At 42.6% G+C, this 72,089-nt stretch overlaps 1 protein-coding gene and 1 pseudogene across 1 annotated transcript; both read right to left on the bottom strand.

Annotated features, from left to right (window-relative positions):
- Window positions 1-31,266: 31,266 nt before the first annotated feature.
- Window positions 31,267-50,658, bottom strand: Emp1 (epithelial membrane protein 1). Its single transcript, XM_047549331.1, has 5 exons — window positions 50,494-50,658; window positions 36,665-36,778; window positions 34,550-34,646; window positions 34,304-34,444; window positions 31,267-33,544 (listed from the first exon to the last, which is right to left on the bottom strand). Exons 2-5 carry the CDS (start codon window positions 36,740-36,742, stop codon window positions 33,378-33,380), a joined length of 483 nt encoding a protein of 160 aa, XP_047405287.1. The 5' UTR covers window positions 36,743-36,778; window positions 50,494-50,658; the 3' UTR covers window positions 31,267-33,377.
- A 14,561-nt stretch (window positions 50,659-65,219) lies between these two features.
- On the bottom strand, window positions 65,220-66,204 carry LOC124982531 (ADP-ribosylation factor-like protein 4A; annotated as a pseudogene).
- Window positions 66,205-72,089: the final 5,885 nt, after the last annotated feature.

Below are 72,089 nucleotides of genomic sequence, written 5' to 3'. Positions count from 1 at the left end.
AAATTTGCAGATTTCCATTAACCTTATTCTTCACAGATAATTGAGAATTGACCAAAAAAAAAAAGTATTTTCTTTGCAACCTTCTTTTTTAAAATATTCGATTCTGATGTCATCTCCATGCCATGTTGACAAGACTTATAAACAATCCCTCTGGGCAGCACCAGCTTCAAAGCCGGGCAAGAGAATCCACAGTCAGAAGACAATCTGGAGATGTCTGGGGTCATAAGGAGGTGAGGCTCATCCCACCCTCCTTTCCCAGTGTTCTCTGTGTACCCACAGAGTACAGGTGCTCTGTCACTGCAGCCCACCCGTCATGCCCAGGCTTCATGTTCCTGCCCCTCCACCAAGTCAGACTGGCCCCTGAGACCCCAGAACGTGCCCTCTCCTGCCATTACTCCCTTCTTCTTCCTAGACTCCTGCCTGAAATGCCTACCTCCTCTCTCGAACCCCAAACTTCAAGGTCATACTCAAGTCCTGGAGCAACTCAAGATCTCAAGGCAATGCCATTCAGAATGGCTTAGCACCATCTACCACAACTGACCTCTGATTTAGTCAGCTTTTTCACCACTGTGACTAAAAGCATCACCAGAACAATTGTAGAGGAGGAAAAGTTTATTTGAGGGTTCACAGTATCAGAGGTCTTAGTCCATAAAAGGCCAGCTCCATTCCTTGGGGCTCAAGCTGAGGTAGAACATCATGGCAGGATAGTGTGGCTGAGGGAAGCAGCTCACATGATGATCAGAGAGCAGACAGGGACAACTCCATGCTCCAGATACAAAATGTATACCCTATAGCCATGCCCCCAATGAACCACTTCCTCCAGCCACACCCCACCTGCCTACAGTTAACATCAGTTAATCCCATCAGACTAATTCACTAACTAGGTTAAGGCCATAATCCTATCATTTCTCCTCCAAACCTTCTTACATTGTCTCACATGTGAGCTATTAGGGAACACCTCACATCCAAACCACAACAACCTCATAGTGCCTTCTGGGCATACAATATAGGCAAGCCTAGTTGCTTCCAAAGAATCAGCATAGGCACCAAGGGCAAGGATGGTTGTATCCATTTACGCACCTGGCTCCAAACCAGACCCTGCAACTTCTTAGCTCTGCCCACAAGCTAAGTTAGCCTCAGTTTCCTCTTCTATAAAATAGGGTAGAAAATAGAATCTACTTCCTAGATTTATTTTGAAACCTAAATGAGAGGATGAGTGTAAAGTTCTGGGTATGTGATGATGATTGCCATTGCTAGCAATGTCCCCAGAGCCTCAGTCGTGGCACTGGATGCCCAGTCAGTCGTCACCTGGGGCCTGATCTAGGAGGGCTCTGGGGTTGAACTCTGCTAGAAGAGTCTCAAGGCTGTGTAACTTGGACCTTGGTGCTATCTAGGATTTTTAGTAAAACATCTCTTCCAGTTTTTACATAGATTCCTCTCTCTGCCCTGCAAGATACAGGCTTGCGTTCATGGGACTCAGGAGCCACTTCGAGTCCATTGACTCAGTGAGCACTTAGGGATCCAAGACCAAACTGTTACTGGTCAAGCTCAGTAGCTCCTCCTTCCCTCAGGATGGGTTCCTCCCTGGGGGGTCCTCAATTCTGCAAATACGCTACTAAGAGATCCGCCTCATCAGGTTCTTGACAGTTCCAAATATGTCTGAATGTACTTAGAGGCAATTACAATTAAAATGGAAATTATGATCCCGTTAAAATTAACAATTCATACTTCTGGAACCATTAGAATTCAGACCACTGTCCCTGCTCAATTCTCCCTCCCTCTCTCTTCCCTTCTGTCTGCCCTTCCCGGTTTTGCAGACAGCGCCATCTTCTGGACACCGTTCAGCTGCACCGTTCCCTCCCAGCTGGGGCAAGCGGGTAACACTGCCTGTTAATAACCGAATAATTCCGCCTCGGTTCTGCAATGGTTAATGCTTTCTTTAATTAAAAAAAAAAGGAAAGGAAACAATCATCGTAAGAGGAATTGAAGGACCAGACGTAAACAAGATCTATAAATTAGGGGAAGTAAATTCAACTCCAGACACTCTTTTACCTTAAAAATGTGAGTGTTAACAGTGATGACTGCATATTTGCGTTTCTTTTTTCATCTTTTTTTCTATTCAACAACCTTTCATAGGAAAATGTCAGCAATGTAATTTGATATAATGGTAGACCTTTTTGCCTTGGTATAAAAATAATTATGTCTAGAGATCCTTACAAAGTAAAACAGTCAAAAGAACATAAAGCCTATTGACGATATGTAGAAATAGACCTAGGTCTTCTTCCTAATCAGTGCATCTTGTTATCACAGGGGAAAAAATCATATTATAGACAATGGATTCTACTCATTTCTGGGTCTCAAGGGGAAAAAAAATCCAGAATGATCTTCTAACTACTCTATTAACCCATAATTTCTATTAAGAGTAAATTTAAGAGTAAATCCCCTTGGAGAAGTTTTTTTTATTGGAAATTTTAAATCATCAAAATTAATAATAGTATCAGCTAACAAATACCAAACATTAACTAAAATACATTACTCTAAATCCGTACATGCCTTAGCTTATTTAATCCTTATAAAATTCAAGATGATAGAATTTAAAGACAGGAAAACTGAGAAACAGACAGGACTAATACAAGTTGCACAGAGGGTTTGAAGTCAGCAATCTGGCATTAGAGACCATGAGTTTAGCCATCACCACATTCCACCTTATAATAGATCAACATCTCCAAGGTCCTCTACTTTTCTGTCCTCCATGCACCTGTCCATTCATAGTACTTATCCTCCTCCTAAACACATTATTCAAACAGATGAATATATAGATAGAGAGAAGGGGGCAGGGGGACATGTGAGACAAGAGACAGAGATAGTAGGGGTGTTTTGTTTGTGTATTTATTTATTTGTTTGTTTGTTTGAATACCAGGGACTGAACCCAGTGGCACTTGACCACTGAGCCACATCCCCAGTCAGCCCTTTTTTGTATTTATTTAGAGACAGGGTCTCACTGAGTTGCTGAGGCTGGCTGTGAACTCGTGATCCTCCTGCCTTCTCCTCCAGAACTGCTGGGATTACAGGTGTGCGTTGCACCCCGCAGAGGAGATTTTTAACCCAAGTTTCTTAACCTGGCATCTGTCAATCCGTAAACTCCCTAAGATTATAAGCAAAATGTTGCACAACAGTGTATCTTTCTGAGGAAAGAGTCCTTAGTTTATCTATGTCCTCAAAAGTGCCTGTCTGTGTCCTCAAAAAGATTGAAAATCACCAGTTTCAATAGAGAACAAAATGGTGCACACACCAGCCTCTTCTCTTTCTTTCCTATGTGGTCTACATTCTTTCTCCTGGTCAGAACCTGAAAAGGGCAAAAAATAAGCTTAGGACATCAAGAAACATTAAGAGTGTCTTTGGAACTGACTGTGTTCTTGTTTACTTTCAATTCTGGATATGAACAGGAACGCAGGTAAGGAAGAAGGATCAACTGTGGCTAAGGACTTACTGTGTTCTAGGCACTTGGTTTTTCTAACACTGTCTTACAGCTGTTAATATTGTTGTCCTCGTAGGATTGATTAAAAAAGAAAAACATGAGACTCTGGGGAATGTGAAACTCATGCCCAAGTTCCGGCAATTTGCAAAGGACTCTCGCCTGGGTAGAAGGTAAAGCTGCCTGAAGCTATAGACCTGGTTCTTCCCCCTGCTTCACTCTGCCTTAAGGAAGACAAGCAAGGGCTCCTTCTTTCGTGCCTTGCCCATAACCTTGGCAACACTTTTCAGGGTGGGTCTTAATGAATGCAGGTGTGTATTTACATGTGTGCGTGTGGAACAGAGTGCCCAGGTAGATCCTTGGATCTGTTGCATCTCTGATGTAAAAAATATCTAGGAGGTGGGGGAAACTCATTATCTGAGATTAAATAAATGAATACTGCAATTATTTATAGCTCCTGATTCCTCCCATTAATTAATCACCTTAGTCTATAAATTACATTGACGACTCTCTATGATGGGTATTGGGTAAGGGCTGGCACACTGTCTTGCTATATTATCCTCAGTGGACCACAAAGTCCATGTCCTCAGGAGGCTCACTCTCTTGCAGAAATCAAAAGCATGTGAATAAGTCCTTATGGTACTGTGGAATAAGCATTAACATGTACTGAGTCTGTGGTGAAATAGAAAAGAAGCTTGGTGGGGCCAAGACGTTTAGTCTGAATCCTTAAGAATTAGGAGAAGTTCCCAAACAGTGTGTGATGTTAATTTTATTGTGTCAGTGTGGCTGGGCCATGGTGCCCAGATATTTGGTCAAACATTCTGGTTGTTTCTGAGGGTGTTTTCAGATAAGGGTAACATTTAAAATCAGTGGATGTTGAGTAAAGCACATCATCCTCCAAAATGTGGGTGGTCCTCATTCAATTGTTGAAGTCCTGTGTAGAACAAAATATTGACTTCCTCTGAGCAAGAGGGAATTCTACCAGCAAACAGCCCCTGGACCTGAAATCAGTGTCTACAGACAGGGTCTACAGACTGCAGCCACCCAGCAGATTTTGGACTTACCAGACTCCATAATTGCACAAACCACCTACTAAAATAAACCTCCTTCTGTATAAATCCACATTCCATTGATTCTGTTTCTCTGGAGACCCTGATGGATGCACAGTATGAGAAGGAATATTCTGAAAGGCAGAGGAACAGCACATTCAAGGGCACAGAGGCACAAAGCAGCACAGCAGCTCCAGAGAATTATGGTTCAATAGATCCAGATTCAGCTTACCTAGTCCTGTTCTGGAACCCAACTTTACTGGCTGACCTGATCACTGTGCACCATAAACTGGGTTCTAGAAAGCTGATTTTTTGTAGTCTGACCATCCCAGTGCTTTCAAAAGTACACAGGTAACTTACATTTCACTAAAATAATCAGTTTTAAGAGTTTTCAGCCAGGTGTGGTGGTGCACACCTGTAATCCCAGCAGCTTGGGAGGCTGAGGCAAGAGGATCACAAGTTCAAAGCCAACCTCAGCAATTTAGCAAGGCCCTAAGCAACTCAGTGAGACCCTGTCTCTAAATAAAAACAAAAAAGGGCTGGGTGTGACTGAGTGGTTAGGCACCTCAGTTCAATCCCTGGTACAAAAAAACAAAAAGTTCATTTGAAACAAGAACAAATTTTATCTTCCACCTTAGCAGAGGAGTTAACAGCTACTAGGAAACAGCGTGTGTTCCTGCACAGCAGAGTACCTTTTTTTTTTTTTTTTGCCACAATTTAATGTTAGTATCTAAGGAAAATCTGTCATCAAGTTTATTCATAAAAATAGAACCAAGAGGATATGGATAGATGAATGATAGAAAACAGTTAGATGATAGATACATAGATGATTGATGGATGGATGTATTAATTGATTGATTGATTGATTGGTTGATTGATTGAAGGAGTTGACTCACATAATGATAGAGGTTTGGAAAGTGTGAACTCTGCAAGGTACCCAGCAGGCTGAGACCCAGGGGAGAGTTCAAAGGCCACCTTCCGGCAGAATTCCTTCTTGTCCATCTTCCAGAGACCTCTGGAGACTGCTGAGATAGGTCATGATCCCATCTCATCAACTTCTTCAAGCTATAGAGTCTCCTTAAAGTTGTCTGAATGCTGCATTTGTGTCACTAATAAGATTTAAGAGTTCATGAAACCCCTAAATATGTTTTAAAACTTGTGATTGTATATACAATTCTCCGGAGAAAAGGTCTCCAGCTTTCATCCCATTCTTCAAGAGACCCATCACCTACCACCGACCAAAAAAAAAGATGAAAAATATATGGTTAACAGGTAAATGATCATTTGGATATAAAATATCAGAACTATAACTCTGACTCAGGTAACTTGATAAACACAGTTTAACGATGTCCAGAAATAATAATTGAGAAAAATGATGACTAAACTTCCCACAACTTCATTCATTTTTGTTCAGTTGTGTCTTCTTTCAAAATATTTGGTCAAATGAGCACAGTTTGTTTCTTTTTCCTGCTGAAGCAGCATCAGGATGGAGGACTGGGAATTAGGCAGTTTGGACCCAGCCTGATCTTGGCTCTGACAGTGACACACTGCCTGGCATGATTCCCCCCACTTCCCTGAGTGTCCATCCCTCCACAGGGGTCAGCTTGGACAGTGTCTAAGCCCTGACCCTCATAGCATTGTCATCAGGGACGCTGACTTCCTGTCATCTGCCTGTTGATAACATTGCTCCAGGACACTTGTCAATGCTCTGGGCAGGTGACATCTCTGTGGGTTTTCCTCCCACCTACCCTTCTAATGGAGCTAGACAACCATGCAGATTAGCAAAGGCCATGAAAATTAGGTTGACTGGAAAAGAAATTCAACTCTGAAAAAGGAAGAATTTTAAAGTAATTCAGAATTATGAGCCACCGAACTTAGGCCATGATTCTTTGGTCTGCAGATACCACTGCTATTGGAAGAGGTATCACTGGAGAGGAGGAAGACCCCTGACAATTTTGTAGGACAGTTTGAAGCTTGTTCCTAATTATTATTTTTAACCTCACAGGACTTATTAAGGCTGTTAAGACTCTTCCACCAGAAGTGAGCTGCCATCATTTTTATCAGCTATGCCACATCTCATATACTAGTTATATCTCACACATCAAGAAATCAGTTGCTACAATGAAGGAGACAGTTCGATGCAGTGAAAAATTATATATTAGAGTGGGAGTCCTGAGACCTGAGTCGTGACCCCTGTTCCCCCTATGAACCAACTATATATCCAGTTCAGGTAGGATCACCTGGATATATCCACTATCTTTCTGTCCTACTTGATTAGGACTTCTTGAGGCCAAGGCCTCATCTCATGCCATCTCTGTATCCTGGTTTCTAATGTAATATCTGTTGCATTACAAGCTTTTAGTACATGTGTTGGATGAACAGATGGAGATGTAGAAAATTGAAGGAGCAAAGTTACATTCTCTTCAGGCCCCAATTTTCCTGTCTGTAAAATAAGATCTGCCAATCAAATGAAATATTATCCTTAAATTTCATTCTGCTCCAGCATCAGTTGAAATGAATGACCTGCGGAAAGCCACATCTACTAAGGCATCAGGGTTGTGTTGAGTTTTCCTCCTCTTAGATTATGTCAGAAGCTTCAAACTTTGATCCAAAGGAGTAAAGTTGGATTTTCCTACTGTGGAAGGAGATACCTGGGGACTGATGTACTTCTAGCTACTTCACTAGTGAACACCACCCTGAGCCATTTTATTGTCTCAAAATCTTGTCTAGTGCTTTTATCTGAGGTAATTCTAATTAAAGTAACTAACCATCAAGAAATAAATGAAGTAAAATAAAAAAGAAGGAGGCATTTGGGCACAAAAAGGAGGATTGATGTGGAAGGTGGAATAGTGGCTTTTGATCTGGGACACATGCTAGCCAACATGGTCTAGAGAGCAGGGAAGGATCTTACAGGGCTGCCTCTCACTCTCCCAACCAACTCAGCATCCTTCAGTACTCCCCCAGGGCTGGATGGGCCTCCCCAGAGCCTGGGGCCCCTACTGAACTTGCCCTTCCCTAGCTGGGTGTGCTAAGGATCACGGGAACCATGAAGAACAGAGTTAGGGTCATTGAGTAGCGTTACCCCCACAAGAGCTGCCCAAACTTCACTGGCAGAGTAGGCTCTCACAGGTCCTGAGGGAGCCTCAAACAGGCCACAGCTTTGGCTCTATCCATTTTCAGGGTCTGAGAACAGAGGTGAGGGTGGTGTCCCCCCTTTCATGTTGGGGAGATAAGACACATGGGTACTGAAGAGTCAGCACACTGATATCACAGTTAATGGCTCAGTGTGTGGACCGGATTCGAACCCAGTTCCTTCCTAGTTCAGGGGTTTCTGCCAGAAGTGATCCTTGCCTGCCAGAGGGTATCTATAAATTATGGAAACCACCTTCTCTGGGGACAAATCTGTACAAATAGAACCTAAAAAATTTCCAACAGTGCCTTCGATGTCTCTGAATGCCCCTCCACTTTTGTCCCGCAGGGCATCTTTGAAGATGGATAATAGTGTTCTGCATCATCCTCATTCCTATTTGGCACACAGTCCATTTGTACAGAATCTTAACCACTGGTTCATTCATTCATTTCTTTTTCATTCCATTTAAAGCAACTGTGTGACAGTTTCATGCATTTTATAGAATTACAAGTGGCATATTTTAGACCAAAGGATTTTGTTAGAAGGAAGAGGGAGGGGCGGGACTGAGGGAGGTATGTATCTTTTCATTGACTTTGTGTAGTGGCCACTTAGCATGTGCAAGTAGGAGTGCAAAGTTGATTCTGAAGTAGTTATTTCTGATAGACCCCCCTCTGGATTCTTGTAGTGGGTGCTGGAGTTGCTGATCAACATCCCTTCCTGTCCATCTGCCCATTTAGGAATGTAACAACCCAGGTGTTTTGGTTGAATAGACCCCACTGCTCTAAGAGCGGATCTTGATTGAAACCATTCACAGTGATGATTCAGTGCCTAGCAACGAATTGAGACATTAAACCAAATAGTACATGTCGATCCCTTGACCACTGAGATGGGCCCAACATCCACAATGGGTAAGAAAAAAATGGTTGTGGGAAGAAACCTTCTCTCTCCAACCAAGAAGAATTACTATTCTTGGTTTGTTGTTGTTATTCATTTGTTTGTTTGTTTGTTTGTTTGGTATTGGGGTCTGAATCCAGAGATGCTTAACCACTAAGCGGCATCCCCAGCCCTTTTTACTTTTTATTTTTATTTTGAGATGTGGTCTCCCTAAGTTGTCGAGGCTAGCCTCAAACTTGCAATCCTGCCTGGCCTCCCAAGTCACTAGAATTATAGGTGTGCACCACCACACCCAGCAGAAGTATTATTCTTGATTGCCGCTGGGAGTCATTTCCTCATGCATTCTTCTCTCCAACCATGTTTTACAGGTGGCCTATGTTCCAAGCACAGTTCAATTCTAAGTGCTAGGGACACCAACCCATTGCCATCTTGGATCCCACAAGAAAATAAATAAGCATATAAATATATTGTATATTGTCAAGTGACATGATCTAAGAAGAAAAAGTGAGCTAAGAAAACAGAGAGTTATGGGATATGATGTTTAGTGGCTAAGTAATTTAAGAGAGTACTGTGATTTGGATCCTAAATGTCACCTGAAAATTCAAGTGTTGAAGGGTTGGTCACCAATACAGTAATGTTTAACAGTGTGGCCTTTGGAAGGTGATTGGATTGTGAGAGCTCTGACCTCATAAATGGATTAATCCCTCTATGGATTTATAGTTTAATGGGTTTTGGGGAAAGGCTTTGTTATAAAAGGGAGCCCTCCCCCACCTTCCAGCTGCCTGCAGTCCATGCTTTGCTCCCCTCCCCCATGCCCCACATGTTGTTCTGCCTCACCACAGACTCAGAAACAACAGAGCCATGGATTGAAACTTCTGAAACCGTGAGCCAAAATAAATCTCTCCTACTTTTAAATTGTTTATATCAGGCATTTTGTCACAGTAATGGAAAGCTGATTAACACAGAGATACAACCAAATAAACAGAGTTGCTTAGAGGAGAGTGAGATCACCTCTAGCTGAGGAAAACCTGGGGAGGTTTCCCACTAAAGGAGACGTTTGAAAGAATCTGAGAGAAAATTTTAAAAAGAAGCTGAATATGAAAGGCATTTAACAATAAACCCATTGCTTAATGACTCATTAGATTTGGAAGTTAGAAGAGAAAGATGACTCAAGGATTATTTAAAAGCAATATTTTTGAAACTGCAATTCATATATCCTTAGTGGGTCATGAATCAATTTAATGTGTCACAACCAGGTTTTTTTTTTTTTTTTTAATTAGGGAATGAAATAAATTAAAATAAAAGAGTATATCATCCATAGTAAGGGTAAGTACTGCTTTGTGAAATTTTGTTTCAATTATGTGTGTGTGTTCCCACATATGTATACACACCAAGTTATACTATGAAAAGTATTTCTTACAGTGAATTGTGGTTTTTAAGAAATGTAGAACATTGGCTTAGAAGTTTTAAATCTGAATCAATGTAAGACTGTGATACCATTAATTTTAAAAAAAGAAGAAGATGGACACATTGACAAATGCCAACAATTATGAAGATAAGAACTTTGAGATTAAGGTTTCAGCTGGATATCTAAATAGAACAGTGCAAAGATAGTTGAAAAAGTGAGTGTAGACAAGGGAAATGTCAAAGCCAGAGATATGAATTTGGGATTCATTTGTAGAGAAATTTTATGTGAAGCTATAGCAACGACTAGGTTACTAAAAAAGAAAGTGTAGGAAACAGAGGGTGGGGGTGTCAAATACAAAGACTGGGGCCATAATAACATTGTGGGGAGAGGAGTAGAAAAAGAAAAGAAGGCCACTAAAGGTTAAAGAAGGAGTAACCTGATGTTCAGGGAAAATCAGGAGATTTAAAGATCAGGCAATCCAATAAAGAATAAGATTTCAAAAATACCAAATATTCTAGAGAGTTCAGAATGAGGATGTGGATTAAGAAAAGAAAAAGAAAAACTAAAAAAAAAAAAAAAAAAAATTTGACACAGCAACTTGGAGAACATTAACAGTTTTCAAGAAAACTATTTCTACAGAGAGGCAGAAATACAAGTCAGGGTAATTAAACATAAAGGCAGAATATTTTGTAGTGAAGAGAAGCATGTAATTAATATATGATCATTACCTTCAATTTCCACCTTCATCAAATGTTTCCAGTGTGCAATGGCATCGCCACCAAGTAATAGCCATCTCTCCACGCAGACCATTTTTTGAAGCACTTCAGATTTTTCTTCAAGGTGCTGCTCATCAACAGCACCACACATACTCAAAAGCTCAAAACAAACTTACCTCAAAGAATATATTTTAATATTTTCAATGCTAATGAATGAATCTTGAACCTCTGGAGAGCTCTCTCCCTATCCGAGGAAAGTCAGAATTCATCTCTGGGGAAACATGTGAATGGAACCTGTGGACTCAGTGCCCACTCTGGGGAAAAGGAGTAAGACTACAAAGACTCCAGGCTTCTAAACAGCATGAGTGAGAAAGAAGTTTGTTTGCTTTGGAGATAGAGATTGTAAGGCTCTTTGAGTTTTGGCTTCCTTGGGACTCAGACATTAGAGGTTGTGGTCCCTGATGTGAGGGAAATGGGAGATGAGAGGAATGAGTGGACTATGGGAAAGTGAGTCCACCAAGATGGCGGACACTGGGCTGGGGAGATAATTCAGTCAGTAGAGTGCTTGCCTTGCAAGCCCAAGCCCTGGGTTCAATCCCAGCACCGCAAAAAAAAAAAAAAAAAAAAAAAAAAGATGGCAGACACTGATGGATAAGGAGAAAGACAACAGACACGGTGTCAGCAAGTGACTGGTAGATTCCACCAGCAGTAGTGTCAGATATTCAATTTCATGTTGTTTTCTTCCCAAAGCTCTGGTTTTCTTCTAACCTTAAACCTTCAGTAAAGTTTCTTAACCATTACAATCTAGAACTAATAACTAACATTCTTTGAGGGCTTACCATGAGGCCCTGTAGTGCTCTGTATATTAACTCTATACAAGAATTAACTCAGAGAAACTGAAGTACAGAGAGGTAAAGTTAGATGTTTAAAGTCACATGACTAGTCAGAGTTATAGCCTGAATTTGAACCCAAGAAGTTTGAGGAGCTGGGGATATGACTCAGCAGAACTCTTGACCAGCATGCATGAAGCCTTGGATTCAATTCCCAGCACCACCACAAAAAAAAAAAAAAAAAAAAACAACTTAAATTTCCACATGGCAAAGAAGTTTGACTGCAAAGCTCATCTTCTTAACACTAATACTCTCTCTGAGTTTCATTGGCTTGGAAGATGAAGGGAGGATCTGCAGTGACTTTTGGGGTGGAATAAATCAGAAATCTTGGTGTGTCATAAAGAGGTAAAGATGTGCCTAGCAGAGGAAATCTAGGAGAATCGTACAGCAAGCACTTAATGGTGAGTTGTAGAATATGGACAATTCCTAGGCATGCCCATAAGCCACTAGGTAGGACCCCAGAGATCCTCTAGTACCATGGGACAGGGGCTCTCACTGAAGAACTTTGCATATGAAAAAGGATGGATCCGACTTCTGTGAAATGTGACAATGCACACACAGTTGCCTCTCACTGTGCTTGCACACTCAGTACGTGGTCACTACCTACGTGAAGTCTTCCCACCTTTTTCTGATACTCTTTCTAACATCCACCGAAGGACAATTGGATCTTCACTCAATGACCGTGGTTCAGTTCTGATTCATTATCTATTATTTGCAGGTAAGCAAGTTGCCTCTGTGCCATGAGCTCCCCTTTCTGCCATTGCTACTTCTAAGTCTCCTATATGTGGGAAAGAATTATATTTACCCACAGATAATAGACCAGAATGAAATCAATTTTCTCCATTAATAAAAAAATGACTTGTGTGAATATTACTTTTGATCAAGGTAACTGAAAGCAGATGGCGGAATACAAAGTTTAGGTGAGCTATTAGTAGTCAATTCAGCAGAGATGAAAATATGTTAGACTAAGACAAATATCATCACAGCCACATGTGGTCACCATGTGTCTTTGGCGGAGGAATGCCAATGAGAAACTTAGGTATGGAAAGACAAGATAACTGCCCCCAACCCAAAGAGAAAATAAGCTGCTTATCAGGCGTGATGAGTCTATGGTATATGGTCAGCCTTATTAGCATATCTTAATTGGGAATGAGACTCATCCGCAGAACGCATTGTAAGTTGAAAAACTTGGGCGACAAATAATTCATTTAAATTCCACATGCACATCTTGTCTCCTACCTGTTCCTTGAAGTGCATTTGTGTCCTTTGTCTTTTCCTGATTTTTTCTGTTATTGTTCTACTTTATTTCTTCTACCTTCCTGTTAGCTGCCCTAATCCCTCCTTCACAATTCTATTTGTGATGGATTTCCACAATTGCCGGGTTATTAACTTCATCTCTATTCCTTCCCTGCCTTCTGCTTTCCCCTTATCTCCCCCTACCACTATTCATTCTCATTCATCTATTTCATCATCTTTCCCTCTTCCCCTCCTCCCTCCCTTTTTTCCTTTCTACCTCTCTGTCTCCCAAGCTCAATCTCACATAAAAATTAACTTTCCATAAAGAACTTCCTTGCTGGTTGCACAATCCTGGTGCCCAGGGACTCGGGATCGCATGGGACTGGCTGCATCTTACAGCCTGTTGCTCTAAGATGCGAGTGTTTTCTTGACCTCTTGCACTTCACGCAACTGGTGGAATGGCATTAGCCCTTATCTCCTCAGAGCAGGGATGGAAGCAACATACTGCTGAATGTACATATGGCCACAACCGCATCCATTTTACGGAAGACAGCTTTTGCTCTTAGAACAGAAGACATCAGCACCAGCACCCCAGCCTCATCCATTAAGTGTGTTTCCATTGCCCTGCAATTGCTTAGCTCAGATCAGAGAGTGCCCTACTGGGTAACCCTTCGACTGAACGTGAGGGAGAATCGTGCAAGCTGTTGAACTTGGTTCATATATATCCTAGAAATGAGTATCCCAATTACTCTAGGACTGGTTGTAGGGCTGGTGAGTGGTAGGTTTGTAAGGGAATTTTAAATGAAACAAATGAAAAAAGCAATCATATACCATGAGACGGACAGCAAGAGGAATGTCCTGAGATATGAACTGTTCCCAGGGTACAAACAGAGCTGTGGATATGGGCTTTGGCATTATTCTATTGGTAGTCTAAACTGCACAGCCATATAGAGGGACTTAGGTTTGCCAGGAACATCATATAAATTATGTCTTCCAGGTAGTGGCTGGGACTCTTAAAATAACTCCCAGAAGCTCACATAAATGTGAAAGATCTGCCCCAGGTGGATCCCAGAGAACACATTCTCCTCATGATGTTTCTTGAAAATGCCAATTTCATCTGGCACCCTCAAGAACCCCCAAGCCTCGACCCAAAAAGGACTTTCAAAGTCTCTAACAGATTAGTGCCAAATGAAAACATGCCCTGCATTGTCAAGGAGAACCCCCAGTTAACTGGTCTTCAAAGTATCTAAGAGCCAAGATTGGTCTAGGATTATTCAGAAACCTCAGGGACTGTGGAAATTTACCCACAATCCTCTAGATTCCAATTAATCTAAAAACTGCACTCGAACGTGTACTACAAATTGCTCTAAACCATGGAACTCGTGTTTATTTTACGGTATGCCATGCTTTTTTTTTTTAACTTCTAAAGAACAGGAATTTATTTCTTACAGTTCTGGAGGATGGGAAGTCCAAGAGATAGTGGCACGTGGCCATGACCTTTTTGCTATGTCATATAAAGGCAGAGGACATCACAGGGTGACAAAGTACTCAGGCAAAACAGAAGGGAAAACTGAGGCTGAATTCAACCTTATATCAGGAGCCCACTCCCTTGACAACAGCCTTAATCTATCCATGAAGACAGTGGCACCCTCATACCTCATCACCTCTTAAATGTCCCACCTCTTAATACTATCACAGTGGCAACTAAATTTCAACATGAGTTTGGGGAGGGAAGTTCAAATCATAGCGAAGGTGTTAGATTTACATTGAAGTAGGGACTACAAAACTGGAACCAATAAGTGGAAGTTACCCAAAGACAGATTTGAACTCAATATGAGGCTGAAGCATCTTAGAATTCACGGTGGCTTTGTGAGTTTGAGAGTTCTTTGTTAGTGTAAGTATTCAAGCAGAGACTGGTTGATTGTGGTCAGGAAGATTATCTTGTGTGAGAAATGGGACTAAGTAATCTGCCTGCTCCTTCTGATTCTATGATTCCATGAATTTTCTTCTGTGGAATTGTTCTATTTTGATCACATGGAAATAAAAATAGTTATTTCAAGAATAATTTTGTTTCCAAATAGAAGATACAGTTCATGTCTTTCTTATTAAATCACATGGTGCAAATCAGAAGTATGGTTGGTCCTCTTTGGTTTGGAGGATTTCCTTCCTTAAGGAAGGGGGTTCATTAGTTTGTTTTGTAGGACGTGACCATAAGAAAACCTATTCCTCCATCCAGAAATGGAGACAGAGACAGTCTCAGTGGCTTGCCTACCACAAGACTCCCACTAATCTTTATAGTGGTTTGGATCTCCTGTTGAGGATGGGACCTGGTGTGACACAGCCCAACTTGACAGTAGCTATTCCAAATGTAGACACCTACTGCTCTATTCTGAACAAAAAGGGGATCTAATATGCAGAGATTGGGTATCTAATCAAAGAATGTGAGTTCTGCTTTTTGACCCAGGTAAAAATCCTCCCCAGCAGCCAAGAAGAAAAACAGAAAAACACATGCGCATGCTTGTCTTGGGGTGCGGGTCTGTGAGATAGAAAGACAGATCCCCAATATGTAACTTCAAATTTAACTTCTAAAAAAACTGCCATTTTTCTGGAAAATGTCCAACTTTTGAGTCTGATTTCATTGGTATTCACTGAAAACTTATTGGTAACATTGACTATCAGATATTATTTCTGAATTTTAGATAAGCAAACTGAATCAATAAGGGGAATGAAGAGAATAAAAAGAAAGGAGAGGGGGTGGGGGAGAGGGGAAGGAGAGATACTGGGGACTGAATTAAAACAAGATCTATTTCATGCTTGTATAATTATGTCAAAATGGATTCTAATGTCATGTATAACTAAAAAGAACTAATAAAAAAAATCGAGAGATGGAACAGAGTGACTCCAGAAAAAGACATTCATGTCACTGAGTCTTCCTGTGTTGTGTTCATTAGATATTACTGAGTCCTTTGTCTCAAAATTTGTCCAGGGATTACATCATTGCATCTGATTTGTTCATCTCAGATACTTGTAATATATACCTACCTTGAGGTACAAACCAAAGAAATATAAAACCCAACTGAATTTTGGAAAAGAACTAGTGTAAAGAATACAATGTCCCAGACACTTGTTAATTAATATTCTGATAACTTCAATGTTTGCCCTTTACCTTTCATATTGGCATATAGAGTACACGAGTCATTATCCCAATATCCTCACCTTCACCCTCTTGATATAAAGTAGGAGATTCAGAAATCATTTCCCCAGGGAAGCCAAGGTTCACAGAATTTCATTGGAGATTCTACTTCTAGTTTTGATAATTATGCATCCCAGATTCCCCAAGGCAGTTCCAGTTGCAGAGATCCTGTTCCAATATGTGACCTCTCATTTCTCAGACCAGCTTGACTGGGCTCCAGAAAACATGTACTCCAGCCTGGGCCTTTACATTCATTTATCCATCCAGCAAAGATTAATGACCTCCTATGCACGTGCCACTGTTAAAGTAATTGAGATGCCATAGTTTCAGGTGGAAATGTGGATAGTGGTCTATGGTGCAGCGAGCAGGTAGAAGAAAGTTCACCTCAGTCAGAGCCTGTGAGCTGGTGTTGGGTGGCACAGGGTTCACCTGTCAGGGAAGAATGGAGAACTTTTCATATAGAGAGAACAGGTGGAAGATTGGCACAGCTTTGATGAAGTAGAGGCACATTTCAAGGGATGGTTAGGGTGCTTTGCATGTAAGTATATAAAAATGAGGAATGCAGTACAAGAGTAGGTGAGAACTGAAACTGGAAAGGCAGGTTGAGCCCCAGAATTGAAGTATTTGTTACGCCAGGTTGAGGAGCTCAGAGTTTGTTCACCTAACAGGAAGCTATTGAAAGTTTTTGAGCTGTGTGGTAACCTGAGAAAATCTGAACTTTAAAAAAAAAAAGTCTACCTAAAGGAAGAGAATGTGTGGTGGAGGAGACATCAATTAGAGGCTGATTTTTCAAACAAGAGGAGGCAATAAGCCAAATAAGATAGATACCAGGGCCTGAATGGAGACCACACAGTGAGGTCATAGACAGGGACGAGGATTTCAGGAGCAACTGTATACAGAGACCATAATTTCTGTATTCTAGGCTTTTATCTGAACTTGAGGTTAATGTCTCCCCTCTTGAAACTACTTGAAAATGACCCATAAACAGGGCTCTCCAATAACCTCTTCCCACTCTCCACAGTGTGTCATCTCTGAACTGACCACCAGGGGGCACAATTACATTAATGACTGCAGTGGAGTCCCCCCAAAAAGCAGGTATTCCTGAGGGTATAAAGGGAGAGAATTAGAGCAGAATATGCAGTAGGTGAGAGGGTGAAGGGCATATGATATGCCAGGGGGGAAATTGAGCATAGAGGCTCAGAATTCTTACAGTTTTTGGAAACTTGAGCTAAATTTACAAAATGAGTGAGAATGGAAAATCATATTTCTTGATTTCCTAATATACAATCTCCTAGGCACATGTGCTGAGAGCTTTTGTTTCTAATATACACATGAGTTGCACACAATGACTACACATGGTCTCATTTTATAGCCAACAAAGCCAAATCTGAGAAGTTTACTCGCTGGGGTTTTTATTGAGCATCTACTATGTGCCAAGCATTCTCCAAAGCACTTGGGATACAGTGAGTGAACATGATGGCTCGCTCATGAAGCACGTGTGACTTGGGGGGAAGAGGAGAACCAAAGACCAAGTGAACAGACAAACAAAGATCAATCAGGTAACTTAGGTAACGGCAGCTGTCAAGCTGGTGGCACGACAGCATCCAACAGGAAAGGTAGCAACAGGAAGGCCTCGGTTTAACAAGTTGATGGACAGAACCCTCTCTGAGCACTTGCTACTGAATTGAAATCTGAATGCTGAGAATGAACTAATCAAGCGGAGACTTGGGGAAGAGGATTCCAGGCAGGGAGAACAGCAAGTACAAAAGCCCCGTGGAAAATAACCTTGACATTCTCCAGGGACAGAGAGGCCTGAGTGGAGCAAGCTGGGTGCAGTGAATAAGACATGATGGGTAAAGGCTGAACCTGAGAGGGAGGCGGGAGCCAGATCCCACAGGGCCTTGAAGATTACAAGGAATTTGAAACGCATTTTAACCTACAGGAAACTCCAAATCCAGGCATTTGTGGGGCCTAGTACAAGAGGGTGAAGGGAAGCCCCGGGCTATGTTGTAAAGGCGCTTCATCATCCACATCTGCTATTCCAGTAAATGTCCTGGAAAAGACTTTAGGGCAACTGAAAGCCAGTGAGGTTGGCGGTGGCCGAGACACTGAGCTGGCAGCAGAGAGCATGGGTGAAATGGACTGGGGGTGGGGGCAGGGGCCCGCAGCAGTACAAACTTCACTCACTACACGTTTGCCTGGAGCAGAGGGAGCCCTGAGGACTGGAGACAAGGTAAGTCCAGGGTCCACTGTCGGAGAAAGAATAGGTGAGGAAAGGTTTATCAGTGACTGTCGCTGTATGACAAACTGCCCCCAGCCTCGTGGCATAAAGCACCAAAAACTGCTTACTACCTCACACCTGTTTCTGTGGATCAGTAATCTGGAAGTGCCTGGCTCGGTAGTTCTGGCTCAGGGGTGCTTATGAGGTCCTAGTGAAGATGAAGTCCTAGTGCTGTCCTGTGCCAACCAGCCTGGGCTAGAGTTGCCGCTTCAAGAGTGGTTTACTGACACAGCTGGTAAGTCAGGGCTGACTGTGGCGGGGGCTTTGGCCACCTGAGGAGTCTCCCTTGGCTGTGGGGTGGAGGGTGCTCACCACATGGCACCTGGCTTTCCCTGAATGCAGGATGAAGGAAGTGCAGGGAGGCAGCTGCTGTGTCTTTTGTGCCTTCATCTCAGAAGGTACACTTTGACAGTGCTGGGACATCTTGTTGGTTTCACAGGGGCCCTACAGGAACTGCACAAGAGCATGGTCACCAGCAGAGAAGGGGGATGGTCTTAGATGGCCACTATAGGAAGAAAGAGCAGGCACCAAGGTTATGGAATCTTGTTATAGCTCCTTTTATCATCCCAACACCTGTTGGAACCTGTGACCACTGTTTCTTATAAAAAGAGATTAGGCTCAGAGTAGTTAAGCAGAAGTTGTCCCAAACTCACACTTATTAAGTGGCAGAGCAAATTGTCAGATACAAGTCTGACTGACTGCCAGATCTCAAGCTGCTAAACCGTACAATGCTCTCTTCCTGTGTGAAAAGAAAAGGCATAATTCATTAGTGAGAGTTCAGGATGGGCAGAAGAAAAGTGAGTGAAGTTTCAGCCCTGGGATTCCAGGCTTCGCTGTGAATACTCTCTTTGTGCCTCAGTTTATTTACCTGTAACGCAGAACTGATAGCAGTACCTACTTAGGAGAGTCGGTTAAAGGATGAAACGGAACAGACTTATAAGTTGCAAAATTCTTAGAAGGACGCCTGGCACATCACATGTGCCAACTGAGTGTCCATCAACAAGTTAGTCAATAAATCCATAGTACTGACAGCTCTCCATATTTATACCTTTCTGAGTATTCCTCTGATCTGAATTATGCTTTAAAATGGTCTTTGTCTACATCAATTTTTATCTGAAAGTTCCAAGAGGATGGGGTCATCTCAATTGCCATAGGCAACAACCAGCAGTCATTGTGGATATCTATTTATAAATGCTGCCATGATTTTTCAGCGTGGCTCTCTCCTACCTCCATCGTGAGCCTCCAGGGATGTTGCTTTCCTTTTCATGCTGCTTGTGCCTTGCACAACATCCAGCTCACAAATAAACGAAGGGCACACCCAGGTGGTATTAATAATGCTATTTTCAGGGATGATATAATGGCTTCCAGAATCACCCAGAGGACTCCTGGAGCCTCTTGCCCCAGGCGGGGCTGCTCCACGTGTCTGGGTGGGCCCTCCTCCCACTGCCAGCTCCTCCTACCAAAGAGAGTGCTATTTTTGACCCTGGGCGGGAAGATGACCAGTTATTTCCAAAGGCTGGATGAGAACACGATAGCGTGAACCTTCAGAATAGGAAAAAAAACGTGCACCATGAGGAAGAGCACGTGTGTGCCCTGTTCTGTCTGCATCCTTTACCACCGTCCAGACTGATTCCAGTTTGTTCACATTGCCTCTCTCAGAAAGGAAAAAAAGAAAGAGAGAGAAGAACAATGTTTGAATGTGCCATCCACGTTCCTTTTCATTACATCAGAAAACCTGCAGAGGAGCCCAGAGACGCGATCTGGAATCATAAGGCAGGTCAAGATTTAGTGATTCTGCAGTAAAATCAGTTTTACTTAATTTTTTTTAAAACAAAATGCCATTTTTGCAGAACGAGAGACTACTGCAGAATATCTATCGGAATGATCTTATGGGATTTTTCATGTAGTTTTTAACTGGTTTGGCTATTTCCTAATTTACCAATAAAACAGGTCATAAGAACATAACTGTTAACTCTTGTGTCCTTCTTTTAAAATTCAGTATCTTCTATAATGAAATTGAAAAAGTAAATTGATGACTTTCATTCCTCCTTTCCCCCCTAACCCCCGCCAAAAAAAAAAAATCTATTTCTATGAAATGGCCTTGATCCGACTTGTTTTGTACATGGGCTCTAACAGCCTCTCAGGAGCCTGGCTAACGAGGCAGGCTCTCAGACTGGGTGGAGGTTGGTTGCCAGATTTCAGCACCTGATCGCTAGGGTTACCTCCTTGCTGCTGAAATGGTGAGAGACCTGCCAACACTACTAAGTCTTTCCCTGACATCTAGTGTCAACGTGTGAAATGACAGACTGGGAACTAGACACTCTGTAGGGCAAAGACGATGACCTCACTCCTTAACCGAGTGGACAAGCAGCAATCCTGATGGTTGCCTCTTGGTCTGGTCACCCCAGGGGGTCAATCTGCAAGCAGCCACAACCTTGGACTTCACAGCCCCAAGACAGAGGAGGGAAGAGGTACTGGAACAGGGAGAGGCATCATTTTTCTTACTGAAAAGTGTGTCTTATTGAACAAAGACTGATGGAGCATCCTCTGTGCTTATTTACCTGCTGGTTAAAAAGAAATCAGAAATCATTGCTTATATTGTGATAAACTGTCTTATTCCAAGTTCTCTTATTCTGGGTCCTCTCCAGCCCTCTCTCTGACTTCACATGACCTTTTTATTCTTGATGTCTCTGGCATATGGAATTTACACAGAATGCACAATATAGGTCAATGGATGTCAATGCAAAAAAGGGGGGATAACCTCTGACTTCTGTTTCTCAACACTTGAGAGCACCAGGACAAACTGATGCACTTATATTTTTTGGTGTCAGGGTCACTGGATCCCTCTCACACTTTAGCCCTTTATACACCTCAGCGGTTGGCACCATAAAGGTATTTGAGGTATCTTTGCTCTGACAGAGCATTTGCAATACCTTATGTCAGCAATGCTCCAGGACCAGTGACCCTTCATGCAGGGACTGTAAGACAATTAGCATCATCCAGGGAAATAGACAGCCAGTTGGGAGACAGGAGTGGGGCACCCGCCTAAAAATCAGAATCATCAATGTCAAGGGAAGGAGGAGATACTGCAGTAATCAGGCCACGCCTTCCTCCAGGCAGCCCGCTGAGATCATTCCAGAATTACTGAAATTCCATGATCATATGAAAATAAAATAGCTAAACTCTGCTCTAAAAAACCTAAAAAATCTCCTTCACTGAGTTTCAACAGCTGAGTTTTTCTCAGTACTGTCTGGATCACAAACATACATTTCTGATCCACCCAATTGGAAAAGCACAGCTAAATTCCTTAGATCACATAGAACTTCCTCCATGATCTCTTACAGACCCATAACATAACAACAGTATTCCCTACCAAGAAATCCCCTCAAGGATTACCCTACCTTCTTGATATTTCAATGTTAGACTCTTTTTTCTTCATTCAAAGCTAAAATTTGTTTATTCTCTCACTCATTTCATTTGTTCGACAAATGTTGACTCTGTGTTGACTACAAACCAGGCAACATGCTGAACCTTGAAATTCATACAAAGGAGGTACACTTGGCATTAATTAGATGGTGTCTCAGGAATCGTTATGATCAGCCTTAAGTCATAGCCCGTAAACCATCATTTCTTAAAGCTCTGAAAATGTTTAAGGCTCTGTTGGTTTCTTCTCTCTCTCTTTCAGGTTGGTCTGTACCTTGGTCAGGTGAGCCTACTCTCAGGAGGTAGTAGGGTATGGGGTCAAGAAGAGCCAAGTCCTCCCTCTGTATCTGTCATGCCCTAGAGGATGGGGCCCTGGGGTGGGTGACTTCCCTCTGCAATCTTGACACTTAAGTACCCTGTGAAGTAGTCCTGGAAGGTGCCACATGACTGACTCAGGTAAGCAACAATAGAAGTGCCCTATATAAATGAGACACAGGTTGCCACAAAGTCTAGCATGTTTCTTCTGGTTATCAGCCTGACCCATGACTATGAAGCAGCAGCCTTAGCTCAAATTTCAGGAAACTACTTCATTCTTTGGGGGGGGGGGGGGCGGTGACAGAGGAGTAATAAATAAGGAAAAGGCAAGAAAAATCAAGAAACACTAAAGGTCAACAACTGCCATAAAAACAGCAAAAATATCTTTGAAGATTATTTTCTTTATTATTTTTCAGGTGTGAAATTTCAAGTTAGAACATGTAAATATCTGACTTGGTGGAACATGGGAATTCATCAAAAAACACAATGAAGGTTGTTGCTGACCAAACTGGAAGAAATGGCTTTTTAAAAAAAAAAAAAGCTTTTTAGCTTTGTTTTTCCAATTTGGTGGCTCAGGAATGTATGTTTGTGATCCAGACGGCACTGAGAAAAAACTCAGCTCTTGAAACTCAGTGAAAGAGATTTTTTAGGTTTTTTTTTTTTTTTAAAGCAGAGTTTAGCTATTTTATTTTCATCCATTTTGTGACCCAAGGCTGTCATTCAACAAAATAACCTGTGCTCATCATCATTAAAGAAGGTAGCTAGATGTGGTGATGAGAGAAGAAAATTCAGGTAGTACCCATGTGAATTACCTGCCACCTTTTTAATTGGCCTGATATATATATCCCCACATATTTAGATTATAGATGGCAAAGATAGAAACTAAAACCCACAGGGAGAAAGGGAATGTGTAAACAACTAAAGTTCAAATAGCGTGATTGGAAAAACAACATCTGTCCCTCTCATTGAAGCCTTCTCATAATTCACTACAGAGTAGCTGCAAGTATTGATTTCTGTCCTTCAGCTTCCTTAGCAGCCATTTATCACCGTTTACCTCCCAGAGACTCTGAGTCAGAAGAGCGCTGTTCATCAGGTTTTTCATAGCGACCCATAAAGAGCCACAGAAAAAGCAGAGAGTTCAGTTAGCTTCGTTAGGGTTCCATGCCACCTTCCTCAGTCAGTCAGCACCCAGGACCCACCTAGAACCCAGTTTTCCTTTCCTGGGGCCAAGTGGTACCTTCTGAAAAGGGCGTCTAGTAGAAATTCTCCCCTATATCTGGCTCCCTCCAATTTTTGTTGTTGTGATTCAGCACGGAACTTTCTAGGCTGCCTGTGAAGAATTTGTTCAAGAAGTCCGCTAAACTTTGTGTATTAAAATCTCTCATTCCTTCACTGACAGCATCCTAAAGATATCCTGGTCAGCTCATAAGGTCATTATCACCCACAATTTAAGTCTATTTCTCATGAAACTTGTTTAACCAAGTGATTTAGTAGAATCATGGCACTGGAAGGAGCTTTGATAAATTATCCAGTAAGCCGGGCAAGGTGGCACGCATCTGTAATCCCAGTGACTCAGGTGGCTGAGGCAGGAGGATCTCAAGTTCAAAGCCAGCCTCAGCAAAAGTGAGGCACTATGCAACTCAATGAGGCCTGTATCTAAATAAAATACAAAATAGGGCTGGGGGTGTGACTCAGCGGTCAAGTGCCCCTGAGTTCAATCCCCAGTACCAAAAAAAAAAAAAAAGTAAAATTTCAAGCTCTCAAAAAGCTAAATATCTAAATCTCAAGTAGAAAATGGGTTTCTTCCTCAGCAAAAATTTCAAAGAACTGGTAAAGGCTGCTTGGAATTCCATCCGGAAGGGTTGACTCAAGCTCTACAGGAAAGAAAGTTGAGATTAATTAGGACAGGGTATGGAAAGGGTGGCTCTGGGCTCCTGATCATAGGCTGAGCATTCTCCCTTCTTTGAGGTTGGCTTCACAATCTCCCTCCATCATACACTGCCATGTTCTATCTTTCTGCTAACCATCCCCTCATAAAAGGTTCCCCCGACTCCCCTGTTGGAATCACGTCCCTCCCTAGTCTTCTCTTCTGGAGACAGCAAGGAACCTTTTTTTTCTTTCATCCTGGACCTGTTTCCCAACCCTTTAATCATCTTTGTTGCTTGTTTCTACAGTCACTTCAGTTTCTTCACATCCCTTTGAACCGCGGTGATCAACGCTGAACAGAGCGCTCTAATTCAGACTATAATCTGACTAATTCAGAATATAAAGGAATTGCTGCCTCTCATCTTCCTCTGTCTTCACACCCCCTGGTATCACATGGTTATTTCACAATCTCACCTAACTAATCTCCAGGCCAGGTCACTGTTACCTGTGCCCAGCAGCATCCCAGATCTCTCAGGTTGAGACAGATGTTCCAAGCATTGGTGTCAAAGTAACTTGCCCCAAAGAAACCTCCATTTTGGTAGTAGGAAAGTTTGAGCCAAAGTAAAAGATGTTTTTTGAAAAGAAAAAAAAAAAAAAAAAAAAAAAAAAACCAGACAACTATTTTTAAAACAAAAGCAGATGTTTAAAAATGTTGGAAAGGGAAATTTTGTAAAAAGGCAACATTTTTGAAAAGCAAATTTAAGCAAATCAGATATTTTAAACAAGAAGTTTCACCAGATACCAAATTAAAAGTCCGAGTGTGTCCCAGATCCCTGCCCTGTCATCCTGTCACCCTTCCACAGCCACCCCTGTAGGATGCAGGTTGGAAGTAACATCAGGAGAAAATGGGATACTAATTTGAGGGAGTTAAAGTTGACAAGAAAACATCTGAATTCAAACAGATATAAGGAAAGTTAGTCTCTAGTAAATTGGCCCAGGATGATGAAAAGCTTAACAAGCTAGCATTTAGACATAGGAAATATGCAGCCTCCAAGGTATTTATATTTTCTGTAGCCTCCAGGGTCACTCTGGAAAGGAACCCTTCAAGATTATGCTGGGACATCTTCATACTTGATATTTAAAAACAAGCACAAGCTGGCTCCTTGTGCTTAACATATCCAGATCGGAGCTTATTCCCTTCCCCCTCCAATTAATTCTTCCCCCAGTTTCCTGTTTTGTTTATGGTTCACCAAAGTCCAATCTTCTATCATCAGAATAACCTTTGACGCCTGTTCCCTGAAATCTTGCTGAATCACATGGTGTCTAAATCATGCCTTCTGTATTAATCTCTTCATTCCCATCCCACCCACTGTACCCAGGTCCTTCTCCCCTCAACTGCTACAATAGGTTCCCTGCTGTCCCCTTACTCTCCTTCTCCTCCCCTGGAACCCATTCCATAATCTGCCAAATTTGTCCTCTGAGAGAACACTCCAATTACATCACCCCCTTGCCCCAAAACAACCATGGCTTCCTATTATCCCTCCAAATCAGTGCAAAATCCTTAACTTTCAGAGTCCAGACCTCAATCCATCTTTCCAAATGAGTCACTTGCTCTGGCCGGCTTTTTCATCTCTCTGACTTTGTTGGACCTTCCAACTTTTTTATAGCTTCCAAAATTTTATCCACCTTTGAGTTCATTTTAAATGCAAACTGCCATGGGGCACAGCTGAATGAGAATCAGAACAGATTATTCTAAAGCTGGGGCCCTTCCTACTAGGTCCAAGGGCTATACTGCTTAGGAAATCTATGTGTAGTTCTGGGGAATTTGCAAATGTCCTAAATTTTATGAAAAATGTGTGTGTGTGTGTGTGTGTGTGTGTGTGTGTGTGTAATTTTTACAAAGAAAATTTTTAATCAAATTTAATGGCCCTAAAAATATTAAGAAACACCCATCCAGAGATATTTTTCCTTCCTTCTTCCGGCATTGACAGAACTTGACATGCACTACAATAACTTATCTCCCCCTAGACAGCAGGCACTGTAGGGGACAGGCTCTGTCACCCATCATGACATGCCCTGCACCTTCCCCAGCACCTCTCCACAGCTGTACTAAACATCTGCTGGTATCATGCTAAGCGTCGAGGGTTAGGAAGTGAAAAATGAGTTTCCTGCCCTTGTGGAGCTCACAGTCTAGTGAGAAGAATGCAGTTAAACCCACAACTAGAACATTCTGTGAAAAATGGTCTGATGGAACGTGTGCCAGAAACATTGATGAAGCACATCCCAATAGGGCCTGGGCTGTCAGTCCACCCTGTCAGCGATGATGAACGTGCTAGGTCTTGAGGAATCAGGAGGAGGGAGCCAGATACCAGAGGAAGGAGGGACCGGCAGGAAAAAGGAATAGCATGTGGGCAAACACTCCCCAAAACATGGAGTAAGTACCCTTTAAGTCAAGGATAGAGTGGGCTTGGGGAGAAAAGGCAGTAAAGGCTATGTTTGGGCCTCTGAATCTTATCCTGAACATGACAAAGCCAACAAAGGGTTAAAAGCAGGGGAATGGTGTGATCATATTTTCTTTCTTGGAAAATCAGTTTTTGCCATAGAGTGGTAAGTGAATTAAAGCAGTGAATTCTAAAAACCTGTTCATTGATGTTAAATAAATGCTCCTAAGGGTCTTAACTAAGATCATAGCCAAGGGAATGGAAAGAAAAGGAAAATGTGTAGGAATACTTGGGAATTCAAATCAATGAGATACCTTTACTCATTAGATGGGAAGAATGAGGGAAAAGGAGGAATCATGAGTGACACTGGGTCTCTGTTGGCCTCATCAGAGTCAGAGATGGTTAGTTCCTCAGAAAGGTGAGATTAAAGAAAGGGGAAGGGAGAAACCTAGTAGATTTAGGGTTCTTATGGGCCTGGTCTGAGTCAAAATGCAGATTCTGAATCCATTATAAGAAAGGTGATCATTAATTATATGACTTTTGATTAAGTTACCCATGCAGAGTACAGAGATAAGATGAACAGAAGGCCAAGAAAAAAGGAAAGGGAAAAAAGTAAAGAAAAGAAAGAAGGAAGGAAGGAAGGAAGGAAGGAAGGAAGGAAGGAAGGAAGGAAGGAAGGAAGGAAACAAAGAAGGGAGGGAGAAAAGGAAGGAAAGAGAAAGAAAGAAAAAAAAAAAGAAAGAAAGAAAGAAAGAAAGAAAGAAGGAAAGAAAGAAAGAAAGAAAGAAAGAAAAAGAAAGAAAGAAAGAAAGAAAGAAAGGAGGAGGAGGAAAGGAAGGAAGGAAGGAAGAAGGAAGGAAAGAAGGAAGGAAGAGAAAGAGGGAGGGAGGGAGAAAGAAAGGGAGAGGGAGGGAGAGAGATAGAGAGAGGGAGGGAGGGAGGAAGGAAGAAGGAAAGAAAGGCTAAGAATATTCCTTGGACTTGAGAAAGTTACTGTCTATTGATCCTTGTGAGAGAGTCACTCTGGAAAGCTGAAGGCAGAAGCAGATAGGCTGAGTAAAGTCAGAAGATAGACGGTAAGAAGTGAGACCAGGAGTCCAGTGTCCTTAGATAGGGCAGAAGGAGTTTTCTTTGCCCAACTGTCCTCCCGTCACACCCTCCCAGACACAAGAAACCCTGGGGTTCAGGGTCAAAGGACATACCCACCTGGAACCTGCCCCCTCCTTCCAGACTCCATTCTGACCCTCCACGACCCTGCCCTAACGTCATGCACCATGCTCACTTCTAGGCCTCTTCCCTGAGTGTGGCACACAGAAGGCACAGCAGAGCTCAGGTGTGTTTCCTCCTAGTCCAAGGGACAACCGAGGAACAGGCCTCTGCAGGATGAGGAAGGGTGTAGACGAGTCTTGGAGGTGTGGAACACCCACATCTCTGCACTCAGAGTCCCTCGTGATGAGGAACAGATAGAGAAGTGAAAACTAAGGGGACGGCAGGCTGTGAGCCAGAGGCACAGGACCAACACTCTCCTGAAAAACCACGTTCTTCCCCGGAACTCCATGGACTGAGCATTTTAAATGGGATCCTGATCTTTTAGATATATTTAGGCATATGGTGTACAGGTTTCTGTGTTCTTAGTCTCAACCCCACAAACGTCAGGGTAGGGCCTGGTGGAGGCAGAAATAATAAGCCGCATGTTCAAGAAGTTGGTCTTGATGGCAAGAGGTGAAATATTAGGGTGAGAAGGAGTGACCGGCAAGTTTGTTTGTTTTCTTTTGTTTAGATATGGATAGTTGAAAATGAATTTACATTGAACAGTGAATAATTGTCTGCATTTACCTCTTATCTCCCCAGAGGCTCTGACAAGTATGAAATACAATGAAAAGTACAGAATTTGAATTACTCTGGGGAAAGAAGTTAGTAGAGTCCGTTCTGGTATTCCATATTGAAGTGAATCTCATAGGCTGGTTTATGGAAAGAAATCTGGATTTAAATATTACTGCCAGAATGGTTTTAACATTTCTTAAGAACAAGATAACTAAATGTCAGATTAATTAGTGTTACTCATTTTACTCATAAAGTCAGTACAATAATTCTCAAACTTGATTTTGCAATGCTAGCTAACTCATGGACTATTGCAAAATTGCACCCACATACTCCAAACAGATTTTAATCTTGATTCACCTTAAAAATTATAAATACAGTCAGGTGTGGTGGCCCACATCTGTAAGCTCAGTACCTAAGGAGGCTCAGGCAGAAGAAATGCAAGTGTGAGACCAGTCTCAGCAACTTAGTGAGACCCTCAGCAATTTAGCAAGACTTTGACTTAAAATTAAAAATAAAAAGGACTGGGGATGTGGCTCCGTGGTAAAGCGCCCCTGAGTTCAATCTCCAGTATAAAAAGAAAAAAAAGATTATAAATACATATGTGCTCTGTGTCAGCATTTTGGAAGATAGAGAAGTGGTAAAATCAAATTAAAAATAGTAAGATTTCATAATGCCCAGAATTCTGTAAATTACAATGCTAAGGAGTTGGAATCATTCAAAAATTCCTAAGTAAGCTGAATTTAAGTTAAGTGTGAATTTATGCTAATGCAGCAGGAGAACCAAAATCAACTCTTGATCATAAGATTAAGGGAGTAAAACAAGCAGTCCCAGCTCAAGAATGCCCAGTATACAAAAGTCCACATCTATCCATCTAGACAGGGTCCTACTGGGCACCACGTTGAGTCTCCCACATTCCATGGTAAATGAGGACATGGCCAAGTGAAATCAACCCTTGCCCTAAGTGGCCCTGGCTTCCAAATGCACTCTCCATCTCTTTGTTGCCATCTTCCTCTTTCAAGGACTTGCTGAGACTTTTTTTCCCCCCTGTGCCTGAAGGCCAGTGGGGTTCTGCAAAAGGATTGCAGTAACTGAGTCCAAGTCACTGTCTTCTAACTATTTGGCACTTCAAGTTTATCACCTCACTGGATGAGTAAGTATCACGTGCCTATGAGCCCCATTCTTGAGTGGCAGCAGAGAGCTCTGCAGTTTGTCTTCTCAGTACTCACATTTGGACCAATTTCCCTGAATATTTACTTAACCACTTTGATTCAATTTGACTCTACCTAAGACATTTAACACATATTTCTTAAGCTGTTCTACACAAGGGACTCTGACAACTTCCTGTCCTTTCACAGCTCATCTTGTAATATAATCTGGTCTTGCTGTTTCACTACCTAAAAGACTTCAGTTCAACTGTAAACATAAAGATTTCCACTGTTTCAACTTCTTACAAGTCTTTTCTAAAAATGTTTAGTAAGCTGGTACATTATTCATGATAAGAATGCTCCCCCATAATGTTTAATTGTATGTATTAACTTCTCTGGGTCACACTGCCCAGATACATGGCCAAATATGATTGTGTGATGTCTCTGAAGGTGTTCTTGGAGATTATCATGTAAATCAGTGGACTTTGAGTAAAGCAGATTGCCTTCCATAATGTGGGTGGGCCTCATCTAATCAGTTGAAGTCTTGAGTAGAACAAAAGACTGGCCTCCCTTAGCAGAAGGGAATGCTCAGCAGACAGCCTTCTAACTGGAACCACTGCCTTGTCACTTGCTGGGTCTCTAGCTTAACAGACCACCCTGAAGATTCTGGACTTGCCTGCCTCCCATGACCACATGACCCAAGTCCTTAAAATAAATCTCTTTCTAAGCTAGGCATGGCAGCAGCACTCTGTAATTCCAGTTATTTGGGAGGTTAAGGCAGGAGACCACAAGTTTGAGGCTAGCCTCAACAACTTAGCAAGACCCTGACTCATAGTAAAAAAATTAAAAAGACTGGGGATATGACTCAGTGGGAAAGTATCCCTGGGTTCAATCAATCCTGGGTCGGGGAGGGTGGGAGACCCTCTTTTCATACATATCATGTTGGTTCTATTTCTCTGGAAAATCCTGACCACTACACCCCCACTCATCAAACAGAGTTGTTTGATTTTTTGGTGGGGGAGGTGTTGGGGGGAATACCCTCTTTGTAGTGGATATGTTGCGTAGGGCAGGGAGTTTGTTGCAGGTCCTGAGTAAAAATTTCTCTGGGGCCGGGGGATGGAGGGATGGCCAAGAGGGTAGATCTACGACTGAGGGGGTGGGGTCCAACACACAGGAGAGCATCCCTGGAAGAAGTAAGGGAGGGACATAGACCTCTTAAGATGGTGCCCTAGAAACAATCTAAGAAATCCTATGGACACATGAAAAAGCACCAAGAGTCAATGCAATTTGATCAATTGATCTAAAATATGTTGAAATTTCATTTTCAGGATCCACTGTGTTTTGGATGCTTTTTTCTGTGCAGTGTTTTCATCCAAGACCAGAGGGGACTAGAAGATTACCTGGTCCACATTAAAACCATGCTCATCATACTGGTGTTGACTTGACACTGGGACATACAGTAGCTACCCTGCTCTCCCACGGTTGATACCAGTCCTTATGGCTTATGGAAGACAGGCAGTTAAGCTTGCCTTCGCTCCAGAGCTATGTGGGGTTGCCCCAGGTGATGCAATGAATGGGCTCCTGCAAATACATGTAATGCATACCTTTGTGAATCCTTTATGTTTTGAAAACACATTAGGGGAACTGGTTATTTCAAGGAAACTTTGCAAGTGTCTCATTTCTTAACGTCACAAGCCATTCTTATTTAAGTTCATAACCTCTCTCTAATGTATTAGCTTATGAAATTCCATTTTTTGCCTAAGAGGTTTAATTAAAGCAAGACAAAACTATACTTAATAATGTTCATTTGCCTGAAAGAGTTATTGCAGAAATCCTTAAGGTATTACCAGAAAGCAGTTTAATGTCTCAAATAAATGTCATATTCCCCAAATCAAACTGATAGTCAACTTAATGAGATATAAATGTCACTATTACCCATATTTTCCCACATTATTTGAAAGAAAACATTCACACAATGAAGGGAGTCAGAATCTATTTTTATATCCCTAGAGTTATAAACATTTGTATCAAAATATTTACAATTATAGTATATGAAATAATCTATGAATGAAGAAGCCAAATACAGTACTAGAACAACCCACCAATGTAATGCAAATTACATGAGACATAAATGTCACAGAAAAAAAAAGTAAAAGACAAGGGAATACATGGTTCGCTCCAGCCATAGTTCAACTTTTTAACAAAACGAAAGATGTCTTTTGGGTATATCTGATATGTAGGTATGATTCTCCACATAAGACAGCCCTCTGCAATCATGTGATAACCAAATCATAATTGAAAAGTTCATTACGCCAGTTTTTTCTGGCCAATCTCTCTACTCTCAGCCCAGGTAACATGGTGGTCTACCTTCCACATTCCCTTAACTAGAATAAACATAGAAAAATATACTTAGTAATAGTCCCTTTACATAAATACCAGCAATTATGGCATAACAAATCCCCAAAAAGGCAAGTTATATAAGAAGTGGATGAGGAGAAAACTAGAAGAAAAAAAGTGGGCAAGATGTCTCAGACTCTTCCTGGGGTAGATCTTACTCTGAGGGCAAATAAAGGAAATGTCTTCCAAAATAAAAAAAACTCCTCTAGGCGGAATCTGAGATGGCTTAAAATAGCTGCTCTAGGGCAGAGCGCTGCCTGCTGAACCAGGAATAACATACTACTCTAAATCCTATATAGAAGTGCTCCTGTGGCCACAGACAGCTCAGCTACCATCTGACTGGGTACCCCAAGAGTTTCTGCTCTTTTTTTTTTTTTTTTTTTCCTTTAAGAAAGTATCTTCCCATCACCTGTATTTTTGATTATCTCATGGGATTCTTATTTTCCTGGGAGCAGGCACTCTGTTCTTATCTTGACTAAAATATAGTATGCTTAATACTTTGCAATTATATAGCACCTTTCACCCAAGGACCTGTTGTTTGGTTTTGGTTTGTATGTGTGTGTGAATTTGCTTCCAGAATTGCTATGCCTCACCTGGGAAGTGGGATGGGCAGGGCCTCTGAGAGGTAACCACTCCGGCCAGTGTCAAAGCTAGAGTGACTACTGACCTTGAAGCCCTGACCCCAATATGGATAATTAGACAAAACTTCCTCAAAAGTTCATAATTTAGAAAAAGAATAACAGGAGTGTATCACATGAAATCATACTCATTTCTCTCATTATGACCGCATTGAGGGGAATCCTAAAAACATAACCCTGGCATAGCACTGTGGTAAGATTGTCCCTTGATCCCACAATCCGCTTGGGGCTTTCACTGCTGAATTGATCATTAATACCTCTAGAGAAACTCCAGAAGAGCTGCCTTAGCTTTAAACGAGAGCCTAGCAGAGTCTGTGGCAAGAGGTCTCCATGAGGGACAGCAATATGAGGTCTGGCCTGGGCTCTGTCCATCCCCCAAGTCTTCCATGGTGAAAAGCGTTTTTCTTTTTTCTCCCTTGATTTAGCCAGCCCACCGACTTGGCCTTATAAACTCTCTCTCTTTCTCTGCTGTTGTCACAAGTGCCACCCAATTCTACAGAGCTAAGTATCTGTTCAAAAGAGGGATGATGGTTCCCTGGCCAAAGCCTTCCTGTAGGCACTTCATATGGTAAGGTGATAATTTGCTTTGGGTCAGAAGGGCAGGGTGGTTTTCAGGCTTAGCATAGTTAGCGCAGAAAGAGTATCTGCTCCAGCCAGAACTTGTACCGCTTTGATGCAGTAGGTCTGCAAGATCCCCAGTGTGTGACCCAGATTCACGCTTGGAAGTGGAGCCAATGGAGTGGCAGCTGATGGGACCTCAGGAGGTGTGTGTAACTGAGGTCAAGCTGGAGGTCAAGTCTGGTGGCTGGAGAGAGACCCTCTGGCCCATATCAGGGAGCATCAAAATACAAGTCAGTGACCTTCTCCCAAGGGCAGGGGCTTGACAGTAGAGAATCTCCCCAGTAATGGTTTGGACTTGGGCCTCTCCCACCCTTCCTTCCCCTTCCCCATTCCCTCCCCTCTCTTGGTTTTTCCTGCACAGTGACTTCCACTTCCCTCCCAGATTCAACTGCTTCCTCCTCCCCACCCCCCAGGTCCCCATACACTTGTTCAGCCTTATTTCTTTCTCAGGACAAGATAGAGAATGCCGATGATGAAGCTGAAGCAGAAGCAGATCCAGGTCAGGATGAAGCAGTAGCCATGGTGGCTGCTCTCATAAAAGGTCTCACTGTTATTGGCATAATGATGAGTATAGATGGACACTCCGACCATAATGCACAGCCCTGCCAGGGGACAAAGGTGTTGTTGTTATTGTTGTTTTAGTCAATAAAATGGGTTTATAATTATATACCAAGGACAGGTATATATATATATTTTTTTTTCTTTCTTTTCTTTTAATCCTGTTTCCTCCATGGCATTGGGAAAGTACACACTCATTGTCTCTCAACAGTGGTGCTGTTGGTTTGCTCTGGACCAAGCTTGGTGCTGGTGTTGATAAACTAGACATGTGTGGGCTCTCACAGCTGCACTGGTTTGTGTGGCTGCGAGTGTGAAGCAAAACACAGAACACTATGTTCAACACCTGGCTCTCCTGCCTGGACCCACCTGTCTAGACAAACTGTTCAGAGGTATAGAAGAACACGGACTTCCATCAAACTGGGTGTACTCGGGAAGAGAGAAGGGCATACTTGGGACAAGAGAAGACGGAAGTCCACTTCTTGCTTGCATTGTTGCATCTTCCCAGGATGCCCACCTTCCCACCTTCTTCAAGAGTCCTCGATGCGAGTACTACTGACAGGAGTGCCCCAGCCTCTGGAAAGCTGCCAGGAACACTAGTTTTTTAAATAGCAAAGTGGATGAGGGTTCTTAATCTAAGCAATCTGAGGTTCTCAGCAAAAGAACAAATAACTAGAGGAGAAAATTGTAGAAGGCAGTTTCATGGGGCCATGTGTTAATCTGCTGAAGTCTCCAGGAGCACCCACAGGGAGATCCACCTAAAAACGCCTCCCACATAAACCAGAGTCTGCCCCCAAGATACTCACAGCACACCAGCATGGTGGCGCCTGAGAGGAAGAACCGGTTTCCCTTCTCCATGGTGAAGAGCTGGAACACGAAGACCAGGAGGGAGATGACAGAGAAGATGATGGCCAGGATCATGAAGGCCTGCACTGCCTTGAGGGCATCTGCAGACACAGGGTGGGGAGAGCAAGGGCATTAGGCCACTCCCAGGGACTGGACATCCCTGACCCCACCCACTGTTGGCAGTGGGTCGATGTCTTTGTACATACCTTCATGGCCATACGTAAGGTCAAAGCTACAGTCACCATTGGTACAGTTCTTCCAAAGACCTGCGGATGCCGGCACAACATCTGAAACTACCCAGACCTGAAACCAGATGGAAGCAAAGAGGTGATTAAACATCTCTGTTTTAAAAAGAGAAAATGAAATAACAAATCAGCTTACATCATGACCAAATCTTAATCAAGACCCCCCTACGTAGCCATAAATACAGCTAAACAGACTATCTCTTGGTGTAAATAAAGTCCAATTAAAGCTGACTGAAGTCACAAAAGTTCCAAGAGATACGAGAGAGAGAATGCACGACCCAGAAAAATGTCCCCTAGTCTCTTTGGGTTTCACATTCCCTGTGGCTTGAAAAAAAATTAATGGAAATAATTTCACCCATTGTAGTTTAAAATTCTAAGGCTCTCAGAAACAAAAAACCTAGATGAGGAAAACTGGTTTTATTTATGCACAATTTATCTACTCTCTCCAGATTATCTCACTAAGTGCCTGGCTAACAAGAAATTCAAGAGTTAAGAAAAAATGTCTAACTGACAACTAAGAAAAGGGGGGCTCCTGGGAAATAATGATGAATCTGGGGGGTCAACAAGTCATTTTCACTTATACAGAAGGATCCAGCTTTAACTTTCATAACATGCAAAGTAAATTCATAGTAAAGTAATGAAGCAAGAACTTTATTGTGGGAGCAGATAAAAACAGAAAAGAGACTAAAATATCTCCCCCCAGGTTCACCACGGTGCAAGCATCCCTTCCTGCCCAGTCCAAGTGACCCTTCTGAAATAGAAAACTAGTGCAGAGGGCTGGGATTGTCACTCCATGCTAGAGTGCTTGTCTAGCACTGGGTTTAATCCTCAGCACCACATAATAATAAGTAAATAAAATGAAGGTACTGTGTCTATCTACAACTAAAAATATATTTTTTTAAAAAAAGAAGAATAAGAAAACCAATGCAGAGTGCTGCCTACAAACACATAAAGCATACGTATACTGGAAAAATGAAGCCAAGGATGTACCGTCATCTACTCTCCATAAGCTCCTGTGTGCCAAGCCCTATATTAGGAGCTGATAAGATCCGGATATGAAGCACGTGGGCATCTCTTAACATGCTTTGAAGTTTATCAGACTTCTTATCCTGAGAGATGTTGGGGTGGCATGCAGATGACTAAATTACAAAATCTGAAGGAGGCAGCATGAGTAGGGGGTGTCTTATCACAGTTTTGCTTAAGTTTTGTAATCACATCCACCAACTTTTGCAAAGCTCTTCTCTGTAACCTTTAAAACCCATTTTTCCTTTACTTGTAGCTAAGTCTGAAACAGATTCTGGAACCATCATTTGCAGCCTAGTGATTGGTGGTGGCCTTCGTATTTAAATCCAACCGTCTTGTTTCAGAGACAAGCACAACAAAAGCAAATTGGGTGCTAAAAACGGCCACTAGAGGGCAGAGTAGTCCAAGGTTCAGAGAGAGAAAAGACACCACCTGGGTTTGATAGTTTTATGTGTGACCAAGTTAATTCCAGTGGCACCAGGTAAATGGTGCAAAATTACACTTTCACATGCTACTCTCTACCCAAAACTTGAATTCATCAGTCTGGCAATCAAAGATTCCTGTCCTCTCACTTCTGTGCCCTCTTGCAATCAAGGTTCCCAGAAGGAAGGGAAGGTCTGCTGTATCCATGAGTGTCCTCTTTATTCCCAGAACAAAGCACATACTTCCCAGTTGCACTACTTTGCTAGCGCTCCCACCTGAAATGCATCCCTATGTCCTTACACTGTCCACTGTGCCCTGGAGAAACCCTACTCCTCTCTTAGTTCTCCAAGTGCACGGCACAGGGTAAGGTTCCTATAGAGGCTGAGGCAGCATCCTTGGGTCCTTCTGCCTCCACACCAATAGCCCCAGCAGGATCCCTCATGTGACCTAGTGACTGGTGGCCTTTCGCTATTGAAGAGTTTGAAGTGTGAGGGTTGTTTATTTTAATTCTACAACTAGGCTGGAAGTTCATGAAGGGCAAGTGTTGTGGCTTAAATTTCTTTTGCAGCACTTTATGTAAATATTCAAATAATTCCTCAATGAATGAATGAACTAAAGTCCAAGACTTACGTTGGCAATGGTGGAAACAAATAACATAATAACGGTGGCGATGTGGACCACAAAGATACCAGCCAGTAACACCAACATCTTGACTTTTCTGGTGATTTGTGAGTGAAGAGAGTTCTGAAAAGAAAAAAATAAAAGGGACAAAAAGGTTACTCTCAGATTCAATAAGAAAATTCAGTTTTTTCACATGTATGGGTTCTCTGCTAAAATGAGGAAACAGTTTCATCATAAATCCCTGAAAACACCTTGTCAACCTAGTTCCCAATTTGTCTCCTACCTATCCATCTATTCATATACACCCAAAAGTAAACAGAATTTCCGTTTTTTCACAGGTATTTATATACTCATTTCTCCAATACTGCCTATTTCTAAAAACAGAACATTCTATGAAACTGTTAACATTTTGTGTTTCTGAGATCAAAAGAGTGACTTTGTTTGTTTTTGTTTTGTTGGATGGGCAATGAAGGGGGTGTTTGTTTTATTGGAGTTTTTTTGTTGTTGTTGTTTTGTTTTGTTTTGTTTTGTTTTGTCAGTAGGCCTTTGAAATTTCCAGGTCTCCATGCAACATCGTCAGGTAAATTTCCATTTTCCCCTAGAGAAGTGTCTGGGCTTCCACCAAACTGCTCACCCAGCAACTTTAATCAAAGTGATGCCTCCTGCAGATTAGCAGCTATAACTCAATGCCTTTATACTGAATAGGCTACTAATTTGATCCCAGTTGAGATATAAAATGGGAATGACACAACTTCTATTATTATAATGCTTTTTGGTATTCAATAATTATAATGACCTAATTATAGTTTAATGGTCTGATTGCCTACCGATTGAACGTTCCAGACTAGCAATGCCATACCTGAGCCTTGGCCTATGTGTGCCTCATGGTAGGGGCACTGCTGTTCATCTGGGGCAGCGTTATATTTCCTACAGCTCAATATGACAGCTCTGGGGCCTATAAAAGTGGGCAGCTTGAGACAACTCCAGATGTGCTTTCTATTCCTGCATGACTTTTACACAAATTCCAATCCTTCAGAACTCAATACAGAAGCCAGGCAAATGCATAAATCACAGGGTGGAAGACCTGGGAACTAATACAGATTAAAAATGTACATGGTAAACAAAAGCTTTCAGTCATAGTCTCAGCAGAGAAGAAGGGAACCCACTGGTCATAAAGCCTAGAAACCAAAAGAGTGGGTAGGAGGCACATGGCGGTGGCTATTCTGATTTATGTCAGCTACAGGGATGCTTTGTCATGCCCAGGACAGTTATGATGCAGTACAGGTTCAGAGGGACATCAAAAGGAAAGGGCTGGAGGTTATTCACACCCTAGGCAGGGAGGATGCGTGGATGTCCCCACCACAGGAGATGACTGTACACAGCCTGCAATTGTCCCACCTCTCTCTCTCACTCCACCTCATTTAATTGACACTTTGAGGGTGCTTGTGCCACTTTCACACCACACCAGGTATTTATTAGAGATCACTGATACTACCATTGTTCTAACACTTCAAATATCTTTTATCTCTTCTCGCTTTCCTCATGAGGCATGCAAAATCTGGCGTGGTCTAATGTACACCAGGGTGCCTTGCCTTCTGCAGGCAAGGGACATCAGGCAGGCACTGGCTTCCACCATCCACCCCAGCCCTCTCCAACAACCCTCTCCCCATCTGGGCACTCTCCTCCAACTGGGCTATTTTTTTAGTCATGCATCCAATTAAACTGTGAATGATAAACAATAATGAAGTTTATCCTGCTGCCTCAGGGGAGAGCTTGGAGCTTTTGTGCCTGTGTGAATAATCTCTCCATTCGTTCAAATTCATTTTGCTCCTCTCAGTTTCTTGCACACCTCCACAATTTTCTGCTTGACTTCCATGGTAAAAAGAGGGTTTTGAAGAGTTTGAGTTAGAATCACATAAAGTTATTTGACATGCCTCAGTTTCCTCATGTATAAAGCAGAAGTGGCAATACCGATCCTACAGGGAAGACCAATGATTAGATTAGATTGCATATGTGTAACACCTAACATGGTGTCCAGCACATGGCAGCTACTGATAATGGAGTTGTTTTGGTTGTGATCATTATTACTGTTATTCATACCTGAAGCTGAGTAGATGTTGCCAACCCAACCCAGTTACATAACACCAGGCTGCCCCACATTAAATGCAAGGAATAAGGTATCAGCTAGCTGGTTCATGAAGCAGTATGTATTAAGTCATTTCAGTCCTCTTAGAAATTGCCATTTTGCCTAACCTTGCCCCTGGAGTAGGGAGACTACAGACACACCCTCAGGGATGACCAAGAGAAAGTTGACTCATCTCAGCCCATCCTCCTAATTCCCCCAAGTTCACACCTCACTGGATCCTGACCTTGCCCTTCCTGGGTAAAGAAATAGGTTGATTGCAGGAAATTACAAATATTACATAATGAGGTCTTGTGTTTAATCCTCCTTGGGCTCTTTAAATGACTCTCTTACTCCTTTTGTTTGTAAATTTACAAATATCCTCCTCCTAAGAGTGAAAAGTCATTGAGGGGCCAAGAATGGAATATAATACACCAAGTGAGGCCACTTAAGGGAAAGCATTGTGAGTTCCTTCCCTGACAGGTCGCTGGATTTCAGCAGCACTTTCTGTCTCCTTGGACTGTTCTGTAACCTTCTTGGGCTGAATCCACTCCCTTTCATTGCCACTCAGTCTCCACTGGGACGGCCTCTCTCACCTCACCTTCATGGTGTGCATCCCCAGGAAGCATGAGTTCCTGGTCACTGGATCTCACTGCTGATCTAAGCCACGGCCCCACCTGATCCTTATTCCCTGCCTGTTGCAGGCTGCCGGACTGGATGGAGGAACCAAGCTAAGAGATTTCATCTTAGATTTCTGTGATGGTGCCGAGTCTTTTCACTGTAGAAGGGAGTCATGTGTCTTGGATTAGCAAGTGTTGTGATTGCACACAACTCTCCCTGCTTCTGCTGCTATGTCCAGCCAGAAGTAGAGGCTGTGTAGCTATAACTATTGCATAATACATGTAACTTCATCTTTTCACTGCCCCAAATTTGTCAGGTTTTATCAGTATCATCCATTGTCAGTTTAGAGGGGCTTCCATTATTTTAATGGCCCTCTTCCAATACATTTGGAAACAAAATGAACTATCTTCTTAAATCCCTGTTCTGAATTATTCCTGTTACCCAGGTCCTGCTCCTCACCCCCATCAAATATATCCTCAGTCCAGGGGAGGAAACCCACAGTCTTTATGGTAACCATTAGTGGAACCAAATGGATTAACATTTGGAATCTACCAAACAGAGAAGTAGGGGAGGTATAAATAACAGAAGTAGGGGAGTCTTGAGACTCCTACACATCCATTACTTGCAGAGTAACCTGAAGGGAGATTCATTCCCTGTTCCACTGTGAATCTTGCTTTATTCTATGGCACAGAAAAACCATTTCTGAGCATGTAGGTCACTGGAGGTGTTGAATGCTACAACTCTCTCCTTTTTTTTTTTCATCGTGTTTGACTAAAACAATAACAGATTTCTTCTCCATACCTCTCTAAAATGCTTCATGTGGCACTCTCTGGTGAAAAGCACTCTATCGTCAAGGCTGGGTAAATTGGACCAGGAAGCAGAAGACAATAGCACTGTGACTCTGCATACTATGGTACAATACCTGCTTCCCCATGGTGTGTGGCAGTCACAGAGTGTGGCGTTCATTGTTGGGGACTCTCATAACAATGTTACTTGTGGCCCAGGCCACTGGAGCTGGTCAATTCACACCATGCTGAAGGGGTAGGACATGCACTGGCTTCTTTGTCAGATGCCAGGAACATATTTCTGCAGCTACAGGAATGTGAACAGAGCAGGACCCTCACCTACCTGCTGTGCTTGCATAGGGGTGGTCTGGGAAACTGAGAAAGCTCTAGGAGGCACGGAAGTTGCCTCTAAAAAGAAGTAACTACTAGCAGAAACAGGATTTGAGACTTGGAGCCACACAGGTCTCTGTTATCCTTTCCTAGTCTTCCTTCAGTCCTGGAAGGAAGTCCCGGCCTGCCCGTCCCCTTCCACAGTGCCATTTTCTGACAACTTTTCTTCCCACATTGCCTGGATCACATGACAGCAGTGGTCTCTTCAAGATCCTATCTCTAATGTAGGTCTCCCAACCACTGGCCATCTGTATTTGCATTCATTTCTATTTGTTAATAGAAAATGTATTCTAGTTAGCAGACATGACCCTGAGGATCACAGTTGCTGGTGAGTAGAGCCATAAATGACTAACTGACATCAGGGAGGGGAGGAGTGGATGGAGATGACACTGTCTCCGTCCACTTAAATCTTTACAGGCTTCTTGCTCCCCTTTTACATCTCCTTCCCACAGAAAATGAAAGAACAGATGAGAGAGACAGAGAGGGAGGAAAGTGAAGAGGAGAGGACAGAACAGAAGAGAATCAAAAAAACATAACCCTAAGACTACCTTGCTTTGCTTCTTGACCTTTTTTCAGGTAGCCTAATACTCTTAGGGTGCTCTGAGCAGTGAGAAATTAATTAGGTCCCTGTGAGAGACTTTCCTTTGGTGACCTGAAACTAATTCTGCAGAGATTTTGAGAGATTAACTTCTGAGGAACAATAGAGAAATTCAGATGTGCTTAGTTTGGCTACAAGATTGCTAAACTAGGGATCAGATAACTTCCTGTTGTGGAGGCTGTGTGTTTATTGAACTGCCAGAGGAGTCTGGGGGAAGCAGTTCTCTAAGGGTGGTCTAAGCCACCATAATTGGAAGCAATGAAATAGAATAAAGCAACCAAAAAACCCACTTCTCTAGCTTAGGAAGTGGTGGAAATCCTGGCTCTTGAGTCAGGAATCAGTCTGAGCCTGGGGACTCAGAACCCAGGGGCTGGGAACTATGTGAACAGTGGGGGAGTCCCATAGCACTCAAATTTCCATGATTCATTTGAAAGTGGGTGAGAGTCTCCTGAATAAACGCCAAAGCAGAGACATTCTCTACAGGAAGACAAGATGGCACAAGAGCCTTCCTGAGCAGCACTTGCTAGACCAGGAGGGTTGGCTGCAGCCCATCTAGGCATTCCCCTGGCAGCCTAAGATAGCTCAGGCTTTACTAGGGGAAAAGAGAGCAAAAATGGCCAGTTGCCAAGGTCCCTATTTCCCCTTCACCTTCACAGTCAGGTCTTGAGTTTCTTCCTCCTGACTTTTTACTCCCATTGCCAGAGTCCAGCTCAGGCCCTAGTCTGGACCCTAGCTAGCATCAGCCCCTCTCCTGATTCTCTCTCAACTCCCCTCCCCACCCATGCTCTATACAGCCATTGGACTATCCCTATCCAGCCATGCCTCTCTACTCAAAAACCTCCAAATCCTCCCCTCCAACCTCCCTCCCACACACACCATCAGCACAAATTACCAGGAAAGAGGATCTGAACACCTCATGCTGGCCCTTGGAATCCTAGGATTTGGTTTCCAAAAACAAAAGCTCTACTTTTATGTCCTTCTGCTGGGAACTATTAATTTTTTTCCACCAAATACAAACCCTGCCTCCTCTAAGAAGCCTTCCCAGATATGGAGGTCAGAAGTAGTCTCTCCCCTGCTATGCTCTGGCCCTTACACAGCCCTTCAGCAAAGCCACTGATGACAGCCTGCCTGGTAATAAAGTTATTTAGGACATGTTTGGCTTCCCCACCACAGAGTCTAAGTTCCTGAAAGGAGAGTCTTGTTTATGAAAGGTACCAAATAATTATTGTTCAATTAAATAAAAAATGAATTGAGAAAGGAAATATTTTCTTCTGTATGGAAAAATAAGCAATATTGAAGTGACTGAAGACTTCATAATAGACACAGAATTCAAGGAGGAAGACGTTTCCCTTTTTTATATGAGCATGCATGAACTTTAGTCCTTTATTATTTTTAAAAATCATTTAAAACATTACAATAACTATGTATGGAGCATTTCATTATATGCAAATTTTTTATATATTCCCATACACTATTTTTACACTATGTAAACATGCAACGATTTCTTGAGTACCTTTGGCATTTAGATATACAAGGGTATGTATGTATGTGTTGCATTTTGTTCAAGAGCTAAAAAAATGAGTGCAAAGAGAAAATCTTAAATTTCTAAACATTAATCTATCTGCAGATTTAAACTTTCAATGTACTTTTTTGAATTATAGACTCTCCAGACTAAAGGAGGACTTTATGATTCCTTCCCAACACATGAAACTCTCTATGAATCTTTATCAAAGAACTATCTAAATCACACTTCAACTCCTCTAGTCATGGGGAGCTCACTGCCTACCAAGGCCCCCTTAGGAAAGTCCTGACAGTGCACCAGAGTCTGCTTTGAACAACCACCAGCCACTTAGCTCCGCCCATGAGGTTCCTGACTCAATTCACACTACTTCTTTCTACCACAGTCACCTTTGTAGCACATTCAGAGAAATCTGCAGCACTGTCAGAGAATTCACCGGAGGACCTCGCCTTAGATCTTAAATTCTCAAGATATAACCTAATCTTCAGATGACTCTACTGATAGAACAGTTCAGCAGTCTTAATATTGGCTAATGTTCTTCCAACTGTGAAAGGTTCATCCTACTGGATAACTGCAAATTTTGAAAAAAGCTTCTCACACCATCTGATCAAAGACTTGGCACTCCCTGGAGGCAAGGGGAAGATGAAAGGCAAGCTGCTCCTGGTCATGTGACCTCATATGAGTCAGCCTCTGGCTCCAGCCTCCTCAGCAGGACACTCCAGCAAAGCTGTGGCTGCCTCTTCTCCTGAGGACACAGCCTAGGGTGCCATGATGGCCCCTCTACCCTCACATGTCAGGACCACTTTGCTTTTGATGTGCTTGTTTCCAGTTGAGGATAATTTTGGTTGGCAAGATCCACATCCATGGAACACAAAAGCAGAAAAGGAAATACTGTCTTTTGGAAGCAGCCAGAGGATGTATCTGGAGGAGAAAGTGGCTGGGATTAAAGGCGGTTGAGTGGATGAGACCTTGGATGAGCTTTTCTGGCGTTGCTATTATTGTTTTAAGTCAAGTATACTTTTCCATTCTCAGTATTGTTTTTACGTAGGGGTGGGAGAGGGGGCATTCATTTCTCTGTGGGAAACATGGAGTAAAAGGGTCCTGAAGAATCATTTCCTCCTGCCTCTGGATGTCTGATGTTGGTGTGGAAAGAAAGAACTTCAGGTTACCCTTAACTCTGTGCTCATCCTACTATGGGCTGATGCTCTTGAGTACAGGGCAGCTTTTATGCCCAGGATAGACATCAGCAATCAAGCAGCAAAAGAAACAGGGACCTACAGTGTCCCGGGAAAACAACTATTATTTTCTTGGTCCTGGGGGAAGGGAACTACATCTTGCAAATGTGGGCTATCAAATAAATATATAGAAAATAATATATAAAAAAAATAGTGTTTATCCAGCCTTGGCATAGACTAGTGTGGACTCTCACATAGTTAGGGATAAGGAGTCAAGGGGTGTGATTGAAGGGCAAGGGCAGGCATGTTACCAGAAAGGAAAGGAAAGGAAAAGAGAAGGGAGAGAGGTAGATCAAGCAAGCAAGCACCTACTGGAAAACCAGATGCTCATAAAAATTCTGCCTCTGACTAACGATTTGCATAAACTCTCTGGTCAGTGGCTCCTAGATAGGTGGAGTGTCAAATGATACAGAGCACAGGTTCTGGGTTTGTATCCTGCCTTCACTACTTCCCAAATGTCTCCTATAGACCTCATAGGGTTAACTCATGCCTGACACAGAGCAAGGGCAATATGGTATTTTGTTATTGTATTAATTCCTTCATATAGAATGAGAGACTTGGACCAATGAAATGGGCTTTAAGCTTCTCTGGCAGAATCTGAGGGTCAACATCAATGCCAGAGTCAAACAACTAGCATGAATATTATTTTTGCAGATGCTCCCCAAGAGAGTAACCTCTCTTTCTCTCTTATTTCCGCTTGTCTTTCTTTGTGTCCAGTGGAGGGGGTGGATCTGGGCAACATCTGCAAGGCTGAGGCCAGACCAGGGCTGTGAAGCCTGAGCCCAGCCCACGCCCCAAGCCCACAGCTGGTCAAGGGATGGGGCGAGTCCCCTGGGTAAGGACGGAAGCTTCTGACAAAGGAGAAGTATTCCGGCAGCCAGAGTGTCCTCAAGGGAGAAGTTGCCAAGATCATCACTCGGGTTTGGGAAGAAAGTCAAGGTGTGGCCCAGCGCAGCAGCACTTGGGTGGGTCTGACAGCAGATGGCGGCAACAGCCGTCAGCCTGGAAGGGGGCAGGGAGCCTGGAGGGACACCACTTAGGCAGAGGCATACCCCAAGTGCATCGGGTGGGCTACAGGCTTTGTTTCTGTTTTTTAGGGCAATTGGTTATTTAGAGGTTTAGAGGCATTGGATCATTCAAGAAGGAAATGCATGTCCCTTAGGTAAAGCACAATCAGACCTGAGGCCACCATCTTGCATCTTCCAGTTTTGGCTCTTCCACTCTAGCATGATTTTCTTTCTCCTCTCTTTTGTCTTAGCGTACAGCAGTTACTCATCATTCTGTTCCTCCCACCACCTCTGAATTACTCAGAGAGCCAGCACAGCCCCTCAAAACAGTGCCAATGGTATAAACAAAGGGTCTTTCAAAGGCCACTGCTTCTTCCTGTCATATTTCTGAGAAGGCCCACCCAGCAGAGTCAGTCCAGAAGACACGGAAGGCCTGGAACAGACTCCCTCCCTGCAAACCCTGAGACAAGCTTCCAACATTCCCTCCTGGGCCCCACCCTCTGCACAAAGTCCCCTCCCTGTGGAAGCTCAGAGAACATCTTTCAGCAAAGGGAAGCTCTGGGGCTCAGCTTCGGAATTCTTTGAGATCAGTGGGAATACTCCATCTTACCCAAAACTCATTTCAGGGAAGGAAGCCTCTCACCAATTCTCCTTCTCCAGCACCTTGGGGAAGGGGTTTTGATTATTTGACCTTAGACCTCTTGTTTCAAATAATCAAAACCCCCAAACTCCCAGTTCTGATCTTACCTCTGAAAGACAAGGACCTCGTTGGCAGAGGTCACTGCCTTGTTGCACAAACACTTAATGGAAACCCAAATGGCACCAAGCATGTACTGACCACACCAAAAAAATTAGATGTGGCTTGAGCAAACGAAAGATGCTTCACAGGAACAATTATCAGAATTTTGATCTAATGACGTCCTGAAACATTGAGGGTGGGTGGCCCTCAAACAAGAGAAGAAAGAATTAGGAGTGGAACCATTCTCACCATGTCGCCCTTATTCTTTGGCCTTCTCCTGGTTTTTGCCAACTTATCTTTCTCTGCCTTCTAGGCCTTTCCATTTGCCTTTTCCCCCAACACTCAGGGCTACCCATGTCCCCTCCCTACCCTACTGTCCTCCTGGAACCTTCCTTTCCTCCTCTTAATTTGTTTTTCCTTGGCTCCACACCTTTAGGGTCACACCCTCGTGCTGCAGGATCTCCATCTTGAAATTAGGGTGGAGGTCTCTTTCCCAGAAGGAGCTCAGTTTCTCCATGAGCCCAATTTCATTCCTGACAAATTCCTTGCTATTGTCAGTGTCTTAACGGGCTTAGATAGCCTGCCTTTCTCATGAGCTGGCAGGGCACCCTGGTGTTTCATAAATCAAACCTCTTCCTTCCCTTCCAAGTGCTGGGTGATGCTCTCTGGTAAGTCCTGGGAGCACTATGCCTAAGGAATCTCCAGGGGGATGGGGCACAGGATGCCACCTCTGTCCTCATGACAGCTGGGAGCCAGATTCTCTTAAATCCCCATTTCAGTGCAGCATGTTGCCTCATTCCAGTTTTCCACTAATTTCTAACAAGCTTTGACTAGGAACTCAAGAGACTTCTCAAAATAGGAATGGTAAGATCTTAGGATTTCAGAGTTTCAGAGGCTTTGAAGGCCATCACATTCAATTTCCTCAAGCAAGGAGAGAGTGAGTGACTTTCCCCTGACCACACTGCAGAGTCCTGACAAGACAACAGCTTCTGTGTCTTCCTATCAGTGTCTCACACCTACCCCACAATTCTTGCCACAGTTTAATTCCATGCCAAAAGGATTCTCTTCCTTTTTGAAGGAGGAATTCCTGACACTTACTCAAGAAATAAAACAACTGCCATAGCCACAGAAGACCAAGCCACAACCAGAGAGGAGTTCCTTTAGGTTCCAGAGAAATGCCCTTCCCACAATGAGGAAGAAAATATTGACCCCCAATATGTTGTTTAAATGGAAGAAAGAAGGAGTAACCCCCACAAGTGTTTGTATCTCTATGAAGCATCAGTGAATCTTCCAGTTAAATTGAGGAAAACTGCTTCACCAGTCAGCACCAGGGACCGAATATTATGAAGAGTTGTCTCAGGGACATGTGTTTTAGGGGTGAGGTGTTGGAAATTCAAATAAACCCCTAATTGGAACCATATGTGAGTTTCCTTATTACTGAATAGCAAGCATAGTCAAGAAATTTGGGGTCAACTGGGCTGAACTGAGAAGAGTACTGGAAAAGAGAGGTTTATGCTTAGTAAATTCCAGTTCTACACTAGTTAAGGATTATGAACCCTTCTCAAGGGATTGATACATGAACTTCCAACAATTAGCAGCTACCTTTGATTGGCAGTCTATTCCTTTGGTTACCATGACAGGTGGTTAACAGTGTACAGGCAAGGACCACATGCACTGTGGACCAAATCATGAGACAATCTCCAAAGACCAAGTTAAAAGTGTTTCTGGTATTTGGTTGAATTAACCATAACCCACTAAGTGGCAATACAAGGTGTGTCCCTCTGAGTATGTTCATCTGACAATGTCTCTGAGCTTTTTTTTATTTGTTTGTTTTTGGGTGCTGGGGATCGAACCCAGGACCTTGTGCTTACAAGGCAAGCATTCTACTGACTGAGCTATCTCCCCAGCCCCTGTCTCTGAGCTTTTGCGTTAAGGTTGTTGTTCCCAAATGTCTCTAAGCTTTTTGTGTTATGGTTCCCACTTATGTGGGAAGTTAAAGAAGGAACCATATTCACGTGTCTAAAAAATGAAATTCCTCAGAATCAAATTGTATGGATATGCTTGACTATGTGCCAATTCCAAAACTTCAAAAATGCTCTTCCTGAGACGTTGGGGAAAAAAAGAAAGAAAAAGTTAAAAAAGATAATGCAATGCAGATCCATAAAGCTGTCTTAAATATTAACTAAGAGTTAAGTGTCTAGAAGATAAGGAGCATTGGGTGGGCAACAACCAATCCCACATAGATATTTTCTGGGTCATTTCAGTTCTGCAGGACCAGGAACTTCCAGGGAAGCCAATTTTGTTCAATTTAAGGAATTCTGATAGAGCCATCCCGCAAAGGGGGATGAGCAGGAGGTACAGCTCTGAAGAACTCAGCTCCTCCTGTACGGGATTATAAAGAACTGTAAAATGTCCATCTGCCTAAAAATTAGACTTGCACATTTGGTGGAAGAATGAATGAGCTGATCTTCAAGATCACTCCCAAATTCAGAATTCTGTGAATAAAATGAAGCACATATTGGAACTAGTTTGCTCTGTGCCCTTTTCCATGGCCACTTTTCATATACATACTCCACTGGGCTCCAGCAAGTCTACAGAAAAGCAGTTTTGCTTCCTGCATAAACCATCCTGGGCCTCTGTGCTCTTTCTCCAGTGCCCCCATGGGTCCAGCACTACCTGAAAATCCCAAGAGCCACCAGGATGAGCCAAGAGGGTCTGCATTCCCAGGCAGGTCTCCATGAAGCCCATTCTCAAGGTTGGGAAGGGATTAGGCCTAATTGGTCTCCAAAGGAAAGCACAGGGGTTGAGCAAACCAGTCAGTCCTTTCCAAGATCTGCAAAAGGAAGGTCTCTGTCTCCTCAGAGGGCTGCCAGGACTCCTGGGAGGTAGCCAGGTTCTGAGGATGTGATCTGCTTGGGGCTGGTCCCTGATGGCGTTATGCCAACAACCAAAACAGCTTCGTACCCCTGAACAATGTAAAATATGGGGGCCCTTCTCACCAAGGCACCAGCCCGGATGTCCAGCCACCCTGGATGGCTCTCCACCCCCGCCCCATTCTTCAGAGTCTGGGTGGAATTGGATCCGCCTCTGAGGGTGGGAGGCCACAGGGGGAAAATAACCCTCACATTTCAGCGTTTTCAAAGACCTACAGCTGAAGTCCCGGAAACCTCTCCCAGCCGAGATGCTCTCCCTCTCCTTGCAGGAAAAGTAGACGGCAGGAATCTGAGCCACCTTAGGTTGCCTCAAACTCCAGCAAATAACCCACAGCACGTTTTTGCACATATAAAGTCACAGAGTGTTGTGAACTGCTCCACAAATAAGCAGATCATGATGTTTACACCCTCTGGATTGTCAGCGTTTCCCATTTGCTGACTGGTCAAAGGTTGCTTATTAGTTTTAACATACACAAAACTGACAACAAATCTGTATTATTTCCCTAGGATACCATCGTTTTGGATTTAATCTGGCTCTTTCACTCACCTCCGTGTAATATGGAAGTCATAAACATTTGAAGCAAAAGTGGGAGTTCTCTGCATCTTGAAAAGTTGCCCTTGTGTTTGTTTAATCACCCCCTCAGGGGCAGTTTTACAAGGAGTTTTGCCTGCTCAACTTGCAGGTTGATTACATTTAAATCTCTGCCAACCAACAAGCAAACTGCATTTCTGAAGGAAAAGCCTAACTTCATCAGACAAGCTGAATCCTGTCATTCTCATGTTGTTTACATGGGGGGAAAAAAAATCTACCAGTATCTATGTGGAAACGGCCACACCTCTGTCACTCAACCAAAATGTTAACCCAATAAGACAAAAGCAAACAGCAAAGGTGCCGTTCATCTCCCCAGATTCACTTCATGCTTAGCCTTATGATTTGTACAACATTTTGCCAACGAGTGAAAAGGTAAACATTCCAAAAATGATCACGGCCTTCCCCGCCACACAATTCTACATCCACTTAGAAATTTCTGTTCTGGTCTTCAACTTAGCACTGAAATGCAACTGTTCCTGGGGTGGAAGTTCAAAGCCATTCAATGGTTTCTTACAGGAACAAAGTTCCCCTGCCCCACCCTCTCCTCCAAGCCTGATTTCCCTCCTGCCTCCAACGCCTCCACATCTGGACCAGAAGAGGAGTCTGGAATCCACATCAGGCTCCCGATTCCACCAATGAACCCTCCCACGTTTTATTTGAAACACCAGTTGCCTCTCTCCCTCTCTCTCCATTTCCCTAACGGTTTTCTTTAAACAAACCAATTCCTCTTTCCCCATTCTGTGAGAAAACAAAACTTAAATTTAAACAGAAGCGAATGGACAAGCAAAAGCATAGTAAAAGAGCAAAAATAAACTGAAAACCACAGATCTATACACCCTCAACCTGAAAGACCTAGCAAACAACCCACAAGCCAAGAAACATCTTAAGTCCTGAAGCAATTTGAATCAAAACAGAGAAGTTGAAAACATCTGGCAAGTTCTACTCAGAGGTATGCATTGTTTCCTCCATAAAGAATATTCTCTCCAGGTTTGTTCCCAAGTCCCTGCTCCTACCATATCTTCAGAGTAAGAACGCAGTTATTACAAGAAATGAGTACAGCCCCGTCCTGCTGATTTCCCCTGACTCCTCCACAAAACACATTTTTAACTTCAAGGGAAAGGTTGTCTCAGCATCCACTTAGCAAAACATTTCAAGGACTTCTTGATTCTTAGAGAACCCTGGAAAAGTAGCAAAGGAAAATAGAAAAAGCAATGCTTAGATGAACTCTCGGAAGAAGGAGCACAGTGGAAAAAGGAGGCAGAGTGCAGAGCTTCCCCACAGCTGGGAACTGTCCTACCTCGAGGGTCCCAGCGACGGAGGCAGATGCCCTGAGTGGCAGGAGCTGGCAGCTGCCCTGGTCCGCTCTTCTGGAGGTATGTGACCACAGTGAGGGGAGGGACTGCCTCCCGAGGTTATAAGTTTCCTCCGCTGGTGTGCTGGGGTGTGTGATGGGCGGTTTCTTTTCTCTGTGTTTTAAAGGAGTTTCTATGAATCAGTCTGGCTTTAAAAAAAAAAAAAAATGTTGGTAAGCTACGCCCTGCTAAGTTGGCAGTCAGTCAAAAGTGACTGGGAGTGAGCCATCAATTCAAAGAACCCTGTTGTAGGCTCCCTCTGACTCAGACACACAGACCACAGTGGAAAAAGGAGTGACATTGCTTCAAATGAGTAATAGGAGTCACACAAATAGATCTGTTTACTGAAGCCCATTCCTCCTCACCAGAGAGAGACTTCGGTTACTATGGACATAAGACAAAACACAGGTTCCAGTGGAGAGGGGGAGGAAGGGGAACCCCGGTTAATTAAAATCCCAGCTAATCATCAAATGAGATTCCTGTCCTTCCTTCCCCATCAAATGTATCAGCTGCTGCTCATTGCCAGGAAGTATCAGATTTACTTCTGACTCCCTTGACTGACCCCAGGGCACTGTCCTGCTGTATGAGGCCCGGGAAGCAGAAGAGGACCAACCAAGTGCCTTTGTAACCTGCCTCTGAATGAAGGAGCACTGATTGACAAAAGACAATCCCTGCTCTTTAATTATGCACTCTGAATGCCCATATGGACTCTTGGAGGAAGTCTTCTAGTTAAGGACTTTGCTCTCTGATCTCCATGTAATAATCACCTGGACCTTGTTCCACAATTGACTTTCTTGAACCCAGCTACTGGCATGATCATCACTGTGGCCTCCCCGCGCCACTCCTCTCACTCGATCCTAGAGTTGGGAGGGGCCTTCAAAGGCATCTAATCTCACAGTCTAGGTAGTCCATCGGATAGGTACAGAGCCTGGATGCTCAAGTTCAAGCCCAGCTCTCCGCTTAGGATCTGTGTGACTTTGAGCAAATCACTTACCCTCTCCATGCCTGTTTCCTCATGCATCAAATGGAGATAGTGGATACCTATCTCATAAAGTTATAGTGATAAATATGTACATAGAGTTTATAATAATGCATACATTAAATGTTCCATCAGCGTTAGCAACAATGATTATTTTACTGAAGAAGATGCTCAGGCCCAGAGAAAGGCGAAGTGACTTCTCCAAGAACATACAGTAAGTTGGCACAAGCAGCTTGGATTTGAGTCTGCCAAACCCAAGCAATTCTCTGTCTGCCGTTCTCTACTGCATGGAAGTATGTTTACATAGTTATTCATCCATTCATTCAACCAATACGTGCCGCACTTCAACTTCGCTGAGCCCTGTTCAGAAGACCAGGTCATAGAAGTGAACAAGATCCCTGCCCTCTTAGAACTTAAATTCCATAAAAGGATAGAGAATGGACAGATGGTGTTGCAACAAAATGTTGATAAAATTAGATGGTAAAATTATAGGTGAATTTTAGTTGCTTCTGATCACATTTCTGGGGTTTTTTTCCCCAAAATTTTATGCAATAAATATATGTTACTTTGGTTTTTAGGGGAAAATATATTCACATAGAAGAGAATATTTCTAAAGTGGATGATGGGGCACAGACACACACACACAGCCTCTTCAAAGTCCCTGAGAACTGAATTCTAGCCCTGTAAAGATAACAAAGTCTAGATTTTTCATTAAAAACTGACAATGTGACAAAGACTGCATCAGTTTCTCACATATTTCTTCACCTCCCCCATCTCCCACCACTCATTTGATAATAAAAATGTGGTCTGGGAGGAGCCACTCCCAGCACTGGACAGAGTCCCTGAGATCTGAACAGCCCCACCCTCAGGGAGGGGAGGGCCTCTGCTGGTGAGCCCAGGAACCTTCTCTGCCTGGGGCCTGTCTCTCCCAGGCCCTCACCTGTGCTTGGGTTGCCTTTGCCTTCTGAGGCCTTCTGCGTGTTTGGAACTCTCTTTTCCCACCAGTGGGTAAGGGAGAGGTGGGATCCAGAGGTAGAGGCCTCAGCTGCTGGGGAGTTGTGGTCTGGCCTCCATTTTTAAAGGGAAACCTGGAGCCAGGAAATATGGGAAGGGAGATGTTCTCTTTCCCACCGTCTTAGGTTAACAAAGGAAAAAAGCAGAAACTTTTCTAAAGTACTTGAGTAGAGGAGTCATTTGATTCTTCTGGATTCTCACACTGGATTCCAGAGATTGTGGACAGAGGGAAGGGCTCTGAAAGTAGGAGCCTGAAAGTGGGAGTTCTAGTTTTTCCTCTCCTACTGCCTGGCAGTGGTGGGGAGCAAGGGATCTGCCCTCCTGTACTTCTGCCGTAAAGTGAGTAGATGTTGTAGCCTTCAAATGCACCTAATAAATCTTACTTTCTTGTGCACTTTTGGAGATGTTTAGATTTGGAGAAAAAAAATGTGTTGAACTCTTAAAATGGGCACACACAGTGGTGCTATATAAAGTCAGATATTTGGTGTGATTTTTTGTTGTTGTTGTTTTCCTTTGGTACAGGGAATTGAACCCAAGGGTACTTTACCACTGAGCCCCAACCTCAGCCCTTTTTAGTTTTATATTTTGAGATAGGGGCTTGCTAAGTCGCTTAGGGCCTCTCTAAGTTACTGAGGCTTGGTGTGAATATTTTTAAAAGATTGATGCTAGTCCAGGATTTCTAAAGTCTCATAATTAACTCTTGGAATATCACTGAGCTTATTTTATAAGTTGCCAAGTCTGGGAAGGAAACCGGATCTGTTCTGGCTGAAGCTCCAGTTTATTGTGCCTCTGGATATGATTAAAGTGCTAAGCCTGATACTTTCCATGGTGGTGAGCAGACAGTTTTTAAGGCTTGGGACAGTAAAGTGTTCAGGGGTCTAAAAACCACACGAGGCTGGGCAGTACAGCTCACTCTGGCATCTATGCCTTTCCAAACAGTCAGAGTAACCTGCCTTTCTGTTCTGCTCCCATGCTTTCCTCCTTTGGAAGGTAAATGCCACACATCCATTTTCCACATGGGCAGAGTCGGGCAGTTTCACTCAACCTGTCAAGCCTTATATTCTTAGGAAGGAATGTCCCTTCTTGTCCAGTGAAACGGTGTTGCTCTGGCACAGGGATATGTCCCTCCTTCTGTAGCAACAAGTATCCACCTCTGGCCCAATGCCATTTAGGATTGATTTTCCAGTCTGAACAGGCATAAACACTTTTAATGACTATATGAATTGAGGGCTTTTAATGACTTGATACATGAAGTCTCCTAAGGTAGGTCTGACCCCCTAACGCCCACAGAAATCTAGCAAGAGCTTGAACTTGCTTTTGTTCAAACTCAGTCAGAAAGAATCCTAATCAGCGCAGCATGTTCCCCAAAGCTATTATTAGTGCAGGGATTTCAGGACCAGTACTAGCAAACACTGTTCGAAAGGTAAATAGATTGCAAGAAGAAAGTTATACAGTTTCTCCCAAAGTCAAATGAATGTGCGTTCCTTGCCACTCTCCTCTTTGAAATTTGAGTGTTGAGCCAAAATTCTGTATTCCTTCCACCCTTTTCTTTCCTTTCACTTCTTTCTACAGCACTCCTCTCTTTGTTTTCCCTTCAGGCTGTTTTCTTCCTGCTTTTATTGTTTATTTTCTTAACTTCCCCTCAGTAAATGTAATTTTAATATAGTTTTCAAAATGTAAGTGCCTAAAATCCCCTTCGTTCCCCCGTTTCTTATCTCTGAGCAAGTCTGTGCTGAAACTGCTTTGGAAAGAAAATACTGATGAAATTCCAAGAGCACCCAAGAACTGGGGGCAATGGCCTGACACCCTCCAGCTGAGCAGAGAAAGTCTCTCTGATGAAGTAGTGTCTATATTTACAAAAGAGAGGGGGCACTGTTGGCAATGACAACCTAAATCAGCAGGATGGAGAAAACCCTGCCACAGGGGACAGTTGCCAGATCTATACTAAGTGTTACAATCAAGTTCTTCAGGCAGTTGGGATGTGTATGGATGGTTGATGTGTCTGAAAGAAAAAACTTATAAACAATGTCTACTGGCGATATGGCTTCAAAGTCAGAGAAGAACAACAAACACACAAAGAAGAAGCAGTTATCACCAAAATAGAAAAGTGAAAATATCTGGTCTTTCTCCAGCTAATGTCAACTGTGGTACTAGAAGGTAGGTATTAAAAAAATAGCGAATAAATGGCTTTTCTTTTGCACTTTTCCTCTCATATTACCAAGAGCATTGTTCCCACTACTTCATGGGCCATTTGAGGTAAACAACTGGATATTCGTAAGTGATTAAAGATTGACCATCTCTCCTGTGCATGCAGTGGGCAGAAGGTGTGGGAAGCAGATGCTGGCCACACAGCAGGTGCTCAACTAAAACGTAGTATGTTTAATCAATGAAGTATCTAATACCCAAGTCAAAGACTCTCATGTTCTCCTTCAAGATCTTTCCCTCAAACTCAGATTCTGGTCAGAGCACCCCTCTAACTAAGCCCCCTCCCCCCCGGGGAGAAAGTAGTTAATGTACATCTTTATATTTTCCCAAGGAAAATTGTCATGCCAGGGAGCTTAAAGCCAAGCAACCCAGCAAAGAGACCTTACAAAGCCAAGCAACCCAGCATAGGGACCTTACAAATATTCCCCACTGGGACCACATGAGAAGCAAAGCACACAAGACCCAGGAACATGCTAGAAGTGATCTCTGAGACCTACTTAACACTTTGAAAAACATTGTTTCTTGGCAAAAGCAAACACCAAGGAGAGTGACTGAATAATTCTGCCTCACAGGAAAATGGGGTATTCTTTCTGGTTAAATTATAGGATATTTCGTTGATTTTTAAGCATTATGGGACAAAAAGAGATCTCTTTCAACCCTTCAAGACATGCACACACATAGGTTGGCATTCGCCATTGCATGCACACCTGAGTCTTGTCCCCCGCCAGCCCCTTGCAGGGAGGTGTGCTGGGAGGTGTCTCAGCACTCTGTGACACACAACCCATGCGGCTGGATAAGAACTGGTGAGAACACAGCTCCCTTCTCTAGACCACGATGATCCCTCCCCGTTGGGAACTCACTGTGTCTTCAGTCGATGACAACACCGTCCAACAAGTTTCTGTTTCACCTCCAGTTGTAATTCAGTCTAGTCATGCTTGCCCATGCCACACCCTGTCATCTTAGTTACAGCCAGGGGTTTCTAAAATCTCCTCTGCCACACATTTGTATTTGTAGGGTAATCACACCCACAGGGGCTCAAAACAACTGTTCTATCCTTCCCGATCTTTACTCTTACAGGAGACTTTATCTCGAAGTACTGGGGACATCTTAACCTACCCCTTTACTGACCATTCCCATTTGAAGATCCAGGGCATCCTGCCCTCCATAACACCCTTCCTCTGGTTTGTATGCTGGGCAGGACTTGCCTGTTATTGAGAGGAAGCAACTATACACCCAATGAATGTGGGAAGTTCACCCCCACCATCTTGCAAATATCTGAAACTATACCTGGGATGCATGACAAAAATAAAAGTCCTTTTATTATTTCATTTCTGATTAAAGAAAAGGATACCTGATATAAAATCAATGTAAGTGTCCATCAATGTATGAACAAATTTAAAAAATTCAACACACACACACACACACACACACACACACACACTGGAATACTCTTCAGCCTTTAAAAAGAAGGAGGTCCTGTAATTTGCAGCAACATTGATGAACCTGGAGGACATGATGCTATGTGAAATAAACCATACATAGAAAGACAAAGTATTGCAAGATCTCACTCATATGTGGAACTAGTTGAACTCATACAATGAGTAAGTAGAAAGATGGTTGCCAGAGATTGGAGACAAGGTTGAAGAGATGTTGGTTGAAGGGAACAAAGTTTCAGTTGATCAGGATGAATAAGTTCAAGAGATCTATGTACAGCATGGTCACTATAGTTAATAATGTATTGTGTACTTGAAAACTGCAAGAGAGTAGATGAAAAATGTTCTCATCACAAAAAATAAGTATATAAGCTTATGGATACATTAATGGATAGATTTAACCATTTAACAATGCATATATACATCACATTATACACCACAAATATATATCGCTTTTGACAACTATATGAACAAAATTCCAAAGTGCATGCAAATGTAAATAGAAAGTTAAAATAATCCAAGACCTGCCAGGTATGGTGCCTATAATCCCAGCAACTTGGGAGGCTGAGGCAGGAGGATCTCAAGTTCAAAGCCAGCCCCAGCAGTTTAGATAGACCCTAAGCAACTCTGCCTGACCCTGTCTCAAAATAAAATGCATTAAAAAAGGGCTGGGGAGGTGGCTCATTTATTAAGCACCCCTGGGTTCAATCCCTGGTACCAAATCATCATCATCATCATCATCATTAGCATCATTCAAGACCTGATCTCTGAAGTAATTATTATAAACATTCTCTCATGTCTATATATACATATACATATATAGAAGTTTACCAAGATGACATATATGGCTGCATTGACATTGGCTATTATTACACAACAAAAGGTCATGATTGTCCCCATAGTTATGTCCCTTAATACCCCAATATATATAGACCTACATCATTTGTAATGCCTACAGGTTATCCCTTTAAGTGCATATACTGGTAAGTATTCAGACAATTCCCTATTAGTGGATAATGTGTATTTATGTTGCTTCTGTTTTTTTTCCACCATAAACAACACTGTGGTGAAACTCTTTGCACCTAACGTATCTGTACATGTAATAACATGTTCATCATCATATTGACTGTTCTATTATTCATTGGACAAGCCTATGGTACTGATTTCATCACTCAATAGTGTGTAATCTTAGAAAACTTATTTGCACACACTGGATTTCAGTTTCTTCCAAGAAGTTGTTTCTCATGATATTGAGTGTTTCTTCTAGAATTAACATTTTATGGTCACTTTTCCCATTCTAAAAACCCATGGGAAGCATTATGAATGGATGCCAACCAGCTCTCTCTGGAAGTCTTCCTTTTTAACTCATCAACAATGATTGACAGCTCACATTGTTATCCTTTGATCTTTCATCTGGCTACATGAAGCCACATAGGACTGCCTGACCCTAAAGACATGGGGGCAGGTTGTTGCCAGGAATCTGAGATTTAAATTATCCTTTAGTCCTAGCTCAATCTCCATGGACTGCTCCATTAGTGTTCTCAACTTGGGCACACCCATTTCCCAAAATTCCAGACTCATGGCATCATTTTATCCTCATTTTATGCCTTAGTCCCCAAGGCCCAGGATGTGACCCAGTCCGTTCCACAGGCTGGAGCCCACAATGAAACTCAGATGTACTAGTGATTTGTCCCCACTGAGCATACAGTTGTTAGTGTCCTGATACAGTGGGGTAACTGCCACAACCTGGGTGTAGTAAAACAGACAAGTCTGAGCAGGTGGAGCTCTTGCCAAGGAATTTCCAGCTCTAGCTCAAAAAAAAAAGCAATAATATGCAAGGTCGATGCTAGCTGGTGGCAATGTGACAGCTGCACAGATTCCTCAGCCCAGTGCTAGCTGATTAATGGGCGGGGCTTGCTGGGCACTGGTTCTTGGACTGCCCTTGCCCTTCAAGGGGACAGTCCTTGGAGCAGCCCTGAGGATTCAGATCCAGATTAGTGTGGGCTCCAGGAGGGAGGCCTGCTAAAATTAACAATAATAATGATAGCAAAATAGTAAAAACAACTGACATTTGCCTGGTACCTTATGGGCACAAATTTCTTTGTATGTCAACCTTTTTATTTTTTTTTTTTAAGTTTATTGGGAAGGTAAGGTTGGGACTCAGAAAGAATAATTGCTTTACCAAGATCACAGAACTATTAAGGAACAACACATATAGTCTCAAGAATTTGAGTTTCTTTGGTACCTCTTTCTTTATTTCCTCTATATTGCTTGCCTATTTGTGGCTCAAGGGAATTATAAATGGCCTGCCATAGACCCAGGATGATCCAAATAGGTAGAGGACTTCCAGGCATATGAAGTGGTTTTGAATTTCTCCAGCTGAATGCCCTCCAAATCAGAACTTCCTAGCTCCTCATGGGGTGGTTTATGACCCCAGGAGATCCCTGTACCCCTGTTCTTTGAACGAAGAACTCATCCCACCCAAATGAAGCCCCAAAAGTGGCCCCTGAGTTCCTTATCCCAGGCTTATCTTTGTGGTTAAGGGTCTGAGTTAAATTATCTTCTCAAAAGAACACATAAATAATGATTTGAACAATGATCTTTCAAATGTGGGCAAAACCCTTAAGGTTCTGTTGAGATAGTGAGCTCCATTTGCCAAGAGGCTGCCATGCTGTGGGATAGCCATACCAGGAGAAGGGAATGGAAAATCTCAAATAATGAAGACAGCACAGCCCCACCTTTGCAGAGGAAGGGAGACTGAATGGAAGGGGGCCACCCATCTGTAAACATCCTGAAAGAGCCACCCGATGAGGCAGGGGAAGGCCATATCATCTAGGTTGCAGGAAAGCAAGGCTCCCTGAGGAAAGGAGTCCTTCTTTATTCAGCCATGCATCCCAAGCGCCTAGAACAGAGCCTAACACGTGGTAAGTGCCCCCAAGATACGTGTTGAATGAATGAAGCAAAACCTTACCTAGGTTTGATAAAAGAATGTATGACATTCTCAGGAAGAAGGTAGAGTGGTTAACAGCACAGAATGTTTTCCCTGTAACTAATCCACCGTACAATATTAATACCTGAAAGAAAGCAGATCATTCACCACAATAGCAATAAGTAAACAAAAATACATCAATAAATAAACTTAGGTTCGTCTTACAAATATTGCAACACCTCATGAATGGCAAAAGGGCAGGGCCTGGGAAGGGTGTGGGCAACAGCGGGAAGGCCAGCATCTGCAGTGCTCTCCACCAGGGCCACTCACACTGAGCACATTAAGAGGATGCAGGGAAAACCTGACTGCAAGGAAGGACTCTGTCCTGGGAGTGAGCACACCCCCTGGATTTTCAAATGCCAAGAATTAAAAGCATCCCAGAGGGAATCAGATCACAGAACTAGCTGGGCCAAAGCTAAGACCGGGCTCAGTAAACCCAAAACCGGATTCCTGGCCTTTTCTTCACACCTTCACTTCTGCTGTATTCCTTATCAGCACAGCTTCCCCAAGAGGGGGCAGATGCACATCCCAAATCTCTCTGTGCTTATCCTCCAGCAAATGTCCTCACTAAATTCCGAGCTCCTTCACAGCAAAGTCCTGTGTCTTACTCCTTCCTGGGCCTCAGCTCCTAACACAATATCTTAGATATAGTAAGTACTCAATAAAAACTGTCCAAAAATTAAGTGAATTAATGGCTCCATCATGTACCCAATACGTCCAGACTCCTCCCTTTGATGCACTCATGTCCAAAGTTACCAGAAATTATTCAGTCTATCTCTTCATCCCTACTGTCATGGTCTTTGCTGGGGTCTTCTTCCTTTGTCTACACTATCACACTGGGCTCCTAATATTGGTCTCCTTGCCTCTAAGCTCTCTTTATTTCAATCCATCCTCCCTAACAGAAGTGGCCAACTAGCAAGCCCACACACATCCCTTGCTTGGCCCAGAGAGTACTCAAAAAAAAAACATTTTTAATTAGTTTTTTACATTTTTAAATCAGGAAATCTTGCATTGCATCTTGGTTTTCCAAAGTTTCTTTAAAAATCAAAGGGATTGAAGCCAGTCACAGTGGCACACACCTGTAATCTCAGTGATTCAGGAGGCTGAGGCAGGAGGATCACAAGTTTGAGGCCAGCCTGGACAAGTTTTTGAGAACTTCAACAACTTAGCAAGACCCGATCTCAAAATAAGAAATAAAAAGGGTTGGAATGTAGCTTACTGGTAAAGAATCCCTGGGTTCAATCCCCAGTACCAAAAAAAAAAAAAAAAAAAAAAAAAAAAATCTGAAAGACTGGCAACAAAGGCATTTCATTCCCACATGGCTGCAGTCAGCTGGGAGGATCTGGGGAGCTGAGCATTTCAGCAAAGATAGCCCTCTGCCCCACCTGGCCTGCTTTCCTCCTGTACCTTATGGGCTTGGTCCTCCCATAGGCATTGATGACAGAGGTTCCTACTCTGTTCTGTAATCAGAGTATCTATAAGAAACACAGATCTGGTCAAATCAGATCACATGACTGCTTTCTAATCATGCTAGGGAAATAAAATCATGCAAAACCTATCATTCTCTGGCCTCATCCACCTTTCATACCTCTGCCCTGCTTCCTTGTACCCCACCCTGCCCTTCCAGTTGACCAGACAACTTCCCATCTCTGAGGTCTTGCTCAAGGTCTGTGTGGTAGTTGAGAGGATTAGTTGGAATCAGACTTCTTAGGTTCTAATCCTCCAAGCCTTCATTTCCTCATCTACAAAATGGAGATGCTTCTTCTTGTTGATACCTCATGAGCTTTGGGGAAGAGCAAATTAATAGTACATAGCAAGGACTTAACAAGTGACACTGTTGTCATTGTCCCTGCCCTTCTCTCTCTGAGGAAATGCAGTTCTGCCTCCATAGCCAGTTCAAATGTCACATTCTCTGTAAAACCGGCCCCATCCCTCCACCCTGCCCAAACCAGAATGAGTAGTCCCTCCCCAAGAGCCAGAGTGCTCTGTCCATACCTCCAGGATGACCCTGACCATGCCATCTCACCTTCAGCTTCACTGTGCCTACTTCTATCCACCACTTGCTCCCCCCAGGCCCCCCATAAGATAGGCATCTTGGAACACCCAGTAGGTGCTCAAGTGGTTTTTAAATGGGTTGGGTTGGATGTCAAGGCAAAAATAGCCAGGAAGCCAAATAATTTGTTTCTCTAGAGTTCTACTCACCAAAAACTGTCATGTGATGCCATTTGCCACCTGAGTGCAGGGTTAATAAAAGGTATTAAAAAGTCAAAAGATAGGCCAGGCTTGATGGTGCACACCTGTGATCCCAGCCACTCAGGAGGCTGAGGCAGGAGGATCTCGAGTTCAAACCCAGCCTCAGTAAAATCGAGGTGCTAAGCAACTCAGTAAGACCCTGTCTCTAAATAAAATACAAAATAGGGCTGGGAATGTAACTCAGTGTTCCAGTGTCACTGAGCTCAATTCCCAATACCCCTTCCCCTCGCCAAAAAAAGTCAAAAGATAAACTCAAAGCAGTCAGCCCAAGTCAGGCACTGCATTGAATGATTGGCTTCTCTGAGTCTGGTTTTCTCAACTACAATATGGGGATAATAATTCTGTGCCCACCTCACTGGAATATATAAGGATATAAAGATGGTAATATCAATGAAAATATCTTACAAACTAAAAAAAAAAACAAAAACTTTGATTCCACTGCCTGGAATGATAAAAATTGGAGGGTATAGAATGCATTTCTTAAAGGATATGGATTACCAACATATAGTTACAAAGTGTGGGTGTGAGCATGGGTGGAAGAGAGAAGAATTAACTCTCTCCAAAATAAATACCACAATGCGACCTCACTGGGAATGCTGGTTGGTCAAATCCCAGCTCTGACACTTTGAAGAACTCTGGTCAAGTGCTTAGCATTTCTGAGCCTCTACTTCTTTCTTTCTTTTCTTTTCTTTCTTTCTTTTTTTTTTCAATTTAAAAGTATTTCTTCACCGCAAGTTTAAATAGGTGTACAGATCGTGTATAAGCACAATATTATTTTTTAATGGCCTTAAGTTTTTTTTTTTTTTAATTTGTTCTAATTAGTTTATAAGCACAATATTTTAAGAAAACAGAAGTGGCTGGGTACTAGGCAGCCTTTGTGCTACTTCAATGCTTAGAAAGTTAAAGAAAAAACATTTTTGTGATTCAATGGTACTGTTTCTATGGAATAATTATACAAGTATGACCTTTTTAAATCAACCTCATCTGGGTGCATCTGAAACAACAGAACTGTTATATCTTCTCTGTGCTAGAACTTCATCATTGAAAGACTATTATTTCCTCAAAAGTGGTTACAATTCACATGGAAGCTGTTTCTTCAAAAGCAAAAGCAAAACACGCTCCCACACACCCACACGCGCGCATCCTTGATTTGGAAACCCTGTGTGGGCCTCCTCTGCTCCCAGACCTTAGCAGATCCATCTTTATACCTGACCAACTGGGAGTGCCTGGCTGCTGAGGGCTTTACTTCTGGTCTTTGGTTTTCCATCCCGAAGTGACCTGCAGTGCTCTAGAGAAATTCCAGCCCAGACCCTACGACAGCCTGTGGAGGCCGCCCACCTTTCAGATGTGTCTCCAGATCGGTGATATTAGAGAATGTCAGTACACCAGCTTGCCTGGACCCTCCTGACCTGCGCTGGCATGACCCCTGTGTACGGTGCCAGGTAGAACGCAAAACAGGAGAACTGCCTGCTCTAGGTCTACAGCTGCTGGACAGTCGAGCGGCGACGGAGGCTCTGCTGGCCTCGGAGGCTTCCAGCCGCTTGCCACTGGTCAGAAGCTCCCTTGACAGCCACTAGGGCGGAGATCCGTTTTAACTTTACACTGTCTTATCCTAGAACATAGCAGACCTGCCCTGACCCACAAAACAAACGACTGTGGCCAAGATGAATCAGTCTCGCTCTCTTGGCCGACTTTGCTACAGAAAGTAATAGTCCCTCCTTCAAATTTTCGCCTACCGTTCTCCCCTTTTGGGACATGGCAGGACCAGGCCCTATCCCAGGACAAACTTAAACTAAACTTAAACTAATATTAACATGATACAATGATCATGTTAATATTACTCCAGGTTTTCAGATCAACTTTTACATACTGTAGTTTAAACAAACTGCATTTACACACCTAGTTTCTGTAACATTGTATATACAAACCAAAATCTCTCAAGATTTAAATTATGTATACTGCCAAGATACCTTCTCCAGGGTGTCTGAGCACATTTTAGGTTAATCCATATATTATAAAAATAACAATGTGACTCCTCTTAATATTTATTTATTTATTTTAAGTTGTTGATGGACCTTTATTTTATTCATTTATTTATATATGGTGCTGAAAATAGAACCCAGTGCCTCACACATGCTAGGCATGTGCTCTACCACTAAGCCACAACACCAGCCCTCAATGTGACCCTTTTTTTCCCCTCTAATGCCTCAAGTAGTTTATTGGTACTTATTATCCACTCCTATAAATATAAACATTCTAAGTGACCACACTAGAGAGCAGGTGCATTTAACATGAAATGTCTATAGGAAGCTCCTTCATTTTGTGTAGAACAAGAATCGAGTTTTCAAAAAAAAAATCAAAACCAAAAACCTAAACAAATGCTGCCAACTAAGTGCATTCCTTTTGGTGATTTCAGAACAAACAACTGTTGGCATTACACATAGGAAATATGCTGATTTGCCCATATATGATTACTTGAACTAAGTCTCTTCCTGGAAATAGGAATTAGACAAAGGTCTTTCCTCCTTATATGTAAGAGTTTGGTGGGGTTTTTTTTTTTTGTTGTTGTTGTTGTTGTTCTGTTTTTATTAAATAGAAACAGCACCAGTTCATAAAACTGGTAGCTTTGCTACCTTCCTTGTTTTCTATAATCATAATTCTTATCTGCTGTACTTTACTATTCCTTATTATAATCAGGACTGTATATCCCAGGTAACACTGTTTAGTTGGTAAACAAAAAAAAAAAAATTAAAGCTCAGAACAATATAGATATTTTACATATTCATTCCACTACACATCAGGTGTTGTTTATAAAGTTTTTGCCCCTTCCAAGACACTACAAAAATATGTGAAAAACCACATCTGTTTTCAGCCAGCAAATATTAATAGAACAAATATCTTTTAACCAGAGTAGAGACCATGTATTAACTACATTCACTAATTGCTTTCTTCATAAATCCACATATGTATTCACGCATATGCATTTAGGATTAGTCCACATTCCCACATTTACTTTACTGTTAATAGTTAAGTAAATTATTCTAGGTTCTTCAAGTGAAAGTGCTTCTGACAACAAACTACTTCTGTAATAGCCCCAAATCCCAAAAAAGTTGTTTTAAACCTGTGTAGAAAGATGCAGTTATTTCTAAAAAGTAAGACTACACACCAAAACATGGTTTGTCAAGAAAACTAATCCATGCACTTGAGCATACCTCAAATACCTTATTTTTATTAAATTCAGACCAACATTGTCTAAAATTAAGGGATTGCATTCAATTATTTGATTACAGAAATCAAAATCATTTAGCCAAAACTTTAAAAAGCAAACACTTCCTCCCCATCCCAGTGTGATAAATATAACTACATAAATATGTATATATATGAATCCATTCACTAGCATTTTATCTTAACATACAAAGCCTTGTATGTAATTTCTTTGCAAACGCTTACTCCCAAGATATAAGCACAAAACACTATGCAGACACTCTTCAGAGTTTTATTTTACTAACTTCAGGTCAAACTTCCACAAGTGTTTTCTGGTCAATTTATTATCCTTGCTTAGCTTCCCAAAATGGTAGTACCAATAGATTTCTGGGGTAGGGAAAGGAGCCACTTTAAAAAGCACTGCATTTACTCTCTTCCAAAAGGCAAATGAACTGGGTATCTGATTGTTCAACAAAACCAACTTTAATAGCATCCAGGATGGTAGATACATAAACCAGTCTGTAGACACTCTTCCATTTGTCAAAATCAGACCAGAGAAAACCTACTCCACACAGATAAAAAAGGTATTGTTATTCACCTTTTCTTTTTCTGTGGCCACAATATTTTTCTTCTTTTAATTATCATATCGTGTAGTTTCTCAAGTCCTTCCTATGGCATCAGATCTGCTATTTTGCTGCTGCCATTATTCTCCCTCCCCCACACCACTTTACAACCCAAATTGTTAGCCGGAGAACCTCCTTGCCAGACACTGGTACGTTGTTATTAGCCCATGAAATTCCACTACTTAAGAATAGCTCCCCCGCCATTCTCTCTCTCTCTCCCTCACTCTCACTCTCTCGCTCTCTCTCTCTCTCCTCCTCCATTCTCTTTCTCCTCCTTGCTTTCACTCTCTCTCCTCCTCCTCTCTCTCTCTCTCTCTCTCTCTCTCTCTCTCTCTCTCTCTCACCCTGCACAAAGACACTCTGCCTGTCCACATAATAAAATCTCTTGTGTGAGTTCCCAGGTCAAAGTGGTTTGTCTGGGTGCCTTTTTACTTTTTACTTCCTTTAGACCATATCCTATGATTGCACCACTAGGCTGCAAATGCCAAGGTGTTGATGAGCTCAGTTCACCCACTGCTAACAATTTTTCAATTTCAATGCAACACAGTGAGTTCCTCAGGTCTTGTTTGTTAGCAACTGTAAGTACAGGGACTCCTTGATTTTCTGATATCCTAGTTACTTTATGAAGTTCTGTTTTGGCTTCTTTCATCCGTTCAACATCAACAGAGTTCACAACAAACACGATGCCATGTGTGCATCTGGTATATGACTTCCACAGGGACCTTAATTTCTCCTGACCACTTACACTCTAAAAGTGAAAAGTGATTATTTTAGAATTTCCCAAGGTTACCTTAATTTTCTCAGTGTTAACTCCTTTGGTAGGTACAGTATTTATTCATTGACCTGCAGCAAGACAGTTGTCTTTCCAGCACAGTCCAAACCCAGAATAACAATGTGAAAGGAAATGAAGGGAGGCTGGACAGGATAGAAGTCTGATCCAACAGTCCATTCCCCATTTCCAGTTGCAAATACGTGTTCCAAATTGTAACATTTTCTTCTTCGGAATCTCTCTTTGTGGGTGACTACAAGACTACTCCGGAATCAGAGTCTAGGTCCAAAAGAGAAACCACTGGCAGGCATTTCTACATGGGGGTGTGGGAGAGACACAGATGGGGACAGGGACAGGACACGCACCCCACATCCATCCAGTGTGACTCTCGATTTGCTGAATTTACACATCACAAAGTAAATTGTGATGCTTTAGTTAATAAAATGGTGACCTTTTTTTTTTTTCCCTGAGTTAGTGAACAAGCAAACATTATCCAGTTGACTGGCAATGACTTTTCTGTGTGTAAGTCAGCAATACTGATTTTCCCATTAGCAGTTTGTTTTTGTTTTTTGTTACTTTTAAAGGATAGGATTAATGACTCATTGTTTATTCACAGTATTTAGGTACCCAACATGAGAATAATACAGTTAATAACATCAAGTAAGATTTAAGGAGACTATATTATAAATTCTAGATTATAATTTTTAAGTATACTATTTCAATTTTTGCTATTTTATGTTTCTGATATTCAAACAAGATCTGTTATTTCATGGAATCTGCAAGGTTCTGAGAAATGTGATCATACTAAATCTTCTGTAACATTTGAACTGGCAATATCTAATAGTAGTAAAAATGGAAAATATAAAAACATTTATACCTAAGTCATTTTTTTTTCAGGAAGCAGGGCTTTATTCTGCAACACGGAGGAAACATGCTTTGTCCACCTGCCCTAGACCTAAATTGTTACAACTCAGGTACTGGCCAGCAATGCCCCTCGTGGACCCCATGCAGGGTTCTAAAGACAAACCAGAGACCAAAACTTCTAAGCTTTCTTCCCATAAACACACACATATCATTATTTACAGAATTCACTTTTACTTTATAATTCAATTAAAATATTCTATCTAACTATACAAACCCCAAATTATATCTAGGTTGAATTCTAAAGATTTTTCTGCAATTTTTCTAGCTTTGAATCCATTTTTCTACAGAAATAATTTTCTACATGGTGATTGAAAAGTGAAAAGCGCCCAGAAAAACCACTCCGGAAGCGGGAATTCATGCAAGAGATTTTATTAGGCAGACGAACAGTGTCTGCCCTGAACACAGAGAGATAGAGAGAAAGAGAGAAAGCGAGGAGGAGAGAGAGAGAATGGCAGGGGAGCTATTCTTAAGTAGTGGAATTTCGCTGGCGAGGAGGTTTACAGGCTGAAGATCTGGGTTGTAAAATGGTGGGGGCGGGGTAGAATACTGGGGGCAGCTGATGCCTATAGTGATAGGTTAGCAGATTGGTCCACGAAATTCATGGATTATAAATATATTAGAGCTGAGCAGGACCTCTTTTTGTTTTTTAAATACAATATTTCACACTGTAGTTTGTGTAACCATACACATTCACGTCATCCATGTTGCTCTTACTCTTGTGCTTTCTTTTTAGACTTTATTAAAAAACAAAACAAAAAAGCTCCTGTAATTTGCACTTTCTCCCAATCCTTCAGTCCCTTGTATGCAACCAAAATTACTGTAGAAAACTAAATGGACTATTGCACTAAGGTTGTGGTTCTGATTGTGAACAGTGGAAACTGAATGAACTAAACAAAGAGTTGGCAACTTGCAAGCTATTGGAAGTTACTTGAGACACCATAACCGACTTTACCTCTATAAAATGGACCAGGTAATATCTATCACCAAAGAGGAGAAGCGCTTCTTTCACTGAGCTCATTTGGTTGGTTCCATTTCCCTAAGTATTCTCAGTGTCTCAACAGAAACCTGTATCATTTCAGAATTGTGCCAAGTGTCAGAGCTGGCTCCCATGAGTGTGCCTGTGAGCCTGGAGTGGAGGCCTGGGTTCTGCTTGTGTGGGGGTGAGAGAAGGCACCCTGGAGGCCAAGCCAGGCAGGACAGGGGCCACACACTCCAACAGGCTGTCTTCCAGCCATAGGCCTGGGGAGCTGCAGGCCTGGACATCCTCTGTGGTTACCTCGATAGTGTTTTGATGAGCAAGCAACATACTAGAGCAGGAGAGAACTTGGGTTTTGGTAAAGAACAGAGCCAGGAAGCCTGGGCTATTCCTTCCACTTTAGGGAAGCACTTTTAAACTTCAGAGTTGAGCCCCTTTGGCCTCTCCAGTGGAAACTGGCCTTGGTTCCTAGAAGGCTCCTGTGTTAGCTCACCCTGCATCTGAACAGCACACTGTTGCACTTCCATCCACCCACTAGCCTTTATGGTTGCTCTTCCCTCCCTTCTCACCCGAGAGTCTTCCCCAGCATTGACCTCCCAAGGGCACCATCCTGAGGTTTCTTCCAGGCCTCTTTCCTGGATATTAGTTTGTTTTGTTAGGGGGGAAAATCATTGGAAGACTATTTCTTTTACTTGAACTTGATTTGAGGCATTTTAGCAGCCAGTGAGCTCGATGCGCTTGTGTCTATACCCATCGTGGACACCTGCTAGTGGGGAAAAGTCCCCTCAGTGGCATGCACAGGGGCCGCCTGTGCTCAGTGGGGACTGCAGCAGATCTGATCATTTCAGATTTGCTGTGTCCGTGATCTTGCTCCTTTGTAGTCCCTGTAACAGGGTTCTACATCTTTCAGTCCTCACTGCTTGATGTTTAAAACTACAACAGTCACATTGCTTCTACTCTGGAACTCTCTGTTGATGGCAATTCTGAAACTTTAATATGAGTTTTCAAAGAAATACAGAAAAGAAAAAAGAAAAAACAACGTCTGCGCCTTGGGTGTTTTGAACATAATCTGCACAAAACCATATTGTACTAGAATGCTGTGTATTTAATGAAAGGATAAACATACCTTCAATGTTTCAAGGTAGCTGATAAATAGTCCTAGCGCCTTGTTTTCTGAACTGAGAAGCCCATGACAATGAACCACGTAAAGACAAAGTCGATTGGAGCAGTGAAATGTTGAGAAGACTTTCTGATACCCACAGTTGCTTAAGCGCTCAGCACCCTGCACACAGGCGGGGACGGTTCCTCTCTGCTGGCCTCAGCCTTGGCCTGCAGAACTGCAGACTCCAGGCAAATGGGCTTTTCCCACTGCCCCACCAAGAGGCCTGTGCAAAGGCAAAGGTCCAGCAGCTCAAGGTGCACTCAGGCAGAGCCTCCTAGGCCTTGCCTTCTCATCCAGCCACCCCTTGGCGCTTCCTTGCCAGTTGCCCCTTCGCCTTCTGCACCAGGGGCCAGGCAGACAGGGCGCAGCACCACGTCCTGGTCCACCCCACCTCTTCAAAGTCGTCTGCCTCTACTTCTTTATCTATGAGAGGAAGATAATAAGATCTATCCAGAAGATTGACAGGAAGAAGAAATGATAAGACACCTGTAGGGACCTTCAACAGTACTGTCCACTAAGGCTAACTGCAAAATCTGTAAACTCTATTAGTTATAATCAATAGGCATTAGGTATAAGAAAGAAATATCAATTTAATTTCAATGTCACTTTGATAATATAAGATGAAAGCATAATAAATATTTCCTAATTGAGGATGAAGAGTGACTTGGTGTTGAAAGCCCTCTGCCCAATCAAAATGCTCTGCAGTTCTGCCCCTTGGTCACTCCAGGATCTCTGTAGTTGCTTCCCCCCTGGTTTCCCCACCGCAGCCGCCTGTTCTAATTCTTCTCTGTGAGTCTCAGAGCAGTTTTCTAAAACTACTGCATCCCTCCTCTATAGGAAGCAATTCAATGGCACCCCATTATTTTCAGGATATGAACCACTACCTGGCCAGCATGCAAGACCTTTCCACTTTCTGATCTTCCTACCCTCCAGTCGCACCTCTTACCCTTTCCTTATCCCCAGTTCATGCCTTCTAGCCCTGCCATATAGAATTCTGTGCCAACCCTTAACCTTCCAAGTCTTCAATTTCCTGTGCTGGTGAAATGTTATTCCCCCTGACTTGGTCTGCTTGGCTTGGCCTGATCTTCAACACTCAGTTGGACATTGGCTTCCCCAGGAACACCCACTAAGACCCATGTGGATTTTCTGTCCCTTGATGGAGGCTCCCATAACCTCTGAGCGCACCTATTTAAGTTCATCGCAAGACTATGCCAATATTCATTTACTTGTCTGTCTTTCCTTTTCCATTAGATGTTAAGATCCTGGAAGGCAGGGGTGATTGGTGTCTCTGAATTCCAGTCACCAACCATGCTTAAGCATACCTAAGCATGGTTAGTGCTCTAGTATTGAATTAAATGTGTTTATAAGTGAATGAAGATTGTGAAAATGTATTTGTATTATATGAATGTACTATAAATAGGTTGATCTCCCTACCCCACATCCCTAATATCATTCATCTCCAATCTTTAGGAACCCACTTTTACAGACATAAACAAGTCAAGACTTAAACAGTGGTGTACAGTGAAGCCATAAGGCATGGTGTCCAAGTACACAGTTGTTGGTGTTGGGCAGAACCTGAGTCTGAATTTTGGCCCAGCTGCTTACTAACTGTGAAGGCCAGGCGTATTACATAACCTCCCCAAGGCTAAGTTTCCTCCTCTACAAACCAAATATGAGTACATGCATCATAAAATGTTTATGAGAAAAAGGTAAGATGATGCAGGTAAAGCCAAGTGCGTACCATGTCATTCGTGTTCAATAAACATTAAAAATAGATTCAGATTTAAGAAGTCCTAGTAAGTGCCTTGCTGATCAGTGAATCAGCAAATATTTGAAGGCCTGTTTATGAACCCTGTAGGAAGACAAGAGAAGCCTGGATCACCATCTTGATAAGAATCTAGACTGTGCATGGGAAGACCTTGTAGAAAACCAGAAACATTTCAATCTGTGCTGAAAGGGAGACCAGAGCTCAGTGGTAGGCAGCTCAATGGACACAGACGTCAACATTCAAGAACTAGTGTGACCCTTTGCAGCAGATCCTGCAGGGCTTTCCCACCACCCAGAGTGTGTCAGCTTCTGTCACACTCTCTGGACTTCTAATTTGCTCTGATACACTCAGCATGCTCTGCACCAGGCTTCATTTCCCAACCTTCTTTCAGGTTTCTGGCCTTCTTGACTCACACACTGTAGATTCCCTCAGGCCTTATTCAGATCAGTTTTAAATGCCTGAAACTTCTCACAGTTTCACAGTTGGGCATTATCAGATTATTTGTTTATCTGGCGTTCAGTGTTCACATGGGTGACCATCAAAGTCAATAAGAGAGAAGGAGAGAGAATGCATGAGGAGGTCAGAAATCCCAGTACTCTCTCCCTAGGCCCATCCTGAGTAACACTTCAACTCCATGATGAACCAGCACATTCTGGAAGGAAGCTTTCCAGGAGCTTGTGGTCCCTTGGGTGATGCCCACTTCAGACTTACTCCTCAGTCAGCACCACGTACCTTCTTCCTGCCTCTTGTAGACTCTTCTTCCCTGGAAGTCACCACAAGACCCTCAAAGTGCTCTGACCAGGTGACCCCAGGTCAGAGTGTGCCATCTGACCACATCTCTAGTATCAGTTGAATGAAATATGTCACTCAACCTCTCTCTGCCCCCCGTTTAGTCACTTACTTCCATGATGACCAAGGTCAGCACCCCTCTACTTAGGACAGCATTTCACAACAGCTGGGTGCCATGACTTTATTTCACATTGTTATTTGATATCATGAGCATGATGATAATGAGTATGACTTACTGAGCACTTAACATGTGCCCATAATATGTTTTAAAAGAAGGCAATATTCTCAATTTAGAAATGCAAAACTTGAGGCTCAGAGAAATAAGTAGGTGCAGGTCACGGGGTTAGGAAATGTCAAGCAGGACTGGAACCCTGTCCCTCTGGCTGAAGGCAGAGCAACTGACCCCTATCCCAGTCATTCCCCACTAGTGCTACAGAACAAGGATCAGCCCCA

This window comes from Sciurus carolinensis, chromosome 4 (assembly GCF_902686445.1).
Source record: "Sciurus carolinensis chromosome 4, mSciCar1.2, whole genome shotgun sequence".
In the NCBI taxonomy this organism is placed as follows: Eukaryota; Metazoa; Chordata; class Mammalia; order Rodentia; family Sciuridae; genus Sciurus; species Sciurus carolinensis.
The sequence above is the reverse complement of the archived record's forward strand: the minus strand, read 5'-3'. Positions and strand labels throughout refer to the sequence as shown.

Coding starts and splice junctions, on each gene's coding strand:
- Emp1 (XM_047549331.1), bottom strand. CDS start 36,742: ATGTTGGTGTTACTGGCTGGTATCTTTGTGGTCCACATCGCCACCGTT. Junction 34,445..34,549: donor CCTTACGTATGGCCATGAAG/GTATGTACAAAG, acceptor CTGTGTCTGCAG/ATGCCCTCAAGGCAGTGCAG. Junction 33,545..34,303: donor CGCCACCATGCTGGTGTGCT/GTGAGTATCTTG, acceptor GTCCCCTGGCAG/GGCTGTGCATTATGGTCGGA.